The sequence below is a fragment of the Mobula birostris genome, chromosome 5 (genome assembly GCF_030028105.1).
Source record: "Mobula birostris isolate sMobBir1 chromosome 5, sMobBir1.hap1, whole genome shotgun sequence".
Taxonomy (NCBI): Eukaryota; Metazoa; Chordata; class Chondrichthyes; order Myliobatiformes; family Myliobatidae; genus Mobula; species Mobula birostris.
In genome coordinates this window covers 51,375,437-51,447,525 of record NC_092374.1, presented here as the reverse complement: position 1 = coordinate 51,447,525, position 72,089 = coordinate 51,375,437, and positions in this window count along the sequence as shown.

Below are 72,089 nucleotides of genomic sequence, written 5' to 3'. Positions count from 1 at the left end.
TTTGTTGGACCAAATCAATTTGCGATATGCCTGTGAGTTGCATTTATTCTTTCATATTCAGTTGGAATTTGGAGCTGAAAGTGTGAATTATAGTGCTGTGGTGCGATCAGAAGATCTAGCATCATATTGACCAACAGAATTGATCAGCCCTCTGCTTGTTAATTGAGATTTGGTGATGGATAAATAAAATCATAAAGTAAAAGAGCAGTTCTGAGGTAGGGTTTCATCCTAAACCATTAACAGTTCCTCTTGCCGCGCCCCTCACCCCACCCCGGGCCATGAATGGTTCTCAGTCTGCTGAGTTCTTTCAGCAGATTGCTTCTTGCTCCAGATTCAGGTATCTGCAGGATCCTGTGTTTCCAATGCAAAAAAAAATTGCTCAAACACTGTTTGAATGAGAGAGATAAATATCTTGTGTTTCCTACCTCAGGAAACCTCCTGAGTTTTGATTGTCCTGTTTTAGAGCCTGTGAACAGGCATGATAAAACACAGCTGTTACCATTAAAAGAGACCTTTCTGTTATGCCAGAACAGGACTAGCTCTCTGCAGCAACCTTGATTGCTTTAACAGTACACTTGCAGCAAAACACGATAATGAAGGGAAGTTTGCTGGTGACCTCCAGCCTGAATTTTAAAAGGTGGCAACTGAGTCCTCCACATCTTTGTCTCTGCATAGCACAGAACAATTATGCCTCTTGTCATCAAACCACTTCTGAAACAACCACTATTGTTGGGTCACTTTGACATTAAAGTCATTTTTTTTATGTTCCTGCCAGACTTTTGAAAATTGGTTTATTTTTATCATATTATTGTCATGATATTGTTAAGGTACAGTGACAGAAAAGAGACAGCTTTATTACATAAGTATATGGAAGAACTACAAGGGAAGAACAAAAACAGAATGTACAATATGGCAACATTACAGGGGAAGTTCAGTGCAAGTAGACAATAAGGTACAAGGACCATGATAAGGTAAACATAGGTCAAGATTTCATATTTAACATACAACCAATAGTCTAATATAAGTGGAATAACTTATGTGTATGTATATGTGTACATACATATGTATACGTATATGTATAGCATACTATAACAGATATGTATAGCAAACATAGAAATCACCGGGATGGTGCTAGGAGATAACACAAATATTGAAGGAACAGATGAAGGGTATCAAGGAAGGAACCAGAGACCATAAGTACATTAGCAGAAAATAGTTGGTAATGAGGTGATCTCGGTAGAGGAACTGTTAAAGAAGAAGTATTCTAAAGGCAAGATTACATAATGTGGCTAACAAGGGAAGTCAAAGCCACCATAAAAGCTAAAGAGAAGGCAATTAACAGAGCAAAAATTAGTGAGAAATTAGAGGATTGGAAAGCTTTTAAGTACCAACGGAAGACAACTAAAAAGTTATTAAAAAGATAAAGATAGAATACGAAAGTAGGCTAGTCAATAATATTAAAGAGGATGCCAAACATTTCTTCAGATACATAAAGTGTAAAAAACAAGTGAGAGTGGATATCCGACAGCTGGATCACGATGCTGGAGAGATAGTAATTGGGGACCAGGAAATGGTGGGCGAACTGAATAAATACTTTTCACTATTAAAAGCACTAACAATATAGTGGAATTTCCAGATGTCAGGGGTGATGAAGTGTGTGAAGTTACCATTACTAGGGAGAAGGTTCCTGAGAAACTGAAAGGTCTGAAGGTAGATAAGTTAGCTGGCCCAGATGGTGTACACTCCAGGGTACTGAAAGAAGTGGCTGAAGAGATCATGGAAGCATTAGCAATGATTTTTCAAAAATCACTAGATTCTCAAATGGATCAGGAAGACTGGAAAATTGCAAATGTCACTCTACTCTTCAAGAAGAGAGGGAGGCAGAAGAAAGAAAACTACAGGCTAGTTAATCTGACCTCAGTGGTTGTGAAGATGTAAAAGTCAATTGTTAAGAATGTGGTTTCAGGGTACCTAGAGGCATGTGATAAAATGGGCAGCAGTCAGCATGGTATCCTCAAAAGAAAAACTTGCCTAACAAATCAGTTGGAATTCTTTGAAGAAATAACAAGCAAGATAGAAAAAGGACAATTGGTTGATATTGTGTACTTGGATTTTCAGAAGGCCTTTGACAAGGTGCCACATGTGGCGGCTTAACAAACTCTGAGCCCATGGAAAGATTCTAGCATAGGTAAAGCAGTGGCTGATTGAAACGAGGCAAAGCATGGGAATAAAGGGAGCCTTTTCAGAATGGCTGCCATTGACTAGTGGTGTTCCACAGGGTCTGCATTGGAACTGATTGTTTTTACGTTATATGGTTGATGGAATTGATGGCTTTGTTGCAGAGTTTGCAGATGATATGAAGATTGGTGGAGGGGCAGATAGCTGTGAGGAAATAGAGAGGCCACAAAAGGGCTCAGACAGATTAGGAGAATGGGCAAAGAAGTGGCAGATGGAATACAGTGTCGCGAAGTGTATGGTCATGCACTTTGGTAGAAGAAATGAAAGGGTTGACTATTTTCTAAAGGGAGGGAAGACATGAAAATCTGAGGTGCAACATGATTTGGGAGTCCTTATGCAGGTTGAGTCTGTGATGAGGAAAGCAAAAGTGATGTTAGCCTTCATTTCAAGAGGACTAGAATATAAAAACAAGGATGTAATGTTGAAGCTTTATAAAGTACTGGTGAACCTAACTTGTAGTAATGTGAGCAGTTTTGGGCCCCTTATCTTAGAAAGGATGTGCTGAAACTGGAGAAGCTTCAAAGGACATGTACAAAAATGATTCCAGGATTAAATGGCTTGTGATATGAAAAGCTTTTGATGGCTCTGTGTCTGTATTCACTGGAATTCAGAAGAACAAGGGGTGACCTCGTTGAAACTTATCAAGTGGTGAAAGTCCCTGATGGAATGGGTGTGGAGAGGATGTTTCCTATGCCAGGAGGACCTATGATCGGAAGACACAGCCTCAAATTAGAGAGGCGTCCTTTTAGAACAAAAATGAGGAGGAATTTCTGTGAATCTGTGGATTTCATTGCCACAGATAGCTGCGGAGGCTAAGTCTTGAAATATATTTAAGGCAGAGGTTAATAACTTCTTGATTAGTCAGGACATGAAGGGATATGGGGGAATGCAGGAGATTGGTGCTGAGAGGAAAAATAGATCAGCCATGATGAAATGACGGAATGCTTGATGGGCTAAATGGCCTAATTCTGCTCCTATATCTTATGGTCTAATGCAGGAACCAACATTACGAATAGTGAAATATGCTTGGGGCATAGACAGAGAGTTGTCCTTTAATGCTAAGTCTTCTGATTGAAATCAGTGTTTGAGGTCAGCAGTGTCTAAGTGCAGTAGAGTTTTGTGCTTGAAGTAGGTGAATAGAGCACCTTGTGCTGAGTGAGGTGCTAATACATAATAGTAACATCTGTGTTCATACCACCATATGCACAGAGTTTCCTGATGAAGTATCCAGGACTGCATCACAGATAACAAACTACCAACTTGTGCATTTGAAAATATCTACTGGCATTACATAGGAAAACTTAGGGCAAAATTAAATTCTTAGCTCTCATCTTTCCATTGACATATTGGTGAACTTGAGTACAGAATTTTTTTCCCTCTTCATCACATGTGAAAACACTGGATTTAATCAAGTAATTAACTTTGAGCACATCAATTTTTCTTCTTTTCAACGTTCCATTTGCTGCCTCGAAGATTTTACTAAAGTCACCAGGTGAATACTAACAATGTTTTTTTGGCATGTTAGTCAGTATACTGAGACAATGTTCTACACGTGATTGACAAAAGCAGCACATAACAACATAGTAAAAACCAACAACTTCCACATGTATGTATTTAGTCAAACCTCCGCCTAGCCTCGCACTGTCTCAGATGTTATAGGCATCTGTTAGTCTCATGAGACCATGGATTTGCGCCTTGGAAGGTTTCCAGGGCACAGGCCTGGGCAAGGTTGTATGGAAGACCTGCAGCTGCCTATGCTGCAAGTCTCCCCTCTCCACGACACCGGTATTGTCCAAAGGAAGGGCACTAGGGCCGATACAGTTTGGCATTGGTGCCTTGCTCAAGGACACAATACGCTGCTTCAGCTGAGGCTGGAACTAGCGACCTTCAGATCACTAGACTGACGCCTTAACCATTTGGCCACAGGCCAACACAACTTGAGACTGAACTTTTAAGCTTCCAGCAATTTTCAAATGTAGTCCTTATTCTCAAATGTAGCCCTTATGCATATGACTGACTAAAATAAACTACCTCATTTAAGTTCACTGTTCTACCTGGGCCAATTATAACCCTGGCAGCATCAAACCAAGGACTTGCTTCCAAAGCTGTTTTATAAGGTAGATAAAATAGTAAGAGAAAAACAACACTATGCAGAGGTTTGGTTTAATTTTAGTCCCAGATAACATTACAATATCTGTCATTATGGAGTTTCCATAAAGCACTTCATGGCTACTCCAGACAGCTTTGTTATGAAAGGTAATTTACATAGAAATAGTTCAATTTGCAGCAAATGATTAAACTATCGATTCATGCAGTGCTTTGTCAAAAGTTATTTTTCAAATGTACATCTAATATGGTTACAAGTAATTAGAATTCACTGAGAGCTTGCAACAGGAAAGCTCAGCAAGGTGTGTTTATCGTGAGGTCAGCACTGAGAGAAGCAGCTCAAAGCTTTTTCTTTTTTTTTTAATTTTATTTTTATTTGGATAAGGAATTCACAAATATCATGTACTTTTTTCACACATATAACCTTTTCCATATTTTTATATGTATAAAACTACAATTATTTATACATTCTTAAGTACACATTGAGATGATATAAAAGGAAAATAAACATTTAAGTAGATAATTATGTACTGTGGTAAATCTAACCTATTAGGCTAAGTAATGGTATTAGTTGTTAAGAAAAATGGTAATAATAGTTTCCATATAACCCTTCTGGACCATTTCCACTGGTCCAAAATGTTGTATATAAGCCTATGTATCAACCATTGTAGGTGTTTATATCCTAATTTGTTCATGCTTGCTCCTGCCCGCAGACATAATTATCCAATCCCTATGTACTTATTTACTTAATTTTTTCATTTTTTTTATCCCTTTCCCAAATCTTTCCCTTTACTTGTGTTAATTCTCTATTTTCCAAAAGAAAACAAAAAAAAACAAACATTTAGACTAGGGGTGCTTACGTTAGCAATATTACTGTGTTGATGAGAAGAGCAGTATAAATCATTAGGAGAGTCATCTGAAGTCTGCTCGCATTGGGGTTATATATTCAATCCATTTATTCCAGATTTGATAAAATTTTTCTTTTTGAATTCTCAGGGAGTAAGTCAACTTTTCCATTTTAAATATTTCCAAGATAATTTCGTACCAATCTTCTAATATAGGTGGTATTGGATTTAGCCATTTTCTAGTGATTGATTTCTTATTTGCCGCTAAGAGGGCCTGCAGCAACTTTATATCTTCCTTCTGTTCAAGAAACAATACATGCCCCAAATAGAGCGTCTCAAGGTTCAGAGGTATCTGGGACCTAAATACCTTAACTAATGTTCTATGAATACCTTCCAAAAAATAGACTTAATTTAGGGCAATCCCAAAAAATATGAAAATGATTTGCCTCCTTGGAGCCGCACCTTCTCCAACACATCACATTTGTATCTTTATATTTTTCCTGATATGGGGTCTTGAAGTATCTTATAATGTTTTTCCAACAATGTTCTCTCCAAGTCAAAGAATTAATCGAGGACCATTGAAAGCTGCAGATTTTCTCCCAAGCCTCCTCTGAAAGTACCAACCCCGCTTCTTTCTCCCACTTCTCTTTAATATACAGTGTATTTACATTTTTAGCATGGGAGAGTGCATTATATAATCGAGAAACTGATTTACTAGGTATTGAACTGCAAGCCGAATTCAGAATCTTGAAAATTTCTCAGGCAAGGAAGAACCATACCTCCTCCTTCCTTCCCTAACTGTAAGGTGTTATATCGAATTCTAGGTTTCTTTCCTTGCCAAATGAAGCGGGAAATCCATTTGTCCCATTCCCTGAATTGATTATCATCCACCTCCATCGGTAAAGTATGGAAAAGATACAATAACCGAGGAAGAATATTCATTTTTATAGTATTTATCCTTGAATTTAAACTTAAAAAGGGGATAAGATTCCATCTATGCATATCTGCTTTTATCTCTGAGATTAATGGCCCATAATTTACCTGTGACAGTATCGAAAGATCCTTCGGCAGGGTTATTCCTAAATATTTTAATGATTTAGCTTCCCACTTAAGATCATATGTATCCTGCAATTTTTTGGATGGTATATAATTTAGGGACATAACCTGCATTTTCTTTACATTTATTTTATAACCTGATATTTTCCCAAAGTCATCCAACAGTGTAAACAATCCTATAAATGATTTTTCTGGTTCACTCAGATAGACCAAAACATCATCTGCGAATAACGCCAATCCCTGCCACCTTGATACCTTTTACGATTTCGCTCTGTCTTCCTAGTTGGGCAAGCGGTTCAATATATAGCGCAAAAAGGAGAGGAGAAATTGGGCATCCCTCTCTAGTGCCTCTCTCTAAGATGAAGGAGTCAGAGAGGTCCCCATTTATCTTAATTCGGGCTGTAGGGCTGTCATATAGAGTCTGAATTACTTTAATAAACTTTTCTTGAAAGCTGAATCTTCCTAACACTGTATAGGAATGCCCAACTAACCGAATCAAAAGCTTTCTCAGCGTCCAATCCTACTACCATTGTCTCTGTCTCGTTCTTATTAACCTGTTCTAATATGTGCAGAGTTCTCCTTATGTTGTCCTGTGTTTGTCTTTGTTGAATAAATCCAGTCTGGTCTAAGTCGGGCCAGGTAAAAGCTTTTCCAATCTGCGCGCTAATATAGATGTAAATAGTTTGTAATCTAAATTAAGAACACTAATTGGCCGATAATTGCCACATTCTAGTTTATCTTTACCCTCTTTAGGAATAACTGAAATAATCGCTTCTCTCCAGGAAGGTGGAGTTTTTCCTCTCTGCAAGATCCAATTAAAGGTGTTAAGTAGTAATGGGGCTAACTGTGTCTTCAGGGACTTGTACCACTCTGAGGTAAACCCATCAGAACCCGGGGACTTTCCAGCCTTTAACCTAGAGATGGCCACGTTCAATTCTTTGACAGTTACTGGTTCTAATAAACTTTCATTTTGTAAACCTGTAAGTTTAGGTAGATCTAAAAAATTCAATACACTGTCTATATAGGGCTCATTGGGGGCCCGGGGTTGGGAGTATGGCTCTCGATAATATGTTTCAAAACTCTCTTGAATTTTCCCTATTGTACTCTCCACAAGCTTTGTCTTTGTATTCTTTATTTTATGAATTGTATTGTCTGCTTGTTATTTTCGTAATTTATATGCTAATAATCTAGCTGATTTACCTCCTACTTCATAATTCTTTTGTCTCAGGTAAAGAAAATTTCTTTGAGTTTCCAACGTATAAATATCGTCAATTTCACTTTGCAATTTCCTAATTTCCTGTTTCCGATTTGAATTACTTTTGTTGCTATCTACAACTTGAAGTTGTTTTAATTTTCCTTGAAGGTCTGCTAATTTTTGTGCATTGATTTTTTTCATGTGAGTGGTAATGGAAATAATTTTCCCTCTCAGTACAGCTTTCAATGTATCCCATAAGATCACTGGTGATGTTTCTCCCGTGTCACTAAGGTCTAGATATTCTTTGATTTCTCCCCTTAATCTCTCCATTACTTTCGGGTTATTGAGTATATGTGAGTTTAGCCTCCATAGTGTTTTCCTCATTTTCCTTTCCAGGATTAGAGACATAGAGACTGGGCTATGATCCGTCAGATCAATTGTTGCAATATTACAGTTTTTTATCCTTAGTCTATCCGTATTAAAGATAAAGAAATAGTCTATCCTTAAACAGGCTGAATGAGGGAAAGAGTAATATGTATAATCTTTACTAGTAGGGTGTAATTCCCTCCAGACATCTATAATTCCCAACTCCTCCATCAATGAATTCACTTTCCGAGTCAGAGGTTTATTCTGAGTAACTGTTCTTGAAGAATCTAATATAGGATTTAATCTAATATTAAAATCCCCTCCACAAATTACTACCCCTTGAGAACTGACCATTAGGTCAAAAATGTGTCTATAAAATGACCATTCACAACCTTGAGGAGCATAAACATTCAGCAATGTTATTTCTGTACCTTCTATTCTTCCTGTGATTTTTACGAACCGTCCTTCTTTGTCTCTAGTCTCTGAAATATGTTCATAATTAAGAGTACTTGATATTAAAGTAGCTACCCCTCTTTTGTGACTCAATTTATATGATGAATAAAATACATGCTTAAAGCCCATTCTTTTTAATTTTCCATGTTCAGATTGGCTCATATGTGTTTCCTGGAGGAAAGCTATTTGTGCCCTCTCTTTTTTCAGTTTAGACATAATCTTATTTCTTTTAATTGGATTCAAAACCCCATTAACATTATAGGAAATTATTTTTACCAATTCAGTTTGCATTTTTCTCTAGTAGAAAAAAAAACACTCTCCTTTTCTAACCAAACAGTAAGCAAACCTTTCTCAGCAGTAAACCAAGACATATAACCACACCCTAGACATTTTTGAACGTGCAACATTTGAAAATTTTTCCCGACTTCCCACAGTGAGGCCTGAGCACCGACCCGCCTCAGTTCAGAGGGATAACCTCTATCTTAACCCTGTGTTAGAGGGCCCTCAGCAGTTTGAATAATCATAGAGAATTTTCTCCTATTTATGTCTCGACCATATTGCTATCATTCAAGTTATTCCGTCTAGTTTATTTTCAGTTACCAGTTTTCATTTTACCTTTAAGTCCGATTTACTCTTTTCAGTCATTTCTCTTAATTAATCTGTGTTCTCTGTACATTCGCGTCTGAATATTTGCAGCTTTTCCTTGTAGTTTGACACTCTGGTTCGAGTGGAGCGTCCTCGCCCCACTAACTGCCACGACTTCTGCCGAATCCTCTCCAGTAGCGACTCCGGTTGGGTGATAACTTTAATAGGTAGTCCCCGGTCCGCCAGGTCCAATGTTGCCTCCTCCACCGTAGCGTAAGTTTTTGTCCCTTCGTCGTAAAAGACTCTCAGCCAAGCTGGATACAGGGTCTGGAATCTGATGTTGTTTTCCTTCAGGACTCTCCGTGTTTCCGTATATTCCTTCCGTCTGGCAAGAATCCCCGGTGCGTAGTCATGGTCTAAACTGATTTTACAGTTGTTCCACATGAAACCTTTCTTTTGCCATGCCCTTTTAAGCACATCTTCCTTCGTTCTGTAACTGAGAAATCTGACCAGAATCGATCTGGGCTGGGCGCCTGCTGGAGGCTGTGGTGCCAATGCGCGGTGAGCTCTTTCTATCTGTAGGTCTTTTGCGGCCGGTATATCAAGGTTCTCTCTAAGTAGCTTCTCCACGAAGGGAATCATCAATCCGGGTTTACCTTCAGTTCCTTCGGGAACTCCGTAAATCCTCACATTTTCCCTTCTCGAGCGGCCTTCTTGATCTATTAGTTTCCACTGGAGCTGGTCTTGCAGCTTCAGCATTTCTGCTATCACCTCCTCTGCGTTTTGTAGCTTCTCTTCAATTCCAACAATCCTCGCTTCGGCTTCATCTATCCGCGAGTTAGTTTTTACTATTTCTCCTTTAATATCTTCCAGCTGTTTGCTGTTATCTTGTCGGAACTCGCGAATCTCTCCGAGAATCAAGGACAGAGTCACCGATTCCCCCTCATTATCTCCGTCCTGGCTTGCCGTGGGGGAGCTAGGCCCGTCGCCTTGCTGCGTCTCTTTATGTTTATCAGCCTTCGGAGCGGACTTTTTAATCTTGTTCTTAGACATCATCCTTGCCCCTTTTATTAATATAGTTATGCAATATTAAGTATTTGTCTAAATTCGATTATGGGGCAGTTTACCTTCTTTTTTGTCGAGAGACCTTTTCCTTACGCCGCCATTCCCTTGATGACCCGGAAGTCGTCCTCGCTCAAAGCTTTTTCAAATCAAATGAGAAAAATTGCTGGAAGTTTAAAAGTTCAATCTCAAGTTATTGCTTCCATTACATTATATGAGATCATTAAGCTTTTAAAGTGCAACTGATTCTAAAAGGGACAACAATGTTATCAAAGTGAGGGCATATAATATTCCTTGTATCAGAAAACAAAAGTGTTTTTCAAAGTGCAAGAGCTTTTAGCTTTGGGTTACAACACATTAAATGGAGTATCATTGTGACTTTCATTAATCATCAGTTTCTGCTCTATGTATCAGCTTTGTATTATCATTGATCCTTAATTTGCCTGCAAGGCCTCTGTGATAAAATGGAGAGGTTGATGTATTCTAAAAAATAAATGAACTGCAATTCAGCTTGTTACATTTGTTAATACATTGATTAAAAGACGATTAAAGCAGCCTAAAATAAGCATTTTTAGGAAGTCATGTTAACAATCATTGCATTTGGAGCTGGTGAGCAAAAAGGATTCAACAAATTGCAGTGATATCTTGTCAAGGGAAGTCAATATGAATATTTGATGTAGTCTTCAATGCAACTTCAGACTGCTGATGTAGAAAAGGTGTCTGTTCTGATTAGATATGCTGATGGATTTGCCAGCCAGAGATGGCTCTGCTCAGGTAAAATGTACTGAAGGGAAGAGCAAATATAATTTATTTTTGTTCATTATTTTCTATTAGAATTAGTGATTATATGACTTAATTACACCAAATGTTCTTTGGCATTTATTATTGGGTTTAAGAATATGCTTTTCCTAAATACAGGAATAAAATTCCATGTGATAATCTGTGATAACTGTGGTAATCTGAAGTAAAATATTTGTATCAATGTATTGCATTCTTATATGTACTCTGACACCTGGTAGAAGTTTATAGCCATTACAGAGACTCGGATGACAGGAATGGCTGCTGAGTGCGCTGGGCTTTAGATGATTCAAAAAGGACAGGGAGGGAGGCAAAAGGGGTCGGGGAGTGGCACTGCTAATCACGGATGGTATCATGGCTGCAGAAAAGGAGGGTCATAGAGGGATTGTCTACTGAGACATTGTGGGTGAAAGTCAGAAACAGAAAGGGGGCAATAATTCTACTGGGTGTTTTTATAGACCCCCCCCCAATAGTAACAAAGGCATCGAGGAGCAGACAGGGAGGCAGATTCTGGGACAATCCAATAATAATAGGGTTGTTGTGACTTTCCTAATTTTGACTGCCATCTCATTAGAGCAAATGATTTAGGTGGGGTGGAGTTTGTTAGGTGTGTTCGGGAAGGTTTCCTGACACAATATGTAGATAAGTCAACCAGAGGAGAGGCTGTACTTGATCTGGTATTGGGAAATGAGCCTGGTCCAGTGTCAGATCTCTCGGTGGGAGAACATTTGTCATAGTGTGAGAGGGGGATAGGAGCAAACAATTTGGGAAAACATTTAATTGGGGTAGGGGAAAATATGATGCTATTATGCAGGAACTTCAGAATCAGAATCAGATTTATTATCACCAGCATGTGATATGAAATTTGTCAACTTAGCAGCAGCAGTTCAATGCAATACTTTATCTAGCAGAGAGAGAAAAAAGTAATAATAAATAAAATAAGGCATAATAATAAATAAACAAGTAAATCAAATACGTATATTGAATAGATTTAAAAAAATGTGCAGAAACAGAAATACTGTATATTAAAAAAGTGAGGTAGTATCCAAAGCTTCAGTGTCCATTTAGGAATCAGATGGCAGAGGGGAAGAAGCTGTTCCTGAATCGCTGAGTGTGTGCCTTCAGGCTTCTGTATCTCCTACCTTATGGTCAGGAAAGTTTCCTGACACAATATGTAGATAAGCCAACCAGAGGAGAGGCTGTACTTAATCTGGTATTGGGAAATGAGCCTGGTCCGGTGTCAGATCTCTCGGTGAAAAGGACATGCCCTGGGTGCTGGAGGTCTTTAATAATGGATGCGTCCTTTCTGAAACACCACTCCCTAAAGATGTCCTGGGTACTTTGTAGGCTAGTGCCCAAGATGGAGCTGACTAGACTTACAACCTTCTGCAGCTTCTTTCAGTACTGTGCAGTAGCCCCTCCATACCACACAATGATGCAGCCTGTCAGAATGCTCTCACCGGTACAACTATAGAAGATTTTGAGTGTATTTGTTCACATGCCAAATCTCTTCAAACTCCTAATAGAGAAAAGCCGCTGTCTTGCCTTCTTTATGACTACATCGATATGTTGGGACCAGGTTAGATCCTCAGAGATCTTGACACCCAGGAACATGAAGCTGTTCACTCTCTCCATTCTGATCCCTCTATGAGGATTGGTATATGTTCCTTCTTGCCCTTCCTGAAGTCCACAATCAGCCAGTGTTCATCATCAGCGAAGAGGATATGTTATCAGCAATCCGCACAGACAGTGGTCCTCCGGTTAGGAAGTCGAGGATTCAATGACAGAAGGAGGTACAGAGGCCCAGGTTCTGCAACTTCTCAGTCAGGATTGTGGGAATGATGGTATTAAATGCTGAGCTATAGTCGATGAACAGCATCCTGACGTAGGTGTTTGTGTTGTCTAGGTGGTCTAAAGCCGTGTGAAGAGCCATGGTGATTGCATCTGCCATTGACCTATTGTGATGATAGGCAAATTGCAATGGGTCCAGGTCCTTGCTGAGGCAGGAGTTCAGTCTAGTCATGACCAACCTCTCAAAGCATATAATCACTGTCGATGTGAGTGCTACCGGGCAATAGCATTAGGGTAGCCCACATTATTCTTCTTTGGCACTGGTATAATTGTTGCCTTTCTGAAGCAAGTGGGAACTTCTGCCCATAGCAGTGAGAGGTTGAAAATGTCCTTGAATACTCTCGCTAGTTAGTTGGCACAGGTTTTCAGAGCCTTACCAGGTTCTCCATCAGGACCCTCTGCCTTGCAAGGATTCACTCTCTTTAAAGATAACCTATCATCGTCCTCTGAGATGGAGATCACAGGGCCCTCAGGTGCAGCAGGGATCTTCACAGCTGTAGTTGTGTTCTCCCTTTCAAAGTGTGCATAGAAGGTGTTGAGTTCATCTGGAGGTGAAGCATCACTGCCATTCATACTACTGGGTTTTGCTTTGTCGGAAGTAATGTCTTACAAACCCTGCCAGAGTTGCCGTGCATCTGATATCGCCTCCAACCTCATTCGAAATTGTCCCTTCATCCTTGAAATAGCCCTCCGCAAATCATACCTGGTTTTCTGGTACAGGTCTGGGTCGCCAGACTTGAATACCACAGATCCAACCTTCAGCAGACAACGTACCTCCTGGTTCCTCCACGGCTTTTGGTTTGGGAATGTACATTAAGTCTTCGTAGGCACGCACTCATCCACACAGGTTTTAATGAAGTCGGTAACAACTGCAGCATGCTCATCCAGACTCAAAGATGAATCCCTGAATACAGTCCAGTCCACCGATTCAGAACAGTCCTGTAGGCACTCCTGTGCTTCCCTTGTCCAAACCTTCTTGGTCCTTACTACTGGTGCTGCAGTCTTCAGTCTCTGCCAATACTCAGGGAGTAGAAATACAGCTAGGTTATCAGACTTCCTGAAGTGAGTGTGTGGAATAGCATGATAGGCATTCTTGGGAACTTGGGAACATAAACTGGGAGCAGATGCTCTCGGGAAATGCACAGCAGAAGTGTGGTAAATCTTCAGGGAACATTTGCATGGTGTTCCGCTAGATACGTTCCATTGAGGCAGGGAAAGGATGGTAGGGTTAAAGAACCATGGTGTACAAAGGATGTAGAAAATCTAGTTTAGAAGAAAAGAAAAGCTTATGAAAGATTCACGAAAATAGGTACTGTTGGAGCTCTAGAAAATTACAAGGATGCCTGGAAGGAGCTTAAGAATGAAATTAGGAGAGCTAGAAGGGGCCATGTGATGTGCTTGGTAAGCAGGCTTAAGGAAAACCACAAGGCACTCTACAAGGATGTGAAGAGCAAGAGGATGAGCCGTGTGCAGATAGGATCAATCAGGAGTGAGAGTGGAAACATGTGCATGGAGCCGGAGGAGGTAGCGGAGGTACTTAATGACTACTTTACTTCAGTATTCACTACGGAAAAGGACCTTGGCAATTGTGGGGATGACTTACAGCGGACTGAAATGCTTGAGTGTATAGACATTAAGAAAGAAGATATGCTGAAAGGTATTAAGTTAGATAAGACGCCGGGACCAGATGAGATATACCCAAAGCTACTGTAGGAAGTGAGGGAGGAGATTGCTGAGCCTTTGATGATGATCTTTGCATCATCAATAGGGACAGGAGAAGTACCAGAGGATTGAAATATTGCAAACCTTGTTCCCTTGTTCAAGAAAAGGAGTAGAGATAACCCAGGAAATTATAGACCACTGAGTCTTAATTCAGTGGTGAGCAAGTTGTTGGAGAAGATCCTGAGAGGCAGGATTTATGAGCATTTGGAGAAACATAATCTGATTAGGGATAGTCAGCATGGCTTTATCAAGAGCAGGTCATGCCTTAAGAACCTGCTTTAATTCTTTGAGGATGTAACAAAACACGTTAATGAAGGTAGAACAGTGGATGTAGTGTATATAGATTTCAGTAAGGCATTTGATAAGATCCCCCATGCAAGGCTCACTTAGAAAGTATTGAGCCAAGGGATCCAAGGAGACCTTGCTTTGTGGATCCAAAATTGGCTTACCCACAGAAGGCTGAGGGTGGTTGTGGATGGTTCATATTCTACATGGAGGACAGTGACCAGTGGTGTTCCACAGGGATCTGTTCTGGGGCTCATCCTCTTTGTGATTTTTATAAGTGATCTGGCTGAAGAAGTAGAAGGATGGGTAAGTAAGTTTGCTGATGACACAAAAGTTAGTGTGTTGGCCTTCATCAACCACGGGATTGACTTCAAGAACCGTGAGGTAATATTACAGATATGTAAGACCTTAGTTAAACACCACTTGGAGTACTGTGTTCAGTTCTGGTCACCTTATTATAGGAAGGTTGTGGATACTATAGAGTGTATGCAGAGGAGATTTACAAGGATGTTGCCTGGATTGGAGAGTGTCTTATGAGAATAGGTTGAGTGAACTTGGCCTTTTCTCCTTGGAGTGACGGAGGATGAGAGGTGTATAAGACGATGAGAGGCAATTGTTTGTGTGGATAGCCAGAGGCTTTTTCCCAGGGTTGAATGGTGAACATGAGGGGACATAGTTTTAAGGTGCTTGGAAGTAAGTTCAAGGGAGATATCAGGGGTACATTTTTCACGCAGAGAGTGTTGGATGCATGGAATGCACTGCCAGCGAAGGTGGTAGAGGTGGATACAACCTGCTGAGTTCCTCCAGCGTGTTGTGAGTGTTGCTTTGACCCCAGCATCTGCAAAGTATTTTGTGTTTAGGATACAACAGGGTCTTTTAAAATACTCTTCAATAGGTACCTGGAGCTCAATAAAATAGAGGGCTATGTGGTAGGAAAATTTTAGGCAGTTTTGAGAGTAGGTTACATGGTCGGCACAGCATTGTGGGCCTGTAATATGCTGTAGATTCCCATACTATTATGTTTCTATGTTTATAAGCTTACAATAGGCATAAATAGAGAGCTGATATCTTTCCGCCAGGGTCAATCTGCCAAGTACTAGAGAGTATGCATCTCATTTGGTGGAGTGAAATCTTTTTTAACAGAGTGGTGGGTCGCTGGAATGTGCTGCCAGGAGTGATAGTGGAGGCAAGTAATGATGGAAGCATCGAAGAGGCTGTTAGAGAAATACATGAATATGCAGTCAATGGAAGAATATTGACCTTGTGCAGACAGAAGGGATTAACTGTCATTAGCCTAATTAGTTCAGCATAACATCGTGGGCCAAAATTCCTGTTCCTGTGCTGTACTGTTCTATGACCTATTTATAACCATTGTAACTATCTCTAAAATAAAACTGCAGCTGATTTTCTAACTGATGATCTAATTCTGATACTATTTTACAATGAAATTCAAAATGACGGTGTTCAGAACTGTGACACAACTTAAGTGTTAACTTTTGTCCTACTGGTACTACTTTGTTGAACAGACTACATGGTGAGACGGATGAACTGGATATGCAGCACTGTTTGACCAAGTTCTAGTTAAAGAGTCTTAGGATAGTTAAAGTTAAATAGAATTAAAACAGGAAGTCTCTGCAGACTGGAATTGACCTCTGACCCAGAAAGGCGGTTGTGGTTGCTGAGGGAACTGTATTTGAGTAATATTGCAAATATATTGTTTGATTAAGCAGTCTTTGTTTAAATAATTCATTATGGGTTATACGTAAATGTACGTGAATGTCATATGTCCTCATGCTACCATGTCATAAGTGCACGTCTTGTTAAAATTAAAACCAAACTAAGCACACACATCTCGTGGTTCCGTACTTTGATTTCAATTAGTTTTATGTTTTGGAGTTACAAAACATGACAGTGGCAATGAGGAAGTTTTAATTAAACTGAAGACTACTACCTACCTGTTAAAGGGTAATGAGTTCAAAAGATACACAGCACATGCTTTTTCAGGAAGGGACAGAGATGATCCAATTTAAAAAAAAAGAAAGGAAATAGACAGAATTCAAGGGTTCATAAACAGTGAATACTGGGTGATAATAATAAATCATAAAATACAGAAGTTGCTTGTTACATCAAAAAGATAGACATTCAATTGCACAAAAGGTAACTGACTGATGTATACTGAGCCAATTGAGCAGTATTTTCTAACAAATAAAATAACCAATGAGAAGTGAGTGCCAGTTTTGATGAGTACATTAGGTGGAAGAGCATAAAGTTTGACTGCTCCAACCAAACCAGCCGAAATAAGCTTTAGTGATAACATGAAAGTAAAGCAGGGCCATTTAGAATTGAAGCCATTGTTAATTGCAGAATGCCTTTAGATTTAGAAGCTGAATCAAAAGGAAGGGCAGTCCATTTCAGTATACGTAGCTGAATTGAGGAGATTGAGCATTGTCAGTTCAGTGATGGGCTTACTGATGCACCGACAGGTTGTTTAGTTTTTGGAATTTTACAAGAAAGCATTCAAACATTGCTCCTACCTGAAGCACAACCTGCATTTAAAAGAGCAGTTTAAATCACTGTATCGATGGAAATCGCAGTCAGAGATACAATTGAGTTGTAGTCTGGAATGAAAGTGAATATGAACAAAATTGCACTATTAAACAGAAACTGGCCTGCCTAAGCAAATTGAATTACTGTTGTCTCAGAGCGGTCACAGACACCAAGCCAATGCAGGTTTAAAGGTGAAAATTGCAGAGAATGCAACAAGGTAGGACACGTACAAAGAACATGTTGAGCAGACAAAAATAAATGGACTACACAGGGAGGAGAAAAAGATAAAAAGTCAAGTTGCAATTTTGAAAAGTCCGCTAATCTGCATGCTGTTGATAAAAAAAAAATCTGGTAATGATGGGAGTGACACTGGTCTGGATAGCCTGCTGATTTCCTATGTGAAAACTAACAATAGACAAGCAATATGGCTTACACCAAAAATGAATGGAAAATTAATTAAAATGGAATTGGAAGCTTGATCAGCAGTCATCCCAGAAAATGAAGCTGAATGGCATTTCAAAGATACTGAACTGAAGCCTGCAGATATCCAACAAATAACTTGTAGGGGAAGAAAGGCAACTCCTGTGCATTCATAACATCGATGTACAAGAAACAATAAGCCATTTTAGGCCTATATGTGGTAAAAACAGGAGGGCCAGCATTGTGGGGATGTGATTGGCTGAGACAGCTACAACTTCAGTGGAGATCCATCCACCATTTCCATGCCACATCCCCTGCAATAGAGTCAACCAAAAGCAAATTGCCACAGCAGTGTTCAAGGATGGCATTGGAAAATCCAAATATACCAAGGGTAAGATTGTGTTAATTGAAAATGCCACAACCAAATTTTAAAAAGATTATGCAATTCCTTCTACCATCCATTTAGAGTAGCCAGTGAGTTCTATCACACGGAGGCTGAAGGAATTCTTTCCATTATTGATTAGAGCCCTCAATGCTACTGGTCCCAGTAGCCAAGAAGAATGGTTCTGGCAGGATCTGTGGTGATCTTAAGGTCACCATCAACCTAGTACTGAAAGTAGATCAATACTCTCTGCCCAGGATAGAGGATATCTTCGCAAACATTTCTGGAGAAAAACACTTTGGCAAAGTGGACTTACCAGAAGCCTACCTATAGATGGAGATGGAAGAAGAGTCTGAAGTGCTTCTGATCATAAACACTCACAAAGAGTTTTATTGCTACAATAGGCTTATTTTTGGAGTAAAATTGCACCTGCTCTCTGACAGAAAGAGATGGACTGGGTGCTGCAAGGCTGTCCTGAACTCGGTGTTACCTGGATGACATCGTTACCAGTACAGATGACAGGGAAAATCTTCAAAATCTCAAGACAGTATTAAAATGATGAGAAGATTATGGGCTCAGAGCATAATACAATTAATTGTGAATTCTTTAAAGCAAGCTTCACTTATTGTGATCATACCATCGATATGCAAGGATCACACAAGTGTACTGAGAAAATTCAAGCAGTAGTGGATGCCCTATGGACAAAGGATACAGTTGCAGTCCGTTTTTAGGATTTTTGAATTATTTTAACAGGTTCCTGCCAAACTTAGTTACAGTGCTCCACCCCTTGAACTCATTACTGCAGATCAGAAAGGTTCTGCAATGGACAAAGCAGTGTGAGGTGGCTTTCAAAAAGATAGAGAAAATGGTGACATCAGACACTGTACTCTTGCATTATGATCCACATTGCCCAAGGAAGCTTTCCTGTGATGCCTCACCTTACGTTATAGGCTCAGTCATTTCACATGTTTAGAATGATGGAAGTAAACATCCCATTGCCTTTGCATCACATTCCCTTACTGCTGAAGAAAAATATTATGTACTGATGGACAGAGTCTGGTTTGGGGTGTAATACATTTCAACCAATACATGTATGGAAGAGAGTTTAATCCTTATTATTGATCATCAAGCACTAGTGTCCGTTTTCAAACCAGAGAAGAGTGTTCCACTAACAGCAGCAGTAGGGATGCAGAGGTGAGCTCTGTTTCTGGAGGACACAATTACAAGATCAAATTCAAGAGAACAACTGATCATGGAGAAGCAGATGGATTGTCCCATTTACCTTTGGAAAAGGAAGTACCTGAAAAACTTACAAACGAGGAATCTCCTCTTGACATATTCTCCCTAACACAAATCAGAAGTCTCCCTATTATGGCAGAAATTATTGTCGAAAATTTTCTTGACAATTACAGAGCACCAAACTATGTGCAGCTGGTTGACAATATACTTCAAGCATACAAAACCAGGAAGTGCAACATGTCACTAAAGATTCATTTTTTGCAGTCCCATTTAGACTTCTTCCCTGCAAATGCTGGAGCTTAGAAAAATAGAGATCTATGGGTAACCCTAGGTAATTTCTGAAGTACGTACATATTCAGCACAGCATCGTGGTCCAAAGATCTGTATTTTGCTGTAGTTTTTCTATGTTTCTATGTTTCTCTATGTTAAATCTTGGTGCTGTCAGTGACAAGCAAAGGGAAAGATTTCACCAGAACATTGCGGTCATGGAGAAACGGTATCAGGGCATTTGGAATCCATCAAAGCTGGCTGATTATTCTTGAACACTTAAGCGAGAAGCTTCAAACATTAAGTACAAATGAAAATAGTCACCGAAGCTTTTTTAGCTTAGTTGAACTATTGCAAAGCATTAGCACCATTATGCAATTAAACACATTATATTCAATAAAAGTTAATTTCTTGTTTTTCCAGTTTCCTACGTGATACCATTTGCCTGAAATTACATTTATATTCAGCTGCATGAGGTCTAACATAAGCACATATAATTTCCAAAGAAGCAACAGTTCTGAAAAAATTTGCTGCCCAATGTAATCAATCCGTTCTTGTTCACCGGCTTGTCCCACCCTTCTTCACTCACGAAGCTATGCAAAGCATTGAGTGAAAATTCATGGTCCTTGACCTAGTGAGATAACTATTTAAAAAATATATATATTTGACACTGTTTCTTTGTAGGACTGCACAGTATGCGTATAATATTCTGAAACGTTGTTACCTCTGCAGCTATCGGACACTTCAATTTTTATGGCATTTTTTTAGACCTGGAAGGTTATTATTGAGTGCATCACACAGAAAAGAGACATGTATTCTGCTTGAGACCGCCCTCTGAAAAATGTTCCAACTAGTCCCAATTTTTAGCTGTTTCCACAAGTCCTGCAATTTGTAATTCCCTTTTATATGTTCCCAGTGAACAATTGATTTTGCACCACCCCCTCAGGCAATGCGTTCAAGATCACAAGACCTCACTGGGAAAACAATTCTGGTCATTGCTCAGATGACTTTTTTGCCAATTATCTTAAATTTGTGTCAATTGGCTACCAATCTTTCTACCTGTAGTAGACGTCCATCCTATCCACTTAATTGAAACCTTTCCTATCTTTGAATACCACTATTGAATCTTGACTGCACAGGGGAAAACAATCCCAGTATTTCTATTTATTCCACATCAGTGAATTCCATCATCACTGGTACTGTCTGAACAAACCCCCTGAACATTCTCTCCAAAGCCTTGAACATTTTAATGGATTTTTGAAATGATCACGCTAATCCAGCTGATTGCAAGTAAATGCATTCCTATAGTATAGGCATTCATTCACAAAGTGCATGTTTTTTTCAAATGTCGAGGGATTAAAATGCATTGTAAACTGGATTGTTCAACCTTATTGGGAATAATGAGACATTCGATCTCAAGTAGGATGTAGAGACAGAATTCCACCTTCTTTTTATGGACAGGAGCATAACTGGTGTAAAAAGAACTAAAATATCTTGGCATGAACATCGACTTCTCTAACTTCCGCTAATGCCCCACCTCCCCCTCGTACCCCATCTGTTATTTATTTTTACACACACATTCTTTCTCTCACTCTCCTTTTTCTCCCTCTGTCCCTCTGACTATACCCCTTGACCATCCTCTAGGTTCCCTCCCCCCTTGTCTTTCTCCCCGGGCCTCCTGTCCCATGATCCTCTCATATCCCCTTTGCCAATCACCTGTCCAGCTCTTGGCTCCATCCCTCCCCCTCCTGTCTTCTCCTATCATTTTCAATCTCCCCCTCCCCCTCTCAAATCTCTTACTAACTCTTCCTTCAGTTAGTCCTGACGAAGGGTCTCAGCCTGAAACATCGACTGTACCTCTTCCTAGAGATACTGCCTGGCCTGCTGCATTCACCAGCAACTTTGATGTGTGTTGCTAAAATATCTTTGCTGTGCACCAAAGACAGAATGATGTCTTCTATTAAAGGCACACTCCTCATGCCCTCAGTGGGAGAGCGAGAGAAAGCTCCGAGATTTACAAACTATGATTTGATGTCATGATTCAAAAGAGAAATAAGGGAGATGCAGGCAGGAGAACAGGAGTCAACTTAGGACCATCATTGATGGCCTGAAAAGAGGTGATGGGAAAATCACTCAAGAGTGATAATCTGGGAACCATGGAGCAATGCTGAAAGACCTCTCTAGAAAGAAAACTGTGTCCACACACTCATACATGTTCACATATGGAGAAGCACGGACATTCATGCATGCATGCATACTGGCTTGTGCACACATGCGTAAGCTGAATCGAGCTCACCTAGGATTCCTTTAAATAATATTGCATGTCTTGTGAACACCTGCTTTTTCATGAATGTCCTGCAATTTCTGCTAGATATGCATGGCGCAATAAAAGTTCAGGTAGTTATATTCAGACGGGTGTTTTATACTGTGTGGCAGCACTGCGTATGTCGGGTCCTTTACGAAAGGAAATGAAAACCACCCTGTTGATGCTTAATTGCACCTTGCATCATTTGCAAGTTTAGTGTTTACTTGGTAGTTCATTTCTGCAGGGTTCTCTTTTCATGGTTCAACTTGTGTCTTGTTGAAGAAGAATATTTTCAGTGAAATCAGTGGATCCAAAGCTTGGAAATAGTCTTTAGTGCACAGGTGCTGTTATGTTACATCTTCAATAGTTTCTTTTTCCTTTTGGTTTAGTCTGTTTTATGATCTTAGCTGGTCCTCCCCACCCCCCACCCTTTTGTCCTATATTTATCATTCTCCTGCTTCTGCTTAGTTTTATTATCTGGAAGAGAAGACATAGTTTTCATCTTGATTCTCATATCACATGGAATTGATATTTGTGCCTTCTCAATTGCTGAAAGGGTAATGCCTTTCTAAATTAAAATCTGGATGAATGAATACCTACTCCTGCTGAGAGCTAAAATCATTTGAATGTGACTCTATTAATCTCTCTAACAGGCTCTGAAACTCTATTAGGAGGGTCAAACCTTTAATGAGCTTTCACCCGTATCTGCTCTTTTAATAAGACTGATTTATTCTGTAGGTTTTCACAAATAAAACGAAGTGAGGCGTTTTATGTTTAATGAAACCCGTAACACATTTTATTCCAAAACTCCAAAACCTAAACACAAAAATCTGTTAAAAATCCTTGCGTAATCACATCATCATATCCGATCAGCTTCTTAACGTGAAGCCCCCTCAATGTTGATGGTTGTGAATTATGTACATTTCTCCCAATTACAATTCTCTACAGACGATCCCCCGGAGTTCACTAAAACTGGCACTGTGGGACTGTCTGGAGCTCGGACGAGCCACCCAGCTTGGATCCTATGTTCCGTGGGTGGAGGAACAGCAGGGGCCTCTTATGTTGTGACACCAGGGGCAAGGCAGCGGAATACTCTAAATTTTGGTGGGCTGATTTAAGGCGATCTACTGAATTATGGTCAGGTTTACCCTCTAATATGTGTTCAGACTTGGATGCACTGGCAACAAATATGTCATCCAGGTTAAAAAAAAAAGAAAATTAAAAGTCTTTTAATACGGAGTCCATCAGCCATTGGAAAATCTGTGCTGTACTTTTTCAGTCCAATCAACATGTACAGAAACTCAAAAGACCGAACAGGGTTATCACAGCTGTTTTGCAAATGTCCTTATAGTACAGAGGCACCTGATGGTATCCCCTAACTAGATCAAATTTGGGAAAAATTACCTTTCCAGCTAGATATACCAAAAAGTCTTGGATCTGTGGGATTGGGTAACGATCAGGGGTGGTGGCCTCATTAAGATGTGACAACCACGACATGGGCAGCAATCACCAATGGACCTAGGCGGTACAATGCCAAGTCTTTCTATGTTGGCAAATTCAGCTTTAGCAGTTGCCAGCTTTTCTGGGTCTGGTCTACGTGTGCGGGCATGAACTGGCAGGCCAATTGTAGGAATGTGGTGCTTGACCCCAAGTTTTGTCAGTCGCGGAGAATATGGGCTTGATGAGGTTTGGGAATTTGCCCAGCAGTTGAGTAAACTCACACATGGTGGTGCATGCGTTTAACAGAGTCGTTGGGAAAAACTTACTGGGGAGCAGGACGATGAACCAAAGTCCTTGACATCCATAAGCCAGCAGTTCTTAAGATTGACTAACGGTCCTTGGGCACACAGGAAATCTGCACGGAGCAGAGGTCTAGCCACTTTAGCCAGGATGAAGTCCCATGCAGAGTGACACCCATGGTGTCCCATAAGTCTGGATTCTGCTGCCGCTGGTGACCTCCAGTGAGGTTTCATCACTCTTTGCCTTCTAATCAAGAGGCGATGCTGGCAGCACACCCTCTTGAGTAGCTGTGTCACACAGGAAGCATCGCCCTGAAAGGGTGTCCGTAATGAACAGCAGATGACCCTGTCAGTTGGAGCCCATGGTGTTCGCGGACGTCTGATATCCCAATGCACTAGCACTGTTGAAGCTGCGGGGTTCATACCACAGTGAGCAGGGTGAACACACAGGCCCGGTGTCATCTGCTTCACAGCCACAACATCCTTATGTTGGGGGCCTTGCTAACCGGGTTTATTGAGGTAGAGAACTGAGGAGGAATGATGCACCACTGTATTGCTGAGAGTAGACTATCAGCCATTTTAGCATCCGCCCTATCGTCATTCATGGGAGCATTAGCAAGGGCTATGCGAACTTGATCATGTTCTTTAAAAATAAAACAAGGATGGTGATTTCCCAGGAGAGAATGCATGTGCTCCATCAGCTCTGAAAGCCTCACATCGTTGACACCGGGCATGGAGAGCAACTGTTTGGTGCACTCACAGTCCAATAGTTCAAAAGTCTGTAAAAGATGAGTTTTCAGCAATTGGTATATATCGTGTTCAGACAGGTGTTCAAGCAGATTCAGTAACTTCCATAGCTGTGAATTTTCCAAGTGAGTGCTGTCAGATAGTAGAATCTGGTGTCATCAGCAGTGAATTCTTAAAGAGCAAACTGGGTACAAACTAAGTGACAGCATTTTGCTCCCAAAACTCCAGCAGTTTCAAAGTGACTGCATTGGCTTACATGCTCAATAACTCAGGAGTCATCCTAGAGCATTGGGGTCACCAATGTAGGTTTTCACAAATAAAATGAAGTCCGGAATTTTATGAAGGGAAACCCGTAACATATTTTATTAATCTCCAAAACCTAAACACAAAAACGCACTAAAAGTTTTTATATAATCATGTTATCACATCAGACCATCCTCTTAAAGTGAAGTCTCAACTCAATGTCAGTGGTTATGAATTATGTACATTTCTCCCAATTACATTACCTGACAATTCTGCCTATGCAAAATTTGCTGCCTCTTTCCCAGCTCATTGGTTGGTCTCTCATTATCATGAAGTGAGCCTTATGTTCACTAATGAGGCCCACACAAATCTGAATACATCCAAAATAACTTTCCATCTCTACCATTTTCACATTTCCTGTCAATCCCTGCTGGGCACAAATGATTTTATATTCTCATCAGGTTACAACTATTCCATAACTCATACTTTGAATTTTCTCCAACTTGGTATCATCCTCCTCTCCTTCAATGTTAGGTTTATTTTGTTCCACCAAAGGTGAACTTTGTGGAACTGGCAATCTGTTTTCCCTTGGACATACCAGGTTCTGCTTTGCCATTAACAAATCTTCATTATAAAAACATCAGATATGCATTGATTCCCTCTGTGCTGTTTACTAAAAATTCACTATTTTCTTACATTCTACAAATTCCTCTCAGATGTGGGACAGATTAGAGTGATGTAAGTAACTGTTCTGAAAATTTGTGCTGCTGCTGTTATATTGGCTGCCTGCACAACCAGGATATTTTACCGTGCACAAGGAGACAATGTGACATCTTTAAGACTGACCTTAGTGATTTACATGGTAAACTATTCATCTGCTATGAAGCAGCAAGGTAAAAATGAAACATAATGATTTGTTGGAAATTTAGATTAGATTTTGTAAAATGACAGCGTAGGTGGCATCACGGTGAAGAATCTGATCCATCTGTAACTTCCAAGAGCACATTATCCAGCTAACAAGGCTAAGCTGAGGTAATACTTAAAAGAACTTAGTGCATTTTTATTTCTTTGTTAATTAATGATGCAATATATCGAGAAGTGGCTGCCAGTTAGATGGAGTCTAAGTCGATATATTTGCCTTCAGGTTTTTATTTTAACTTCTCTGCTTTAAACACTCACTCACCCCAGTCCAGTGAGTTCAACATGCAAATCCCTGTTGGAACATTCCCTCTTACTGATGTGTTTTATGAATGAAGTACAGTCAAATGAATCATTGATAGTTTTCATGACTGCTTACTGGCAGATTGTTTTTCCTTTAAGGATTATAATAATGTATGCTTTCCAAATTCAAATGAAAATAAAATGACTAAAAGTGTTGAATATTGCAAGATTGAATGATCTATTACTGCAATTACAGAAATTCCTGTTGTAAATGAAAGGATACAGAGTGATGTTTATATGTTCTAGGTCCGCCTGTGAAATCACTATCTGATGACAAATGATGGTTTGGTAGGAATTATTGACAGGAGTAATTGATAAAAGGTCAATTGTACCAGGAAATTGCTTCTAATCCATGAAAAATCTGTGGCTGCTTGCAATATAAGGCTTGGAGAACTGGGTTTGACCTCTGAGGCCAAACATTTGAATGTTGGTCCTCTGAGATGTATTTTTCCCCTCTATCATAATTAGTAGAGCCATCAACTGTATTTTTATCAATTTCCCACACCTCTGCTATTAGTTTCTCTTCTTATGGACAGAGCAACATAGATTTCCTTTGATTCTCACCTGCTTCAGTGTTCAGGGGGTCATCCCTCACAAGCTTTAGCTCCTTCAATGGGATACGTCTCTTCCTCCTGTCACCACGTTTGGATATGGCCCAAGTGCGGAGAGGGAGACACTAAAGTGAGTTGGTAGCTCACAGATTCTAATGTGAACAAAGTTAAAGGGAAAAGAAAACAATAAACACTAGGCCAAACAGGGCCGCAACTAAAACTCTCAAATGAAAAACGAAACTAACACTGTGGCTGAAAGGAATAACTAAATATAAAACAAATACCACACACAAAATGCTGGAGAAACTCAGCAGGCCAGGCAGCATCTATGGAAAAAAACACAATCGACATTTCGGGCCAAAACCCTTCGGCAGGACTGGGGGAAAAAAAGCTGAGGAGTAGATTTGAAAGGTGGGAGGACGGGACAAAGAAACACTGGGCGATAGGTGAAACTTGGAGGGGGAGGGATGAAGCAAAGAGCTAGGATATTGATTGGTGAAAAAAACAGAAGGCCATGGGAAAAAGAAGTGGGGGCATCAGAGGAAGGTGATGGGCAGGCAAGGAAATAACATGAGAGAGGGACAAGAGAATGGGAAATGATGGGGGGAAGAGGGCGGGGAGGGAAGAGACATTACTGGAAGTTTGAGAAATCGATGTTCATGTTATCAGGTTGGAGGCTACCCAAGTGGAATATAAGGTACTGTTCCTCCAACCTAAGTGTGACCTTATCATGACAGTGAAGGGGGCCATGGTTAGACATATCAGAATGGGGATGGGAAGTGGAATTAAAATAGTGGCCACTGGGAAAACCCGCTTGTTCTCATGGAGCGTAAATGCTCAGTGAAGCGGTCTTCCAACCTGCATCAGATTTCACCAATGTACAGGAGGCCACACTGGGAGCACCAAACACAGTATATGACCCCAACAGACTCACAGGTGAAGTGTCATCTCATCTGGAAGGACTGTTTGGGGCCCTGAACGGTAGTGAGAGGGGAGGTGTAGGGGCAGGTTTAGCACTTGTTCCGTTTGCAAGATGGTTGGAATAGGAGAAAGGAGTGTTAAAGTCTAGATGCTTAATGTCCTGTCAGCAGTTGGCAATGAAAAGGTCCAGAGCAGGCAAAAGTCCAGAAAGAGGAGGAGGGCCAAAGGCGGGAGAAGGGGTTATTGGTGCGGGATAGAGAGGCCTTGCCAAAGAAATAGGCTCAGAGATGGAGTCTCTGAAGAAGAGCTTAGCGTCATGGCAGCTGTGGAACTCACTGAGGTGTGGGTGCAGGGGAACAGAAGTGAGGCACTTACTGAGGATGGAGCATTCTGTCTCAGAGGAGAGGTGAGAGGGAATAGTGTTCGGGGTTGGTGGGATGAGAGGAAAATGATGTCTCCAAAGGCCCAAGAGTTGGCGGTGGGTCCTAGAAGAGAGGATTATGGAGTGGTCAGGGAAGGGGAGAAGGGGGTGGCTGGGGTGTTTCCTTGGCAGTGCGTGAAGACCCAGCCTGGAGGTCAAGGCCAGCGTCGGAGTTGGAAATTGCACAATCGGCACATAACTGCCGACAGGACATTAACCGTCGAGACTTGGACACTCCTCTCTCCTATTCCAACCTCACTCCTTCCGAAGCTCGGGCCTCCACACCCACTGCCCTAATCCTAACCTCACCATCAAACCCGTAGATAAGGGAGATGCTGTAGTCATCTTGCATACTGACCTCTACCTTGTTGAGAACCAGCGCCAACTCTCAGACACCTCCTCTTACTTACCCTTCGAACAGGACCCCACTAAGAAACATCAGGCCATTGTCTCCCACACCATCACCAACCATATTGACTCTGAGGATCTCCCATCCTCTACCACTAACCTCTTAGTTCCCTCATCCCGCACCTCCCATTTCTACGTCCTACCCAAAGTCCACAAACACGCTTGTCCAGGTAGACCCATTGTTTCAGCTTGTTCCAGCCCCACTGAACTCATATCTGCATACCTTGACTGTTTTATCTCCCCCTGGTTCAGTCCCTTCCCATCCACATCCGTGACACCTCACATGCCCTTCATCTTTAAGGATTTCAGGTTTCCTGGTTCCCATCATCTTATTTTTACTATGGATGTCCAGTCCCTGTTCACCTCCATTCCTCAACAGGAAGATTTCAAAGCTCTCCATTTCTTTCTGGACACCAGACCCAACCAGTTCCCCTCCACCACCACTCTTTTCCACCTAGCTAAATTGTCCTCACTCCACATAATTTCTCCTTTGGCTGCTCCCACATCCTTCAAACAAAAGGTGTAGCCATGGATACTCGCATGGGTCCCAGCTATGCCTGCCTGTTTGGTAGTTGCGTGGAACAGTCTATGTTCCAAGCCCACACTGGTGACTGTCCTGCACTTTTCCTATGCTACACCAACAACTGCATTGGTACTGCTTCCTGCACCTGTGCTGAACTCGTCGACTTCATCCACTTTGCCTCCAACTTCTGCCCTGCCTTCAAATTCATGTGAAGGGTCTATTTCTGACCCTTCCTTTCCTCGATCTCACTGTCTCTATCTCTGGAGACGGCTTATCCACAGATGTCTATTATAATTCAACAAACTCTCACAGATACCTGGACTATACCTTGTCCCACCGTACATTCTCTCAATTTCTCCATCTCCGCAGCATCTGCTTTCAGGATGAGGCTTTCCATTCTAGAATGAAGGAGATGTCCTCCTTTTTCAAAGAAAGAGTCTTCCCTTCCTCCACCATCAATGCTGCCCTCAACTGTATCATTTCCATTTCACGCCTGCCTGCTCTTACCCGAATTTCTCGTTACCCTACCAGGGATAGGGTTCCTCTTATCCTCACTTACCACCCTACTGGCCTCCACGTCCAGTACATAAATTTCTGAAATTTCTGCCACCTTCAACTGGATCCCACCAACAAGCACATATTGCCTTCGCTCCCCCCTTTCTGCAAAGATCGATCCCTACATGACTCCCTTGTCCATTCGGCCCTCCCCACTGATCTCCCTCCTGGCACTTATCCTTGCAAGCGGAACAAGTGCTACACCTGCCCTTACACCTCCTCCTTCACTACCATTCAGGGCCCCAAACAGTCCTTCCAGGTGAGGTGACACTTCACCTGTAAGTCTGCTGGGGTCATATACTGTGTTCGGTGCTCCCAGTGTGGCCTCCTATTTATCGGTAAGACCCGACATAGATTCGGAGACTGCTTCACTGAGCATCTACACTCCATCTGTCAGAACAAGTGGGTTCTCCCAGTGGCCACCTAATTTAATTCCACTTCCCATTCCCATTCCAATATGCCCATCCATGGCCCCCTCCACTGTGGTGATAAGGCCACTCTTAGGTTGGAGGAACAACACCTTATATTCCGTCTGGGTAGCCTCTAACCTAATGGCCTGAACATCGATTTCTCAAATGTCTAGTAATGCCTCTTCACTCCCCGCTCCCCCCTCACCCTCATCATTTCCCATCTCCTTTTCACTCTCACATTATCTCCCTGCCTGCCCATCACCTCCCCCTGGTGCTCCCCCTCTCCCTTTTTCTTTCTTCCATGGCTCTCTGTCTCTTTCACCAATCAACTTCCTAGCAATTTCCCTGATCCCTTCCCTTCCAAGTTTCACTTATCGCCTCGTGTTTCTTTCTCCCCTCTCCTCAGCTTTCAAATCTACTCCTAAGTTTCTTTTCCCAGTCCTGCCGAAGGGTTTTGGCCCAAGACATTGATGTTTTTTTTCCATAAATGCTGCCTGGCCTGCTAAGTTCCTCCAGCATTTGGTTGTGTGTATTGCTTGGATTTCCAGCATCGGCAGATTTTCTCTTGCTTGTTATCAAATGAATACTGCTAGTCTTCAGAGTCAGTTGAGCTGGCAGTTCAATTTCTCAAACGAGACCAAGTTCAAGCAGGCAGCGAAACATTGCTGTGTTTTGCTCAAGTCTCGACAAACACTATGATGAAAAGAATTGAGTTAAATACCAACACAATGAAATAATAATTAACTGACTCGTGCATATTCACAAGTGCAATTACTGTATCTGCTGTGCTGCCGAATCAGTGGCTGTGACTCCTTCTTTCCCTTTCAGAATTCCAAAAAGACCATTTGCTCCAAGTTTTCTGGTCCACACTTACATCTCTGGTAGCACCCACTCCTCTCTTCATGACACATTCACGGCAACGACAAGGGATGCATCACCTGCCGTTTTAGCTTGTTGATTCCCAATCTTAAGGACCCCAAGCAGTGTTTTGAATGGAGCAGCAACTCACTTGCACCTTTTACAATCTTGCCATTGCATTCAGTGCTAACTACACTGTTTTGCAGAACACCACCATTCAGACTGCAAGATGAGCTTCCAGTTGTCTGTCAATTTAATTCTCCTTCCTGTTTTCTCTCTGACCTCTCTGTTCATGGTCTCCTATGTTACTAAAATGAAACTCTGGGCAGGTTTGAAAGACAATACACCGTCATCAGTTGTAGAATTAAGGATTCAATACTGAATTCAATAATTTTATCTAACTCACATTCCTTGTTTAATTTTAAGGAACCTGCTAATTATCTTGCTTTGCATGAGTCCAATTATAGAAATGACACTCCAGTTTAATTGTTGTAATACAGACTCCCCTTGAATAAAGTGATTGATGGAAAATTAATGTGATTGACTGCAGATTTATCAAGGTATTAACCAGGTTTGATCTAAATAGTACCTCCTCATATACTAGTGTTGATACAGGTTGAGTACTCCTTATCTGAAATTCCAAAATCCAAAAATCTTCGAAATCCTGAATTTTTTTGAGTGCGGATATGACATCACAAATGGAAGATTCCACAAGATGCTGGGAAGGATCCCAAGTAATGTGCAGGTCTCTGCACATCACAGACAATTCTGAGAAGTGACCTTATATTTGTAATGACAGAAGTTAATGAAAAACAGAAAATCACTGCATAAAGTGAAAAATGAAGATCTTGATCATGTATTGTCAATGTCAAAGTGAACCTACGCCGCTTAATGGTATGCTGATGCTGAAACAAAGGTCTCTTGCAATGAACTGAAATTTGAAAGTAATTGTGAATATTTAGCAGGATGGTTGCAGAAATTTTCTTAAAGATTTAAAAAATTTTAAAGATAAAGTGTCTACTGATCATGAAGCACCAGTGAAATTCATTGCAACATACTTGCAAAGATTGTCACTAATGAAAATCTAACACCAGAACAATTCTACAATGCTGATTGTTTTTATACCCTGCATAAAACCTAATAAAGGCAGAATACAAATCGTGTACTGTAACAGTTTAATCAAAATATGGCAATGTAAATGGAGACTGTAAGCCTGTAGTTGTTTGTTGTTATCTAACAGCCGATTCAGGCATTCTCCTGATACTGCTGTGCTGCTCTTGTTATTCTACACACAGTATATTTTCAGAACATTAATGGTATGTAATAACTTTTACTGTGATGAACAAGTATAAGACAAGGTCTGCTTACCAGTAGCACATAAATTCGAGAGTCAGAAATTATGGTAATCCCAAACTATCTCATTATGTATTCCCAAATCCAAACCCACTTCCAAAGATTTTGGTTAAGTAGCACTCAACCTGTATAGTTCATTTTGGACACTGGTGTTGGAAGAGTAGATTTTGATTTCAACATTTAAAATAAAAATATGGAAAAGAAAAAGTTGATTACGGATGTTGCTGTCCCAGGCAGAAGAAGGCGTTGCTGAGTGCAAGTATTTGGGGAGGAGTTGCAGCTGGGCAACCATAAAGGCATCAACACCAAATCAATAATAGAGATGGACAGTTTTCATGTTGGATTTATTTATTTATTTATTTATTTATTTAGATATAGAGTGTGCAATAGGCCCTTCCTGCCCACTGAGCTGCACCAGTCAACAACCCGCTGATTGAACCCGAGCTGAATCACAGGACAATTTACACTGACTAGTTAACCTACTAACTTGTACATCTTTGGACTGTGGGAGGAAACCAGAGTACCCAGAGGAATCCACAGACACACAGGAAGTACGTACAAACTTTCTTATGGAGGATGCTGGAATTGAACTCTGAACTCCGATGCCCCAAGCATTGCGTTAACTGCTATGCTACCGTGCCTCCTTAATGCTCATTGGGAAGCAGTGGTTTTGGGTATTCCAGATATTCTGATTACACTGGGTAACAATTTTTTTCCCAAAGTTTTGCTTCCTCAGAAATGTTTTTTTGTTTATGAACACAAATATAACTTCAGACTATTTGTATTACATAGGAATCTGGAAAATCAGGGAATTAACTTTAATTGAATATAATGCACTTAATTGCATAACGGTGCTGGCACTTTGCAATAGTTCAACTAAGCTAAAAATGTTTTGTTGATAATTTTCATTTGTACTCAGTGTCTGAGGCCTCTCACTTAAGTGTCTAACAATAATCCACCAGCATCAGTGAATTCCAGATGCCTTGATACCACTTCTCCATGACCGCAAGATCCTGGTCAAACCTTTCACTATGCTCATCACTGACAGCACCAAAATTTGCAAGGAAGAAGTCATATGGGAATGCAGAAGAAGAATCTTTAGTGAGATGTTGCACTTCATGGTTTCATAAACTTGAAGCATGTGTCAACAGCTGCATGTAGTTTGGTGCTCTATAGTTGCCAAGAAAAAACTCTGCAACATTCTTAAATTCTTCCATGTGATTTTCTTTGGTACGACTAGAAGTTCTTTGAATTGTCTGTCGTTGATGACTTGTTTGATTTGTGGACCAACATAAATGCCTTCCTTAATCTTGGCATCAGTTATTCTGTCTTGAATTATGAATTGAAATAACAAATACAGATTTTTTTTTAAAAAATGGTGCACATTAGGGAAATTTTGCAGCCATTTTCATGATCAGCAGCCAAAATCAGTAAGGTACACCCAAAAGTATTCAAGAAACAAAATCTACGTTGTCCAGTGTAATCAAAATCTACAGCCTGTTGAATCCCCAACTAAAACCCCAATTTTTTTCCACAGATCTTTAAGTGTTGCAGAAAATGAGCTAAATACCGACAGAAATTCCTCACCAGGTCATTTGGTGGGAAGTTCTTTAAATTTGGCATTGGAGGCTCTCTCTTATAGAACAGCTAGGCTCTGGGATTCAAATGGATGTCCCATGTATTTGGCTTTTATATGTGTGAGACTTCCCCCCCCCCCAATTAATAGATGGTGAAAATATTGTAATTTGTTTCATGGAGCGCTCTGACACATAATTGCAGCTTAAAACAGATTAGTGCACGATACTTCTGAAGGAAATTTTTTGCACACCCCTTCTCCAGGCTCCTATATAATAACAAAAAAAAGAACAAAATGGTTTGTTCTATAATTATCTATTCCTTCTCAACTTCCTGTGCACTCCTTTCTTCATAGGGTGCAATCCCAGCTTGGAAAAGCAGGGTTAGTAAAATCTTTGCTTTGTTATTTTTCCCAAATGTACAGGTCAATTCTCACTCCCTTATGAATATTTTAAAACATGAATGTATATTAAATAATGCATGTTTGATAAGCAACATACAAGTTTCTGCACTCATTATGTCTAAATTCTATACCTGTGCTCAGTGAAATGTTAGCTAAAAGTTATGTGTGTTTCTATTTTGCATTGCTTACTGTGAGTATTTGTCAATATGTTGAGCATTTCAGCCAGTTTGATGGTTTTACTACAGTAGAAGTGAGAGAACTGCTGACTCAATGCAACTGATAAAGGCCATTAGCCATAACATATAGGAGCAGAATTAGGCCAGTCAGCCCATCGAGTCTGCTCTGCTATTCCATTGTAAAGGGAAGGGAAATGCTACACCACTGAGATCAATAATCCTTTTGTGGTCAATTGTGAATATTCTTACTTCTGATTCTTTGACTATATAATCCAAGTAAATTTATTTTATCCACATAAGGAAATTTGTTTCAAAAATTGTTACTATAAGCAGGTAGTAATTTGGCCTGGAAATAAACTGAAGAGCAATCACTGACTTGTCTGAAACACAATGGACAGGAATGACAGTGGTCAGATCTTTCAATCAACTCAGTCACAAAATGCAATGTACTGGCAACAGTGAGACAGACATTCAAAGGTGAATGTCAATGGTGCATGAACATTTGGAACAATAATATATCATTCGTTAAGATCCTGATTGATCTTGTAATCTCAACTGCGCATTTCCATCCAACTGCAGTACCTTTTCTTCTCATTTATCAATTATATATTTATCCCTTCCTTTTAAAAAAAACATTCAAAGGCATTTTTACACATGGGGGACACTCTCATATTGTGCAGGCTTTCAAGTCTGTATGCTTTCCGTCTCGGTGGGCTCGGTTTCTATCTCCTGCACTATTAGCTGCCCAACGTGTACTGTTGCTAACATGACTCAGTAAAATCATTTAATCCTGCTGTTCCATTATCGTTCTTGCTCTGTGCTTACCTAACAGTAGATATACTGTCTGCACAAACTTCCCCAATTAAAGCTAAATAAGCCAAAGTCAGTGCCTTCCCCCATCACTTTTCACCATTTTTTTTCAGTTTGCCTCACTTATTCCCTTCCATTGTAGTTCCCATGTGTAGGGTAGAAGGTTAACCCGAATCAGATCAATGTGAGGATATGGCAAATGCACATACGGCCTATTGATCATATGATGAATCAATCAGGGGGCACTCTCTTTTGTATGGGCTTTCAAGTGCGCATATATTTTGTCTTAGTGGGCCCAGTTCATCGCTGCCATATTGTAAATTGTCTTGCATGTACAGTGGCTAATATGACTCAGTGAAAACATTTAATCCCATCTCTCCGTTATTGTTCTGTGCATATGCAACAACGCTATTCCAGATGTTGTCTTTCAAAGCCTTGTATAGTTATTTCAACTAATTTATTTGATTTTGTATTTAAGTCTCTTTGCAATAAATAATAACATTCTGCTAGCTTTTCTAATAACTTGTTGAACTTGAATACTATCCTTTTACAGAACATATACCAGGACAATAAATATGTACTGGTGTCCCCAGCTTTTTGAACGTTCGCCTTACGAAACCTTGCTGTTACGAAAGACATACACTAGTTACCTATTTTCGCTAACAGAAGGCGTTTCATTGTTACAAAAAAAGGCAGCGCATGAAAAAAGCAGCGCGCGATAAAAGGCAGCACGCGCCCCGAGCAGCCAAGCTCCTCCCCCAGGAACTGCATTCTCGCCGGCATTGCTTAAACACGTGCCTGTGAGCAGCCATTAGCAAGATGAGTTCTAAGGTATTGGAAAAGCCTGAAAGAGCTCGTAAGGGTGTTACACTTAGCATAAAACTAGACATAAATAAGCGTTTTGATCGAGGTGAACGAAGTAAGGACAAAGTGAGTTTGGCTTGTGGAAGTTGACGAAGATGATGTTGAAGAGTTTTGGCATCCCATGACCAAGAACTGATAAATGAAGAGCTGATGCAATTGAAAGAGGAAAGCATAACAATCGAAACTGAATGCAGTAGCGAACGGACCAAAAGTGAAGTCGTCCAGGAACTGAATGTGAAGCAACTGCGTGAGATTTTTGCTGCAATGATTACAGAAAAGTACAACTTTAATTTTGAAAGGGTACGTAGGATTAGGGCATATTTGCAGGATGGTTTGAGTGCTTACAAAGAACTGTATGATACAAAAATGCGCGAGGCTAAGCAGTCAAGCATACTGTCGTTTTTCAAGCCTTCCATATCAGCCACAGCAGACAACAAACCTCGAAGTTCGACATCGAGGCAGGTAGACATAGAATAAGATGACCTGCCTGCCCTGATGGAAACAGATGACAATGAGATGACACCCCAGTGTTCCACCACCCCAGTGGTCCCAACCTCCGGGCCACAGACCGATACACTGCCGTGCAGAATGTAACAGTAGCCGGGACGCACCCAACACATCTTTAAGAAAAAAGCTGAAATAAACAAGCTAATTAATTGGGTGCCACCCGGCACGTAAATGTCGGCCCAGATCAGAGGCGATTGCCAATTGTGCTGCTTTTGATCTGGGCCGACATTTATGTGCTGGTTGGCACCTAATTAATTAGCTTGTTTATCTCGGCTATTTTCCTAAAGATGTGCTAGGTGCGTCCCGGCTACCGCTGCACCACTGCATGCTTCGTGGATCGGTATTGGTCGGCGACCTGGAGGTTGGGGACCACTGCACCACCCCAGCCTCCGATGACTCAGCCTAACACACCATCATCAGTGTGCTTGGTGCTGTCTTCCTGATTCCAGTAAGTGATACTACACTGTGCATACATTATTTCTACTTTATATAGGCTGTGTATTTTTATGTGTTATTTGGTATGATTTGGCAGCTTCATAGATTAAAGGTTACTGGAGAGAGTGCTTCTGCCGAGAGCGCTTGTGCCGTGTTTCTGCCGAGAGCGCTTGCATGAGATTTTCGCTACGGAGAACAGTGCGGCAATGATTATAGAGAAGTATTTCTACTTTATATAGGCTGTGTATTTATCATATCATTCCTGCTTTTACTATACGTTACTGTTATTTTAGGTCTTATGTGTTATTTGACATGATTTGGTAGGTTTTTTTTGGGTCTGCGAACTCACACAAATTTTTTCCATATAAATAAATGGTAATTGCTTCTTCACTTTATGACATTCCGGCTTACGAACTGTTTCATAAGAATGCTCTACCTTCGGATGGCGGAGGAAACCTATATCTCAGAATTGTCATCATTCACCAGTGTGGTATGATTTTAAAAGATCCTACTAATTTTGTTGAATTCCATAAGTCTGGTTTCTGCCTTCTCGCTTAACCTGTCCATATCATTTTCAAGACTTTCCCAAGCATATTTGTGCCATCACTAAATTTGACTACAATTATTCAGTTCCTTCACCCATTTCAATTGCATGTAAAAGGATGAGGACCCAGCACACATTCATATTACAGATCATTTCTTATCCATCCGATTCATTTCTGTTCACTCTGCTCAAAGTCCACCTGGTGCTCCAATGTGATTTAGGGCGACCAAAATTTTACTTTACAATAAACACGTCCTCTCTGTACAGCGTTGTGATTCAGAGACATGATCATTGACCAGGAAACAGATACCTTCAAACAATGATTACAGAAGCAAGTCAGCCAGTGAGAAATTAGTGTAATTAATCAAGTAACATCTCAGGGACACAGTTGAAAAACTGATAATCAAACAATGACTCCTTCTAATATATTAAGAAAGCAGCACAAATGGTGCAGCTAATTGAGATGTTGCCTTAACTAGAACAGGGCCACAGGTTAAAGTGTTGAACTGGAGCAGGGTTAATTTTGATAACATTAAGTAAGATATATTGGACTGTGTAACCCTATTTAAAGGTAAAGGAACAGTTGGCGAGTGGGAGATTTTTAAAAGGATCGTGTCAAGAATCCAGGCTGGCGTGTTTCTGTTTGAGCGAAGGGTAGTCATACCAAGTTCAGGGAACCGTGGCTGATAAGAGATATTGAGGCTCTGGTAGGAGATAATGGAAACGCACATTGCATTTAGTCACTGGATATCAATGAATACTTTGACAAATATATAAAAAATAAGCCCCTACTTAAGAGGGAAACCAGGAGGTCAGAAAGAAGGTGTGGTATGGGTTTGGCAGACTGGGTTAAAGATAATCCAAAGAGGTTCCTTCATTATATTAACAGTAAAAGGGTAACTGAAGAGTCCAGGTTTTTTAAGGATGATCAGAGCCAACTATGTATGGAGCTCTGTGAGATAGCTGAGGTTTTTAATATCTATTTCTCCATGATGTCTGTGAAGGAGAATTTAATGGATGTTGGATAATAGTGAGGTTTAAATCATTTGCATAATACAAGGAAGGAGGAATTTGGAGCCCTGAAGCACATCAAGATGGACAACACCCCAGGCCCAGACCAAGTTCACCCCCAGATCGAATGGGATACAAGTAAAGAAATTGCAGAGGCATTTGTAGAGATATTTGTTTCATTATTAGCTACTAGTGAATACCAAAAAACTAGAGTGTGGATAATATTATTCATTTGTTCAAGGAGGATACCAAGGACAGATGAGGAAACTACAAGCCAGAGAGCCTAAGTTCATTTGTAAGAAAGATACAAGAGAAAATTTTAAGATTCAAGATCTACCATCACTTGAATCATCAAGGCCTGATTAAGAATAGTCAGTATGATTTTTTACATTGGAGGTCATATCAATGTTTTGGAGTTTTCTTTGAGGATAGATGAAAACAGGGTAGCAGATGTTGTCTATATGGACTTCAGTAAGGCCCTTGACATGGTCCTGCATGGCAGGCTTATCTGAAAGGTTAGGCTGCATGGGATTTGAGGGGTTCAAGCAAGATTAATTCGGAATTGGCTTGATCAGAAGAAGTGGGTGATGGTTGAAGGTCAAAGCTCCATCTGGAGGCTTAAGACTAATGGAATTCTCCTGAGATCAATGTTAGGACCTCTATTATTCACTATTTATATAAATCATTTCAATATGAGTGTACATGGCATGATTAACAAGTTTGATGATAATACTAATTTTGAGAGTCTTACTGATAGTGTAGCAGGTTAAGACATTGGTAATTTGAGATTCTGGAAATCTTGAGCAACACACAAAATGCTGAAAGAACTCAACAAGTCAGGTGGTATCTGCGGAGGGCAATAAACAGTCAACATTTCAGGCCGAGACCATCGGGTCTGGAAAGGAAAGGGCAGAAGCCAGAATAAGAAGGTGGAGGTGGGAGAAGGAATACAAGCTGGCATCGAAGCCAAGTTATACATTTTTTCCTCTCCCCACCTTCTTAATCTGGATTCTGCCCCCTTCCTTTCCAGACTTGATGAAGGGGCTCAGCCTGAAATGCCAACTATTTATTCCTTTCCAGAGATGGTGCCTGACTTGCTGAGTTTCTCCAGCATTTTATGTTAGCTGTTGGCAAGTCTTTTTATGTCATTTAAGTAAGTGATACTAAATCTGATACTCAGTGCCTGATATAACCATAGAGGACTGGTTCTGTGCAGAATGAATCTGAATTGAAGTCAGACATAATTGTGATTCTTCTTTGACGAGATCTTTCAACGCAGACGTACATCATATACAATAGAAATTAAATGCTGTTGTATGTACAGATATATATATATATGTCCCACTTGTATTATCTTTATTTTAAGTAAGTTTTAATCTTTAATGATTTGTAAGTTTTTGACATGAGCTTGCTTTAAAACCCTTTAACCTTCTAATGATTTAAAAACAAATTATTCACCTTAAAAGCTCCAGAAATTATTAAATATTGAAAAGAATGCACAAAAATAAGCACTTTCTTAACTGCATTTTGCCAGATGTCCCTTTCCACAGTGGAGAAATATGTGACAGTTGTTTTAACACTGTCCGTACCCCAGGTGAATTTAATTGATCTGCAGATATCTTCCAAATGCTTTCACTTTTAAGTTCTGCAGGACATAGCAGTCAGCAAATTGTGAAACTCAGCATATGCTGACTAGAATAATATCAAAAAGTGCCATGACCCTTTTTGAAATGTATGTTCTCTCTATTCCTTTATTTTTTAAATATACACAACTAAGTGTAATATGCTGCTGAGCATTCACTAACTTTATCTTTGGAGATATTGGTTCAGAAGTTACTCATTGGTTCACTTCCATGAAATGTGGGAACTATGATTAATAACTGTTAGGGATAATTAGGAATACGTTCCCGCCAATTCTATCCACTAGGCTGGATGTACAGTATACATCAAACTTCTGTTTTTGAGTGGTGCATTGTATTTCTTTTCAAATTAGGATGTGAACAAGATCTGTGTGTGCACAATTTTTTGCAGCATACACTGCCAGTGGGAAAGGTTTCCTGCTGAGACATTAAATATTATGATTGTATGGCACTTTTTTTTCCGGTGGCTAATAATATACAGCAGCAAGTGAACATTTTTAGAAATATGGTAGATGCATCCCTTCTGTTGTGAGTTTGATTTTCTTAAGCACTTCCTTGATGATAAAACAGATAGTTCTTGACTCATTACCTTGTTATGGGTGTAGGCCAAGAGGTGACAATTCCATGACCCATTTCTGGAACTTGTACTCCAAATCGTTTCTGAGAGCATCCAGTAGATCAATGGGAAATTCAATATCATGTGAACATTGAAAGAAAAAATCATTTAGATATTCAGTTTGAATGGTCAGTTAGTGACAAAGTTTTGACGGCATTCTTTCTCTCCCTGTTCCATTACATTCTCTGTTTTGATTAAGTATTTTAACCATTACTTGCTTCATTTTAATAGACTTGTCCAGTTTACAGTGGAGAGTGCTATCATTCAATTAAAATATTATGCAACAAATTGTTTCACCATCTACCAAACATGATTAAATTTTTTAAAAATGAGGAATATTATATTGCTAAACATTACACTTCAACATGGGTTGAGTTCCTTGAATTTATTTGCAGACCTCTATCAGATTTGCTGGTATTCAAATAGGTGCAGTAAGAAATCTGAGGTAAAACTGTGGAATCCCTGAGATAAAATTATGGATGCATCTTCAAATATGGATGGGCCTTCTAATGCAGATAATCTTCTTCTTAGAGTAGGCATCATTGTGCTCATTAAGTAACTACTTTACTTAGGCCCCTGGTAATTTTGATTGGAAATATTTAGGTAGAATTTTTAAATGACAGTTGATCAAAATTTATAAGAAATTATAAGTTTGCAGAAGTTCAATTCTAGAGTGAAGTAAGTCAAATATTGACAGACTTTCCAAATGTTCATCTTAGTTAAATAACACAATTATTAAAACAAATGAAAGGCAATTACAAAGAAGATTTTTTTTTAAAGTTGCAATCACTTTCAAAAACTGACTGATCCTCCATGTCCACAGAATACAGGGTTTATAAACAACCTTGAAAGGGCTTAATTTTATAAAACTAACTCTTCAGAAAGTTGTAACCTTCCCAGTCTCTTAAGTAATGTTATTATTAAAATACATGGATTTTAATAGTGAAAGCGATAAAAATAAAATTAATTTCTTCAAATGGACTATTTATTTTTCCCACTGGAGCAAATTATGTATGCAAACAGCTCATTGCACTTTATTATCAGAATCAGGTTTATTATCACGGAATGTGTCGTGATATTTGTTAACTTAGCAGCAACAGTTCAATGCAATACATAGATAGAAAAAGATAAATAAATAAATTACAGTATACGTATATTGAATAGGTTAAAAATAATGCAAAAAACAGAAATAATATACTGTAGCTTTAAAAAGTGAGGCAGTGTTCAAGGGTTCAATGTCCATTTAGGAAGCGGATGGCAGATGGGAAGAAGCTGTTTCTGAATCGCTGAGTGTGTGCCTTCAGGCTTCTGTACCTCCTAACTGATGGTAACAGTGAGAAAAGGGCATGTCCTGGGTGCTGGAGGTCCTTAATAATGGACGCTCCTTGAAGATGTCCTGGGTATTTTGTAGGCAAGTACTCAAGATGGAGCCTACTAAATTTACAACCTTCTGCAGCTTCTTTTGGTCCTGTGCAGTAGCCCCACCCCCCCGCCCCCATACCAGACAGTGATGCAGCCTGTCAGAATGCTCTCCACGGTACATCTATAGGAGTTTCTGAGTGTATTTGTTGACATACCAAATCTCTTCAAACTCCGAATGAAGTATAATCACTGTCTTGCCTTCTTTAAAACTGCGTCGATATGTTGGGACCAGGTTAGATCCTCAGAGATCTTGACACCCAGGAAATTGAAACTGCTCACTCTCTCCACTTCTGATCCCTCTATGAGGATTGGTATGTGTTTCTTCGACTTACCCTTCCCGAAGTTGTAACTTCCAGGATACATTTTCACTTAAAAAGAATAAATGGGCCAGCTTGAAAAAGTCACTAAATAATTATCATCAACAAATCATTTACAGTACCAGAGGAAACAACACACTGGAGCACTATTACAGCATCATCAAGAATGCTAACCGTGCTATTCCATGCCCACAGTTCGGAAAGCCTGATCACCTAATTGTACTTCTACTCCCTCAGTATAAGCAGAGACTGAAGACTGCAGCACCAGTAGTAAGGACTAACAAGGTATGGACAAGGGAAGCACAGGTGCGCCTACAGGACTTCATTGATTCAGTGGCTTGCACTGTATTCAGGGATTCATCTTTGAATATGGACCAGTATGCCACCCATTGTGGCTATAACATTTCGGCCAGACATGGTCCTGTGGTCCACAACAGCCAAGCTGGCATATATTGTCGGATTGACAGAACCATGGAAAGATGGTGTTGAAGAAGCTTATGAGAAGGAAAAGACCAACTACTCTGAACTGGCAACTAAAGCTGCCCAGACATTTGGAAGACCAAGATTTTCCCTGTAGAAGTGGGATGCAGGGGATTCGTGGCTACATCTACGACCAGTCTATTGAAGAAGATGGGGATGAGGGGTTATTCACTCCAACAAGCAATCAAGTCCTTGTCAAGTGCAGCAGAAGAAAGCAGTAATTGGATTTGGATTAAAAGGAAAGACAACAACTGGGCTGCAAAATGAAGACAGGAGGGTATGGAACTGAGGGGGGTGTACCTGGGACGCCCGGTAGCACCGTTGAGCCCTCTGGAGACGGCGTGGGCTTATCAACGAAATGTCAAAGAAGGAGGGTGCCCACCTGATGACCCCGATGAGGTACCTACCCTCCCTCCTTGTCACCACTCCAAGCCCACTGTCAACATCGAGAATGCCGACTTATCATAGAGATTGAAACATCAAGTCCTATTAGCTCTACTACTGACTTCATTAAAACCTATATGGATGACTGTGTACCTATGAAAACTTGCTGTACATTCCCAAACCAAAAAACCATGGGTGAAACAGAAAGTTTGTCGTCTGCTGAGAGCTAAATCTTTGGCATTTAAGTCTGGTGACCCAGGTCTATGCAAGAACATCAAGTATAACTTGCAGAAGGCTATTTTAAGAGTGCCGAGACAATTCCAAGCGAGGTTGGAGGTGACACTGGATGCATTTCAACTGTGGCAGACCATTACTTCCTACAAAGCAAAATCCAACATGAATAACAACGATAGTCCACTACTGCAATAGCTCAAAGCCTTTTCTGTCTGCTTGAAAGGGAAAATATAACTACAGCTGTGAGAATCCCTGCTGCACCCAGTGGCCCTGTGATCTCCATTTCAGAGGCCAATGTCAGGCTGTCTTTCAAGTCATAGTCATAGTCATAGTCATACTTTATTGATCCCGAGGGAAATTGGGTTTCGTTACAGTTGCACCAACCAAGAATGGAGTATAAAAGAGGGTGAACACTTGAAAAGCCATGATGAAGTACCTGGTAAGACTCTGAAAACTTGTGCCAACCAACTGATGGGTGTATTCAAAGACAGTTTAAATCTCTCACAGCTGTGGTCGGAAGTTCCCACCTGCTTCAAAAGGGCAACAATTATACTATTGCATGAGCTGCCTTAATGACTATCATCCAGTAGCACTCACATCTACGGTGATGAAATGCCTTAAGAGGTTGGTCATGGCTTGAATCAACTCCTGCCTCATCAAGGACCTGGATCCACTGTAAATTGCCTATCGCCACAATAGGTCTACAACAGACGCAATCTCAATTGCTCTTCATGCGGCCTTAGATCATCTGGACAATACAAACTCCTATGTCAGGATGCTGTTCATTGCCTATAGCTCAGTGTTTAACACCATTATTCCTTCAGTCCTGTTTGAAAAGCTGCATAACCTGGGCTTCTGTATTTCCCTCTGCAATTAGGTCCTTTACTTCCTAACTAGAAGACCAAAATCTCCTCCTCGCAGAAAATCAACACTGGCATACCTCAAGGATGTACGCTTAGCCCACTGTTCTATTCTTTCTATACCCATGACTGCATAGCTTGGCATAGCTCAAATGCCATCTATAAATTTACTGAAGATACAACCATTGTTGGTAGAATCTCAGATGGAGATGAGAAGACATAAAGAAGTAAGATATACCACACAGTTGAGTGATGTCACAGCAACATCCTTGCATTCAATGCCAGTAAGACCAAAGAGCTGATTGTGGTCTTCAGAATTGGTCAGACAAGGGAACATGAACCAATCCTCATAGAAGGATCAGAAGTGGAGAGAGTGAGCAATTTCAAGTTCCTGGGTGTCAATATCTCTGAGAATCTAACCTGGTCCCAACATATTAATGCAACTATGAAGAAGGCAAGACAGCGGCTATATTTTATTAGGGAGTTTGAGGAGATTTAGTTTATCACCTTAAACACTCAAAACATCTGCAGTTGTACTGTGGACAGCATTCTAACAGGCTGCTGTCTGATATGGGGGTGGGGGGGCTACTGCACAGGATCGAAAGAGGCTACAGAAAGTTGTAAAGTTAGTCAGCTGCACAATGGGTACTAGCCTCCAGTGTATCCAAGACATTTTCAAGGAGCGGTGGCTCAGAAAAGTGGCGTCCATTATTAAGGACCCCATCACCCAGGACATACCCGCTTCTCAACGTTACTGTCAGGAAGGAGGTACAGAAGCCAGAAAGCACACACTCAGTGATTCAGAAACAGCTCTTTCCCCTCTGCCATCTGATTTCTAAATGGACATTAACCCCCTACCTCAGTTTTATTATTTCTGTTTTTGCACTATTTTTAATTTGATGAATACATATACATCATTATGATAAATTATTTATTTATTTATTTATTTATGTTCTATATTTATCATGTACAACATTGTGCTGCTGCCATTAAGTTAATAAATTTCACAACATATGCTGGTGATATTGAAGCTGATTCTGATTCTGAATAACTATCCCGATACAGGTGTCCCCCGCTTTTCGAATGTTCGCTTTACGAAACCTCACTGTTACGAAAGACCTACATTAGTACCCTGTTTTCGCTTTCAGAATGTGTTTTCACTGTTACGAAAAAGAAAGCAGCGCGCGGGGAAAATCAGCGTGCGATAAAAGGCAGCGCGCCGTACGCCCCGAGCAGCCACTCTCCCTGGATTCGGAACTGCATTCCGCCGGCATTGCTTAAACACGTGCCTGTGAGCAGCCATTTGCAAGATGAGTTCTGAGGTATTGGAAAAGCCTAAAAGAGCTCGTAAGGGTGTTACACTTAGCGTAAAACTAGACATAATTAAGCGTTTTGATTGTGGTGAACGAAGCAAGGACTAAGTGAGTTTGGCTTGTGGAAGCTGACGAAGATGATGTTGGAGAGGTTTTGGCATCCCATGAGCAAGAACTGATAGATGAAGAGCTGATGCAATTGGAAGAGGAAGGGATAACAATCGAAACCGAAATCAGTAGCGAACGGACCGAAAGTGACTGCATGAGATTTTCACTGCAATGATAAAGTACGACTTTAATTTTGAAAGGGTACGTAGATTTAGGGGATATTTTCAGGATGGTTTGAGTCCTTATAAAGAACTGTATGACAGAAAAATGCGCGAGGCTCAGCAGTCAAGCAAGCCTACCGCATCAGCCACAGCAGACGACGAACCTCGACCTTCGACATCGAGGCAGGCAGTCATAGGAGAAGATGAGCTGCCTGCTCTAATGGAAACAGACGACGAGATGACACCCCAGTGTCCCACCACCCCATGATTCGTGGAGAATGCAGCGGTAGCCAGGAGGCACACAGCACATCTTTAAGAAAAAAGCCGAAGTAAACATGCTAATTAATTAGGTGCCGCCGGACACATAAATAGTTAGCATATTTATTTCGACTTTTTTCTTAAAGATGTGCTGTGTGCCTCCTGGCTACCGCTGGACCCCTGCATGCTTCGCGGTTTGGTATCTGTCGGCGGCCTGGAGGGTGGGAGCCACTGCACCATCCAACCTGCGATGACTCAATCTAACACACCATCATCAGTGTGCTTGGCGCTGAACCAATTCCGGTAAGTGATACTACACTGTACATACATTATTTCTACTTTATATAGGCTGTGTATTTTTACGTGTTATTTGGTATGATTTGGCAGCTTCATAGCTTAAAGGTTACTGGAGAGCGCTTGCACCGTGCTTTTGCCAACAGCGCTTGCGTGAGATTTTCTGCCGACGGTGCTTGCACGAGATTTACGCTACGGAGAACAGTGCAATAATGATTGTGGAAAAGTATTTCTACTTTATATATGCTGTGTATTTGTCATATCCTTCCTGCTTTGACTATATGTTACTGTTACTTTAGGTTTTATGTGTTATTTGGCATGACTTGGTAGGTTATTTTTGGGTCTGCGAACGCTCACAAATTTTTCCCATATAATTAACTGGTAATTGCTTCTTCGCTTTACGACATTTCGGCTTACGAACTGTTTCGTAGGAACGCTCTACCTTCGGATGGCAGGGGAAACCTGTAGTTGTTTTGCTGTGTTCATACTTTGCTTTTAGTCATTAAAATGTTCTGTAGAATTTGCTTATTTTTCAGTAACTTCGTGTCCCTTTTAGATTTCAAGATCGGCATTGGTTGTAAATGCTTTTAATTTGTCAGAAGCTGGAATGTTTATAGAGCCATGTGCATGTTGATCAGTAGATATTACAATTTGTCGAAAACAGTGGCTCCAAAACGTTCGACAGACCAGTTATGTAATGATTACTCTTCTTTGTTTGGTAGCCATCTTGCTTTTCAGTCAGAAGATTATGGATTCAAATCTCACACCATAGGTAAGTTGGTCAGAATTGATTACTAGAGGTACCATCAATCACTGAAGTCAGGGACGGAATTCTTAGTGAAGTTAGAGACCAGATCAGGTGCACAACAGCTGTGCCAGGGTTTTCAAGCAAGACCTAACACATCATAAGTTACAGTGAAGTTTTAATCCCTGATGAGCTGGAAGCCTTTTATGCACACATTGAAGAGGAGAAAAACAACTATACCTGTGCAAATCCCTGCAGCATCTGGCAACCCTGTAATATGTCTCAGAGGCTGACATCAAGAGATCTTTCTAGTGAACCCTCACAAAGTGTCAGACCATGATGGAGTAATTGGCAAGGCATTGAAAACCTGTGCCTACCAACTGCCTGGAGCGTTAAAGGACATCTTCAATCTCTCACTGCTGCATTTGGAGGTCCTCATCTATTTCAAAAGGGCATCAAGCATAGCAGTGGCCAAGAGCATGGTGAGCTGCCTCAATGGCAATCACCCAGTAGCACTCATATCTACTGTGATGAAATGCTTTGAGAGGTTGGTCATGCCAGAATCAACTTCTGCCTAAGCAAGGTCCAGAACCAGATGTAATTTGCCTACCGCCACAGTAGGTCTAGAGTGAATGAAATTCCATTGGCTCTCCACTCAGCCTGGGACCATATGGACAGCAGCAAGTCCTACATCAGGCCTCTGTTTATTGATTAAACCTCAACATTCAATGGCATCATCATCTCAGTAGCAATCAACCAGTTTCAAAACCTGGGCCTTGGTACCTCCCTCAGCAACAAGATCCTTGACATCCATATTGGTCAACGTGAATCAGAAATACCATCTTTTTTTCTCAGGCATCCCTCAAGGTTGTGTGCTTAACCCAATGCTCTGCACTCTCTACACTGTTACCACACCAGCACAATCCATGTCCCTATTTACAGGTTACTTATCCTCATTATTCTTTCCCTTACAACAAAGACCAAGGAATTTATTGTGAACTTCAGGAAAGGAAAGTCAAGAGAACTCACTCTAGTCCTCATTGACAGCTCTGCAGTAGAAGGGTGAGAAAATTCATGATCCTATGTGTCAACAAATCTGATGATCTGTCCTGGGATTGATGTGTAAATCAGGATCGCATTTTATCCCTTGTGAGGATAGATGTCATGCTAGATATGTGTACATTTGTCTTTGGCCAGAAGTGGGAAATGGATGATTCATCACGACCTCCATCTGAGATTTGGTTTTTCAGTTAGATTGAGGTACAACACACCGAAGAATAACTGGAGACATTGCACAAGGTAAAATCTAAGGGCCCCAAATAATATGCCAGATACAGTGGGAATGACTTGCTTGAGAACGAGCCATGGCTTAAGTTAAGCTACTGCATTACAAATGGAATAGTGGCATCTGTGCAGTCACGTTGAAGCTTGCCACTGTATATACTTTCTCCAATTGGTGGACATACTGAATGGAGCTAATTATGATAACAATGTTCTCACCTTTACCAAAAGCATAGTGATAGATGCATCACTTACAGTCATGTTAGATGATCTGTACTTAACAATAACCTTGTCACTCGAAGCCAGCTTTGGACCTTTTATGGCATTAAGAAGCCGTTGTAGTGTTGAAGCTTAGGGTATCTAAGAGAAGGCTGAGCACTACATTCAATGTCTTTTTTTCTCAAAACAAAGAAGGCTTCAGATGTTGGAATGCATCAGTTCAATAAAGGGTGCAACCTTTTAGCCCAATGCCTCAACAAATTTTTCTTTCTTCTCCTTCCCCAATGTTTGAAATCTCTCACTTTACTGAAGGATATTGCTACATACAGAGGGCAGAAAAATCAACTGTCTTCATCTGTGAATAAGTTATAAAGTCAGATGTAGGTTGTTATCTGATTGTATGATGCTCAATTCCATTTTGGTTCCTCAAAAAATAATTAGTTTGGTGTACATCCAAAAAGAGCAAGACTAGATCTGTGCTTTAGTTAATATGAAGCAAGTAACATTTATGCAAAATCACCATCTCCTAAAAGATGAAGTCTTATCACTTCCCTTTGATATCTTACCTTTGATAAATTCTTCATTATCAACATTTTGCAAGACATCATTGAGTGGACAAGTGACATACAGTAATACTGTGCTCATTAACGTGTCAGAAATTGGACATCATGTGGTGAGCAACTTGTGTTCTTGACTTGTGGATTACAAATAATGGAAAAACTTTGGAGAGTCAAGATTTAAGGGAATGTATACAATTTATCTGGAATAGCACAATTCCAAAAGTGCTCAAGAATCTCGGTGCCATTCAAGAATAAAGAACCTTGACTGACTGGTACTCTGAATGTATACTCCATATACTGAGGCACTGTGTGTCATCTGCAAATCAGTACTATCTGACATCAGCCTATGTGATGCCCATAGCTGCTGCAATTGTAAGAACAAAGACAGAAGCAATATTGAATGTTCGAATATGAGGATCTTCTCCAAGTAATACATCAACTTGACTTGGAAAGATATTGGTGTTCCTCTGCCATCAGTGGTTCTAGAGCCTGGATTTACCTCCTGAGCAGTGCTGTGGCAATACCTTTAAAGTAAGTACTGCAGTTTATCAAACTAGCAGAGGGCAATTATGAAAATGCAACAAATGTAACCTTGCCAGTGATGTCCATGACGTAAAATGTGTCTTGGAATTAAGTCACATGCACAATACATCCAGAAGTAAGTTTTTCCATCTTAGAATTTTGAGGATCCATCTGACTTTTCCACCTGTATTTCTAACCCTACATATACATAGAAATTTCAACTGTTCCACTTGGATATGGAAATAGAGGACCTGTGATCTCATGCCTCTGTGCATGCACTACATGTTGCCAAATTGCATTCTGGTAATTAAGAGGACATCCAACTCCCTCTAGACTCATACTGCCTGTGATAGGCTGCCCTGATTGATAGCAAGCTGTCTGCAAAAGAGCAGTATGCATCCTCAGGGATCTAATTTAGTTACGCTTGAGGCCGAACATTGCGCTTACTCCTGCCACGCCTGTTGCTGTATCCAGCTTTTCCTTAAATCAAGTTGGTGTTAGCAGGTTCAGGTTCATCTCTTGTTCACTTTTGTATCATGGCTTCAGGGCATAACATGAACCAAGAGATTGGATCATTTACGTACAATGTTTACCCACAAGAGCTGTTACCTGGGTTACTCTAAGCAATTAGTTCCAGGTGAAATTGTGTCCATCAGGAAAATAGTCTGAGAATTTTAGACACTGCCTCGAGCAACATGGCTAGTATTATCTTGGCATTGATCAGACTCCAAATGACACCCCAGCTTAAGTGTTGATTAAGACAAACAATACAGTTGGTGGTTCTTAAATCACAGCAAATCTTTTTGAACACAAGTCTGAACATGTCCCTCGCCTACCAAACAGTTATTTTTATATCGGTTTTGTTGTTGTCATGAGTACAATTCTTTTAAACACTGACTTGTAGAACAGCTGGATCCTGAAGTGCAGGTTACAAAATTCTCTGAAAGTGGTGTCACAATCAACAGGGTGGTGAGTAATGACACTTGGCACACTAAACTTCATTATTCAGGGATTTGAGTAATAGGAATTGAGATATGTTGCATTTGTACAAGATGTTGGTGAGGTCACACTTGGAGTATTATGTTTTTCTGGGATACTCTGCTAACTTGGAAGAGTGCAGAAAATACTTACGATGATGTTGCTCCAACTTGAGGAAATGGGCTATAGGGAGAGGCTGGACAGGCTAAGACTTTTTTTCTTGGAATGTAAGACACTAGGGGAAGATCATATAAAGGTGTATAAAATCATGAAAGACAAGGATAGGACGAATGTGCAAGGTCTTTGTCTCAAGATTGGAGAATCAGCACTGGAGATCATGAATTTGAGGTATCTCAGGAAACTGAGAAGGAAATGTTTGAACATATATGATATAGATGGGACTTAATTGGAATGAGCTACCAGATGAAGGCAATTTAACACATTTACCGTAACATTAAATAGAAGACATTTGGACAGCTGCATGGATAGGGGAGTTTTCGGTATGGGCCAAATATAGGTGAACAGAATTGCTCAAATGGGGATCTTGGTTGGCACTGATATAATGGACTGTTTCCATGCTGTTGGACTCTGACTCACTTCCCCATGGGCGACTGGGAATTGACAGAGCAATAAGAGGTCCTTGTGCAAGCCAACCAAGAATTGTTCAGGATGTTTTAGCACAAGAATCTGCCTGAAAAGTGCCTGAGCACTGCTCTCAATGTATTTTTACCCAGCCACAGAATTTTGCTTGAAATCCTAGTGGGTGCAACAACTGTCAAGGTTCTAAAAAAAAGTGACACCTAATTTAAAGGCAAAGACATCTCATTTATATGCATGCACAGGAAAAAGGTGGACGTGTAGTTGTCAAACAGACAGATGTTTCTATTAGAAGGTTGGTGCTTATTCATGAAGACCAGATTCATCATGCATGATGACAGCTTTATGGATCTGACTACCTTATTATCATGCTCCATATTCCAAATGTTTTTTTAAGCAAATATCCAGGGAAATAAAGGCAGAAACTGAATTTTCATTACATGTGCAAAATGAGGGATGCATCAATTTCAAACGTGTCACATTGACCTCAAGATATTAGGAAATTTAATTACATGTACTTAATGTGTGCACCCAAAGCTGAAACTGAACACCTTTTTTTTAAACTGGAAAATGGATTTAGGTACTTTATAAAATGGCCACTGAATGTATGTCACATTCACACATACTAGCTTTTTAGTCTTTTCTGATTCTGGAATCATGGCAGGCCAGATTTTCCTTTGTTGGAATAGTTTTCAAAGATTCAAATTTTGTAGAGGAGAATGAAGAAGAAAATAAGACTCTGGGTCTGGAGTTTAAAAAGGAGAAAAACATTTAAAGAAATTCATGGAGAAAATGAAAGTACGTTGTCACTTCCTAAATGCGTAGGTGTTCAACCAAGGGGAGTATGTTGTCCTGGAAATCAAAGTTACCTGGTTGTTCCTGGATTTCAGAGACCTACTTTCATGAAATCATGACCTTGCAAGTTTTAGATTTTTCTTTGTTAAACTTTCAGAGAGCACAAATGGAAATAAAACAATATCAAAGGTTACAAAGACTTCAAAGGTACATTTAATGTCGGAGAAATGTATACAATATACATTCTGAAATTGTTTTTCTTTGCAACCATCTACAAAAACAGAGGAGTGCCCCAAAGATTGAATGACAGTTAAATGTTAGAAACCAACCCCCCCCCAGCTCCCCCCACTCACATGTAAGCAGCAGCAAAGCGACAATCCCCTTTCCCCCACCAGCAAAAAAAGCATTGGTGTCCCCCACCAAGTATTCAAGTGTGCAGCAAACCATCAATAAAGACACAGACTTGCAGTACCCCAAAGACTACTCGTTCACCCGGTAAATCGACATACCACAGGTGCTTTCTCTCCCTGATAAGGGAAAAAGGGGTGTCCCCATTTCACAGCGTGAGGGGAGACATAACAAACAACTTGCTGATTTACGATGTTATAAGTCTGTTGCGTCGCTTTTTCCGAGCTCATGTGCCCAAAGAACTCGGATCTCTGGGCTCACAGTGAGCAGCCGGCTCACTGCTTACAATCTTCCGTCTCCCATGACCCACCAGACATCGGCACCAACCTCGAATCTGCCCGCCTCCAGAGCCGCGAAATCCTGAAACTCTGAAGGCGCGCTAGTCTCCTTGGCCACATCTTGGAATATCGAATAGCGGCCAGTCGTGAGACCCCAAGAGCGGGTCCCATTCCTGCAAAGAATCGAAGTCAGCATGTAACTCCAGGTCAGGGTCTTCGAAAGAGCCCTGAAAGGGAAAATAGAGATATTAAAGATAGCAATAGATACTAGCAAAGGAGTCACCGTTAGGTGCCATTGTCTCCTAAGCTCTACTTCAATATGCAAAGAATACTGCTTGCATGTATCTAAATATAAGTCAGAGGTATTGAGTCAAAAAGTAGGACCTTCAGCCAACTAAATCCATACTGACCATCAATCACTCTTTTACCATAATGCTGCATAAGCTCTTTGTTGTTAAACATTATGAATTCCCATTCTGGACCAAAATACAAAAGTATGTAACCTGATTTCAGAAGATTTTCTCATACTGCAGACAAGATTTTGCTCTTGGAGCAATTTCTATTTTCAGCTTTGCTACATACCCAAATCCCTGAAGAGATGATGATTGCTGATGTGAGCCAGCTGTGTGAATGTGGGTAAAAATTCTTCACTCACACAACTAATGGAGAATGGGTACAGTACGTTGCATTGTGCCGAGTTGTGGTGGTGGCGGGGGTGGGGGGTGGTTGAACAGGGAAAAAAAATCTTCCCTAATATTCAGATAATGGATAGAAAATGCAAGCTGAAAAATTGAAAGACTGTCACAAATCTCATTTACCATGAGTGAGGTGGCCCTTGGAAGTTCATTTTCTGACTGAAAATGTATCATAAGCATTCAACAAGATATATACTTTACATGCATATTTTATGAGATATTGTAGGAATATATCAGATTGATCCATTCGTTTGGAGAATTTTTCCCTTCAGAAAGATGTGTGTGGATATTGAAATTGAGATAGCTTGTTTATTTCACTTTCCTTCCAACTTTTGAAGAAAAGTTCGGAAGATTACTCGTGCATTTCCATGGATAGCAACTGATGCCACAGAGAACAGTTTATTCTTTTCTGTATTTTGTCATTTGGGGTGAAATTGCCCCAATGTAGGGGACCTATGCAACTTATACTGTGCTGCAGGAAATACATTTTCATGCATGCTGTTTTGCAAGGAATTGTGTATAAGCAATGCGGTGTTTAGGCCTTGTGATAAGGCAGAAGGAAACCATTCAGTCCAAGAGAAGATTCCTATTTTTACTTCCTCTTGTTTCCCTAAAGTTCAAAATTCAAAGCAAATTTATCATCAAAGCACATTTATGTCACCATATACAACCATGAGATTCATTTTCTTGAGGGAATGCCCAATGAATCTACAGCATAATAACCATAACAAAATCAATGAAAGTCCACCCAACTTAGGTGTTCAGAAGACAACAAACTGTGCAAATACAAAAAGAAAGAAATAATAATAATAATAAATAAACAATGAATATAGAGATGAAGAGTCCTTGAAAATAAATCCATTGATTGTGAGAATGTTTCAATGATGGTGCAAATGAAATTGACTGAAGTTATCCCCTTTGGTTCAAGAGCCAGATAGCTGAGTGATAATAACTGTTCCTGAACCAGGTGGTTTGAGCCCTGAGGCTCCTGTACCTTCTTAATAATGGCAGCTGTGAGAAAAGAGCATGACCTGGGTGATAGGGGTACCCAATGATGTGTACTGCTTTCCTGCAATACCATCTCATGTAGATGTATTCATTGGTTGGGAGGACTTTATCTGTGAGGGACTAAGCCATATCCACGACTTTTTATGTAGCAGTTTCCATTCAAGAGTATTGGTGTTTCCATACCAGGCTGTGATGCAGCCAGCAATATATGCCCCACTACACATCCATAGAAGCTTGTCAAAGTTTTAAGTGTAATGCTGAATCTCCACAAAGTCCTCAGAAAGTAGAAACATTGCCATGCTTCCTTCACAATTGCACTTATGTTTTGGGCCCAGGGCAGGTCCTCCAAAATAATAATACAGAGGAAATTAAAGTGGCTGACCTTCACCTTCCTCTGATAAGTACTGGCTCATGGACTTCTAGTTTCCTCCTCCTTAATCAGCTCCTTGGTCTAACAGGTATTGAGAATGAGGTTGGTATGATGGCACCACACAGCCAGATTTTCATTCTCTCTCCTATATGCTGATTCATCACCATCTTTGATTCAGCCTATTACGATGATGTCATCAGCAAACTTGAATATGGCTTTGAAGATGCACAGTCATCAGTGTAAAGTAAGTGGAAAGCTGTCTTCACTCTGAGAGTAGCAACCACTATGATGTAGTACGAATGCCAATAGAAGAGTTTGAGAATGAACAAAATCAACCAAAGCTGGGCATCCATGACTAGTATTACCATCAACAGCAGTAAAAATGAACATTGCTATGATCTGTAACCTTGTGGACTGGGCTTATTACTCACATTGCTATTTACTATAAAGAACAGGAATCAGCCCAAGTTCACTAATATAGTGCAGAAGAGTATGGCAGGAACAGCTAATCGAAGAATGAGAAGTCAATGTGGTCACACCCCAGTATGAGGTATTGCAGTTGGCACATTTTTGGGTGATTTGTTCTTTACTAACGATTGAAACTTATGGGCACACAGTGCAATTTCATGGGTAAAGCTGAGGCACAATGCAGCACATATGACTGCTATTCCATGCTGATGAAGATGCACTGCTGGTTTTGAGCAATGGAAATTTGAATTGTTAGCTGGTCACAGCTTACTTCTGTTACAAAATGAAGTATGATGTAGAATGATACAGGACTTCTCCCCCTCCTTCCTGTCCTGATGAAGCACCTTGCACTGAAATGTTGACTGTTTACTCCTTTTCATAGATGCTGTCTGGCCTGCTGAGTTCCTCCAGCATTTTGGCAGTGTTGCTTTGGATTTCCAGCATCTGCAGATTTTCTCATGTTTATGATACAGAAAATACTGGAAACACAATAGGAAGCAATGGTGGAAGGAGATGTGGTTGATGTTTCAGATTTAAGAATCATTGTTATGACTGAGAATTCTTATTTTGTCACCATTTTTGATGAAGAATGTTCAAACTGAAATGTTAACTTTGCAGATGTAAGCTCACCTGCTTAGTGTTACTAGTAATTTTTTTTTTGTTTCCGTAGGCTCTTTAGATATAGGTGCAGAATTAGGCCATTTCGCCATCGAGTCTGCTCTGCTATTTCATCGTGGCTAATCCAATTTTCCTCTCAGTCCCAACCTCCTGCCTTCTCCCCGTGTCCCTTCATTCCCTGACAAATCAAGAATCCATCAATCTCTGCCTTAAATATACATAAAGGCTTAGCCTCCACAACAGCCCGTGGCAAAAAATTCCACAGATTCACCACTCTCTGGCTAAAGAAATTCCTCCTCATCTCCATAAGGACACCCATTTATTCTGAGGCCTGGCCTTCCGGTCTAGGACTCTCCCACTATAGTAAAAATCTTCTCCACATCCACTCTATCAAGGCCTTTTACCATTTAATAGGAATCAATGAAGTCACCCCTCATTCTTCTGAATTACAATGAATGCAGACCCAGAACCATTAAACACTCTTCATATGACAAGTTGTTTAATCCTGGAATAATTTTTGTCAACCTCCTTTGAACCCTTTCCAGTTTCAGCACATCCTTTCCAAGATAAGGGGCTCAAAACTGCTGACAATACTCCAAGTGAGGCCTCACCAGTGCTTTATAAAGTCTCTACATTCTTGCTTTTATATTCTATTCCTCTTGAAATGAATGCTAGTACTAAACTTGCCTTCCTCTGAACAGACTCAACCTGCAAGTTAACCTTTAGGGAATCCTACACAAGGACTCCCAAGTCTCTTTGCACCTCAGTTTTTTGTATTTTCTCTCCATTTAGAAAATAGTCAACCCTTTCATTTCTTCTACCAAAGTGAATGACCAGTCACTTCCCGACACTATATTCTATCTGTCATTTCTTTGCCCATTCTCCTAATCTGTCTAATGCTTCTGTAGCTTTTCTGCTTCCTCAAAACTCAAAATAGGTGCCCCTCCACCTATCTTGATATTGTCTGCAAACGTTGCGACAAAGCCATCAATTTCGTCATCCAAATCATTGACATATGATGCAAAAAGCATCAATCCCAACACAGACACCTGAGGAACACCACTAGTCACCACCAATTAGACAGAAAAGACTCCCTTCATTCCCACTCTTTGCCTCCTGCCAATCAACCATTGCCTTATCCATGCTAGAACATTCCTGTAATACCATGGGTTCGAGGCTTGCTAAGCAGCCTCATTTCAGGCACTTTGTCAAAGGCCTTCTGAATATCCAAATATACAATATCAACTAATTCTCCTTTGTCTATCCTGTTTGTTATTTCTTCAAAAAATTCCAACAGATTTGTCAGGTAAGATTTCCCCTTGAGGAAACCATGCTGACCCTGGCCTATCATGTGCCTCCAAGTACCCTGAGACCTCATCTTTGATAATCGATTCCAACATCTTTCCAATCACTGGGGTCAGACTAACTGGCCTATAGTTTCCTTTCTTCTGCCTCTCTCCATTTTTGAAGAGTGGATTGACATTTGCAATTTTCCAGTCTTTCAGAACTATTCCAGAATCTAGTGATTCTTGAAAAATCATTACTAATGGCTCCACAATCTCTTCAGTCACCTCTTTTAGAACCCTGGGGTGTGTACCATCTACCTTCAGGACTTTTAAGTTTCCCAAGAACCTTTTCTCAAGTAACGGTAACTTCACACACTCCCACCACACTGCTAATGTCCTCCATGTTGAAGACTGATGCAAAATATTTATTTGGTTTGTCTGCCATTTGCTTGTCTCCTGTTACTACCTCTCCAGCATCATTTTCCAGTGACCTGATATCCACTCTCACCTCTCTTTCACATGTTATATATCTGAAAAAATTTTTGGTATCCTCTTTAATATTATTGGCTAGCCTCCTTTAATATTCCATCTTTATCTTGTTAATGATTTCTTAGTTGGTGTCTCTTCAATTTTAAAAAGCTTCTGAATCCTCTAACTTCCCACTATTTTTGCTCTGTTATATGCCCTCTCTTTGGCTTTTATGTTGGCTTTGACTTTTCTCGTTAGCCACAGTTGTGTCATCTTTCCTTTAGAATACTTCTTCCTCTTTGGGATGTATATATTCTGTGCCTTCCGAGTTGCTTCCAGAAATTCCGGACATTGCTGCTGTGCTATCCTCCTACCAGTGTTCTTTTCCAATCAATTCTGGCCAACTCTGCTCTCATGCCTCTGTAATGCCCTTTACTCCACTGTAATACTGATAAATCTGACTTTTGCTTATCATTCTCAAATTTCAGGGTGAAGTCAATCATATTATGATCACTTGCCCCTAAGGGTTCTCCCCTGAAGGTTGCTAATCAGATTTCAAGTTTCTATCTTCTGAAGTAGTTATTTGCATGCAAGGTAGGAGAGGGTGAATTGAGTAATCTATTATTTTAATATTCACAGCACAATTAACGGGATATTAAGCTTTACACAACTTAATATTTAATCAACTGGTAATAAGTGTGCACTAAATTCTGATGAACTTTCCACAGGTGCTGTGGCCTTTGGCAAAATAGATGGTGACAAGTTGGGGCAGTTGTTCTACAACCTTTGTTTTTACTTACCCTGCCATTAATTTTCTAATTTAGTCCTTTGGTTGTGTGCATACAGCAGTTAAAGTCAGAGATGGGAATTGATTTTTCTCACAGGATTTTAACTGCTGTGTGCACAAAACTGGAAACTTGATTCAGTAAATTTATCCTACTATCATCATTTTTCTTTCACCAAACTTTTGTTTTAAAGGGAAGCTTTTATGAACTAAATTGGAAAAGTGAGGCAAAGTACATTTCTCAAACTCTGGTAGTAGCTTGACTACAGATACGATACAGTCACTTCCAATACATCTCCTGGAAAATTAGCCACTGAACAAGCCCAATCTGTAGTGTCACCATAGTACCTTTGGTTATGCATTAAGGTTGAGGTACTTCTTTGAGTACAGGGGTGATCACTGAAACAAAGCCTTTGTTTTGCTGAGCCACAAAAGATGGTCACAACTCTCAAGACCCTGTAAGTTAGCATCCATTACAGCCATAGAGCAGCTCAACACTGCTGCAGGCCCTTTAGCTCAATAATTCCATTCTGACTATGCCACCCACCTAATGAGTCTCCATTTCCTGTATTTGACCTATATCCTTCAAATCCTCAGCCCTCCATGTACCCATACAAATGATTCTTAAATGAAACTATTGTACCTGCCTCAATCATTTCTTCTGGCAACTCTTTTCATATGCTGCCATCCTCTGTGTAGACCACTACTACTTTATAATTTCCTTTCAGAGTCACCATATGTACAGATACTCCCTACCTAGCATCACTTCATGTACATACTTTCAGTCTATGTATATAAGCTAATTTTATGTATTTATATTTATTGTGTTTTTTTCACTGGTTTTGTAGTTTTTTAATGCTGCATTGGATGCGGAGTAACAATCGTTTTTTTTTTCCTTTACACTTGCACGCTGAATAATGATCATAAGAAATCTTGATTCTTGGAAAGAATTGCCCTCTAATCACTTTCAATTCTTTGCCCACTTTTTTTGTCCTCTAATTTTGGACTGCCCTACCCCAGGGAAAAGATTGTTACCATCTGTCTTATCTAAGCCCCTCATATTATCTATCACTTCCACATGATCATCTCTCATTCTCTTACATTCCAATCAACAAAGATCTTAGCCTGCATAACCTCTCCCTTTTACTCAGGCAACATCTTCATAGAGCTGTACATCATACTTTCCAGTTTTCCCTCATTCTAATAGACTGACCAATACTATATAAATAGTACTCTAACACGAGGAATTCTGCAGATGCTGGAAATTCAAGCAACACACATCAAAGTTGCTGGTGAATGCAGCAGGCCAGGCAGCATATCTAGGAAGAGGTACAGTCGACGTTTCGGGCCGAGACCCTTCGTCAGGACTAACTGAAGGAAGAGCTCTTACTATCTCTTCCTTCAGTTAGTCCTGGCGAAGGGTCTCGGCCCGAAACGTCGACTGTACCTCTTCCTAGAGATGCTGCCTGGCCTGCTGCGTTCATCAGCAACTTTGATGTGTGTTGCTTATATAGTACTCCAAGTGGGACTTCACCAGTGTCTCCTACAACTGCAACATAAGGTTCCATCTCATATACTCAGTGCCCTCCCTGACTGATGAAGACCAGAGTGTTAAACTGCTTTTTCTTCACCCTGTCTGCCTCTGACACCTCTTTCAATGAACTATGCAATTGTACTCTTAAGTCCCAATGTTTCATGACACCCCTTAGTGCTCTATTATTCATTGAATAAGTCCTATGCTTGTTTGACTTTCCAAGTTGCATCACCTTGCACTTAGCTAAATTAAAATCCACTTGCCATTCCTTGATCCACTTCCCTAACTGATCAAGATTCCCCTATAAACTTAAATAAACTTTCGCTATCAACAACATTTCCAATTTTTGTGTCATCCACAATCTTAATGACCAAGCCTGGTGCATTTGCATCCCAATCATTTATATAAATAACGAATAACAAGTCCCAACACCGTCTCCTGCAGCAAACCACTAGTCACTGGCCTCCATCCTGAGAAGCAACATTCAGGATCAGAATCAGAAGCAGAATCCAGTTTAACATCACTGGCATATGTTGTGAAATATGTTTTGTAGCAGTAGAACATTGCAATATGTAATAAAAAAATCTATAAATTACAAAAAGAAATATGCAGCATATATATGCAATTTAATAAAGAGTGCAAAAAGAGAGGGGGAAGAATACTAAGGTAGTGTTCATGGGTTTGTTATCCATTCATAAATCTTGTGACAGAGGGGAAGAAGCTTTTCCTGAAATGTTGAATGTGTGTCTTTAGGCTCTCGTATCTCCTCCTGGATAATAGCAATGAGGAGGGGCATGTCCTGGGTGATGGGAGTCCTTAGTGATGGATGCTGACATTTTGAGTTATTTCCTTTGGAAGTTGTCCTTGATAATAGGTTGGCTAGTGCCCATAATGGAGCTGACTGAGTTTACAACTTTCTGCAGCTTATTTCAATCCTGTGCAATGGTCCATCATACCAGATGATGATGCAACCAGTTAGAATGCTCTCCATGGTGCATTTGTAGAATTTTGCAAAAGTCTTTGTTGACATAGCAAATCTCCTCAAACTCCTAATGAAATAGAGCCACTGTTGTGCTTTCTTTGTGATTGCATCAATATGTTGGGATAGGATAGATGTTAACATCACCCTTTTCATTGCTGATCCCTTGATATGGACTGGTATGTTCCCTTGACTTCCCCTTCTTGGAGTATACAATCAATTCCGTGGACTTTCTGATATTCAGTGCAAGATTGTTGCTACAACATCGCTCAATCAGCTGATCTATCTTACTACTGTATGCCTCCTCTTGACCATCTGAAATTTTGCCACAATAGTTGTGTCAAATTTTAGATGGCATCTATTTTTACAAATGGTGTCAAATTTATAACTGTGTGATTAGCCACATGGTTGTGGGTGTAGAAAGAGTAGAGCAGTGGGCTAAGGATGCATCTTTGAGGTGCACCAGTGTTGATTGTCAGCAAGGAGGAGATGTCATTTCCAATCTGCACTTAGTGTGGCCTCCCGGTAAGGAAGTCAAGGATCCACAGGGAGGTACAGAGGCCCAGATTTAGGAGCTTGTTGATTAGTACCAAGAGTATGATGGTGTTGAACACCAAACTGTAATCAATAAACAGCAGCTTGACATGGGCATTGCTATTGTCCAGTTGATCCAAGACCAAGAGGAGAGCTAGTGAGTTTACATCTGTTGTAGACCTATCGAGGTGATAGGCAAATTGCAGTGGATCCAGGTCTCGCTTAAGCAGAAGTTGATTCCGGCCATGACCAACCTCTCAAAGCACTAGCACAGTAGATGTGAGTCCCATGAGATGATAGTCATTGAGGTAATGTATGCTGCTGTTTTTGGGTACTGGCATAACTGTTATACTTTTGCAGCAACACTACAATCTGCTTCCTACCTCTGAGAAAAATTTTAATACAACTAACTAGCACTTACTGAATTCCATTGGACCTAATCTTCCAGACCAGCCTATAATGCAGAACCTTGTCAAAGGCCTTGCTAAAGTCCAAAGAGGCAGCATGTACTGCTCTACCCTCATCTATATTTTTGGTTGGCTCCCCAAAAAATCTCTAAAATGTTTGTCAAATATGACATTTCACACACAAAGCCATGCTGGCTTCAAATAATCAAATTTTGTCCATCCAAATGCTGGTGAATCCTGTCATAAGAAATCCCTCCAGTTCCTTCAGACTGACTAGCCTGTAGTTCCCTGGCCTTTCCTTACTATCCTTTTAAACAATGGAACAACATTGTCCACCTTCCGGTAATAAGGAACTTCACCAGTGGCTAATGATGAAGCAAATATCTCCACAGGGGCTTCCACAATTTCCTTTTTAGCTTTTCACAATGTCCAAGGATGAATTTGGTGGGATTTTTAACAAATATTTCTCCTCAGTGTTGCTCATTCAGTAATACCGAGGAGACAGTTGTTAAAAATTCCACCCATCTTCTGCAGCCTAAGGCATTGGCCCCATTGATCTCTAAAGGGCCCTACTATCCCTATAGCTGTAGGACTTCTTGAGATTTTTCTTAACCTGTCAGATCCAGCTCATGGCTTCTCTTTGCCCTCCTGATTTGCCTCTTAGAGTATTCTTGTTTTTTTATATATCATCATCAGAGAAATCACTTGTCTCCAAGCTCCTAAATTCAATATATGCTTCCTTCATTTCTAGACCAGAGCCTCAAAAGCAATCATCACCTACATTTCCCTAAGCTTTCTAGGTTTACCCTTCATCCTAACAACAACCTGCTGCTCCTGTAATTTTGAAAAATTTCACACTCTGAAAAATTTCCCATTTGTCATTTATTCCTTTCACTTCGAACAGGTTCACCAAGTCATCTAGATCCTGTCTAATTCCCCTAAAATTTGCTCAGTTACAATTTAGGACCCTAATCTGCAAATACTGTACCCTATCCTTTTCTATCACTATCTTAAAACTTGCAACAGAGAATTGTGTCTATTTCTCTGACAATACTATCCCCAGTTACAACTACATTTCTGTTATTTTCCCTCTTGAATGAGTCCCTGAGCAACAGAGCCATGATTCAGTTGTTTATTCTTCCTACAGTCTCCACTCTCATCCTCACAGGGAACAACAATCTCAGATGAGCTGGCAAGCTTAAGGTCCGAGGCTCCCCCAGCACTACCTCTTCAATCTTCCTACCTGCTTCACTCACAGTCACACCTCTTGCCCAAGGCCACATTTGAAATAGTTAATCTAGTGGGTGTGGCTGCCTCCTGAGATACAGTCTCCAGGTAAATCTCCCCTTCCATGATACATCACAATATTTGAAGCTGAGATTGCAGCTCATCAACTTTGAGCTTGATTTCCTCAAGAAACCAACATTTGTCGCTGATGTGAACACCAGGAGCCACATTGTGGTTCATCAGCTTCTACATTAAGCAACAACAATGGTCTCTGCCGATTCTCGGTGAAGCCTCTTAATCAAGTCTCAGTTTCCCACTCTAACTCTGTCCACGCCCACAATGGCCTCTCTATTTCAATCTAACTTCTTTTTATTGGCCTTACCAATTGCCGAGTAATTAAATTAAGGCTAAGGGCGAAGGACTAACAGGTTTTCAGTTCACTACTCCATGAAGTTTACTTGCTTCAGCACTGAACTGACTCAATGGCTGTGGCCTGGGTTCCTGGAGCAGCTTCACTTGCCTCAGCATTGAACTGACTGAATGACCGTGGACTCACTTTTGGGCATTCTGCGGTTCATGCTCTTTGTGCTATTTATTTACTTCTTCATTGTTTTATATGTTCTTTTTTGAACATTGGGTGTTTGACTGACATTGCTGTGTGTTTTTTAAATGTGTTCTATTGTATTTCTTTGTTTTGTGGCTGCCTGCAAGAAGATGAATCTCAACGTTGTATGCAGTATACGTACTTGGATAATAAATGTACTCCAATCTTTGAACTTTGATCTCAAACTGCGCAGATAGTGCCAACAAGCCCTATTTGTTGTTTTTATTTCAAATCTGACACTACTCACGACAAGCAACTTGACTTCAAACTCCCCTTGAAGTTCTCTGTTTTCTTTTTCTCTGTCTCAAACCCTGTACTCAGTATTCTTTGTCAAACTCCAGAAACACTGATGTTATATTCTCTATCAGCAGGTGGTCTAATATTGTACCATTTCACAAAATCCACCCCATCCATGCTCTTTACATTCAGGATAGACCAGTTAATATTGGGGAAATTAGTATCTCCTACTGATACGGCCCTACCATTCTTACAACTATATACAATTTCTCCACACACCTATACACTAAGCTCCTGCTTACTATTTGGGATTTTATAATACAGCCCCACTACAATGACTCTTCCTTTTTCGTATCAAGGTTTTACCCATATAGTCTCACTTTTTAATATCCTAAGAATGTCATTTTTAAGTACTGCTGTTATGTCCTCTCATCAAAAAGGCAACATCCGTCCCTGGGCTCACTTGTATATCTGTCGTTCCTGAAGTATCTGTATTCTGGAATATTGAATTGCCAGCCCTGTCCTTCTTTCAGCTATATTTCCATTATGGCAATGATGTTCCAATCCTCAGAGTAAATCCACAGTATTATGAGACATTTGGTGTGAAGTCTAATTAGATTTCTCAGCCTCTCTACATTTTTCTGCTGGAATGAAATATTTTCATGGGACAAGGCAGATACAGTATAAAGGTGGATAAATATCAAGTTATCAACTTTGTTCAGAAAAATGATGGCACTATTTTACTCTGAAGGAAAACAAACAATGCTGGAAAATCTCTGCAGGTCAGGCAGCATCAGTGGAGGGAAATAGATGCTTGATGTTTTATTTTGTGAAATGATGATGAACAAAGAGGCTCAGGTATCCTAACACACAAGGCAGTGAAAGCAAACAGGCAGGATGTAGCATGTAGAAGGTAAATGGTAAGTTGGTTTCCACTGTAAAAAGTTTTGAGTACTGTCTGAGGATGTCTCTATACAATTATAAAGTTCTTAATAAGAACTCACCAGAGGATTGTGTGTAATTTTCGTCTCACTATCTAAAAGGATTTGTACAGTACTTGTTGCAGATGGAGTGAAAAAAACATTCAACAGACTGATTAGTGGCTTGGTGGAACTTGTACATGGGGAGGTAAATTGAACTGACCTGCCTTCTTAAGAATTTGAGAGGATGAAATGAAATCTGATTATGTATAGAATTCCTCTCGAACTCATCAGGCACATATCAAAAAAAGATGCATCTCATAAGGGTCATCTCTGCAATGAGTTGTTAATTTTAAGATACAGGCACCTAAGATTCAGACCTGAGGTGAAGAAAATCTTTACTCAGATGATCTACCTATGGAATTTACTACCACAGAGCTGTGCAGGCCAAACCACTGAATATAATTAAGAATGAGGCAGATTTATAGACACAAAATAGAAGGTATGGGGGAAGATGAGAACACAGAATTGGAGAAATGCTTAAATGTACTGCTGTAGAATGACAGAGCAAGCACTAAGTGCTAGGTGGCTTTGATGTTTCTAACTTCAATGGATTGGAAAACATCTAGCCTAGAGATATTCAAAACATCTTGCTGTTATCTCCCTCTTTGGTGTTTTAAATGCAACGCCAATTCCAAAGTCATGTATGTTTCCTCTCCTCTGTTGCAGACCACTGCAGATTTAATATTAAAAATAAATACCAGCACAAGTCCAGCAGCCCAAGTCAAATTAATAAATCAAATCCTGCCAGTAAAGAGCTAGGCTGAATAGATTGCAAACAGAATATTAGGAATGGAGATGGAGAAAGCTGATATAATTTAAACAAATACTGCTCAGGTGTCTTCACTTATCGCCATTAATGTTAAAGGAGACAGGGAAACATTGGGTATGATAAATTATAGAGTGAAAAGAAATATTAAGGAATCTGTGCAAAGAGATTGAATCTCATGGTGTTGTGTTGTTGAATGACAGTATCCAATTTCAATGAAAAATTAACATAAGTAAATGTTATGGACTTTGTATAATTTGCAATCTAACTTTTATCCTCATCCCACGTTTTTTCACCCACCACCACCACTAGTACCAGAAGTGGTCCCACATACAACTAAGTTTAACATACAGCTGTGATGGGATGGCTGATCTTGAGCCTTTTTTATGCACTTGAGTTTCATAATGGTGGGCCCACAAACAAAAATTTAATTTGTCCACACCACAACTTCAAAGGCACAGTCTAAGCAGTTGAGGTGCTGTAACACAGTACTTAATGAACAAATACCAGGGATTCATCAATTGTTTAAATTATTAATCTTAGCAAGGATCCAATGGATCAAATGTCAGTCTCCTGCACCATGCTGCAGGAATCAACCCTTGCAATCTCTTAGTGTACGTTGTCCATGTGCCTTACATCCTGGTGCTCCTTGACAGTGGTACAAAAGAAGCTGTAACATGACTTGAAATGGAAGAAAGTGAAGGTTGACTTGGAGTAGAACTTTGTGGAACCCTGGGTCCAGAGAATGTTCTCCTTGGCTTTGAGCCTATTCTCATCAGATCTGCCTCCAGCAACAGCCTGAGTTTCTGGTAGAGGAGGTAGTTTTGCTTCACATCTCAAAAAGGCTGTTAACATTGGAAAACACAATACTAGATGATAGTTATCGTGTCCCATTTGAACCCTGTCCACATTCCTGATTGCAGTAAGCTGGTTTGATGTGGGAGAATTCTGAACTTGTTCTGCAACAACCAGGGTCTGGCTGTCTCCTGCTTCTGCAATTAACCCAAGACCACCAGGTATTACTTTCAGAAAGGCCCAGAAATTCCCACCAATTCCACAGTGGAAGGAGTGGTCTCTAAGCTCCAAAAAGAATCTTATGCAGTCAGTGTTGAATTCTTCCTTTTCCTTTGTCATTCTGCACAAAGATGATGCTGTATTTTGGATACTAAGGGAAAAGGGAAGGGAGTACAAGTTTAGCACATATTTAATGGTAGCCGCCGTATCATTAAAGTGGAACAGCACACTGGATATTCTTGATAATATTTACCAATTAAATAAGCGGCAAATGCTCATCTGTGGTCCCATGACATATTGTTGTGGACGTATTGACTTTGACCAGTGAGTACGAAGATTGAGTGCATTAAATTTTCTGGCTAGTTTAGTATACAGAGGCTCTGCCACACGTGGGGAAAGAGGTGCTTGTTAGGTATTTGCCGGTGCACTTGTTCTGTCAATTTTGCTCAGTTTGTGCATGCAGCCAATATGGCACACACATTGGAGATGGTTGAGATGGTGGTGTGAGGTGAAGAGGCTGGTGGTTTATTTATCCTACCCATGGATTTGGAAGATTTTATGGAGCTGTTGATAGTATCCAGTGATTTGCATTTCAACTGTTGTTGTGATTAGTCAGTATCTCTGAAGTGTGTCGGAGGGCTAGGATCACTGCTGCCTCACGTACAGTGAATTTTGTGCTTCATTTGAAGTCTTGATTTTTGAGGATCTTTTTCTTCAAGTCTCTGAACTGTGCAGGCACATTGAAGATGATAGTGAATTCCATTGTCAGTGTTTGCGTGAAGAGTGTAGGCTTCTCATGTATGGGAGTAAGCATTTACTCACCAGAGGTTGGTGTTTGTGTGTTGTGGAAAGAGATTAATTGAGGATCTTTCATGAGAGTTTAGCATATGCCTGTTCTATTTCTCATGTTTCACTGAATGAATCAACGATAACTTTGATCATGGCCTCCAAGCGTACATACTCATCAGCATCATCTGCGTACTGTTATTTGATCATTGAAGTTGCAATGATCTTTTCTTTTAGAAAAAGAAGGTGACATAGATGAAGCGTTTTCTGGTTTGTCTTATAGATCAGTTCCACTCCTGTGGGAGCCTTTTTGAAGGTGAATTGTACAAATGAAGTAAAGAAGTTCATAAAAATGTTGTTGTCATGTTACAGGCTTTCTAGATGTAAGGCGACACTGGGGTGAGGTCTGTGGTAGACCTACTGGTTCTATTCACAGGATGTATTCCATCATAGATGGATATGAAATTTTGAGTAGGAATTAGGATGGGGGAAGATTTCTAATCATGGTACATCAAGTAAGAGCTAAAAGTCAGAAAAAAGGCATTGAATGACAAGGCAGAACACATCAAAGAAGGAATTACTATGGAACACTCGATGCAAATTGAAGAGTGAAAATACAGGAAGAGTAAAAATGTACGTACAGAGGAATAACTCAAGTAATAAATGGCTGGGAAAAATTGAAAACACGTTAGCCTCACCATTACTCAAAGTGCAGAAATGAATTGAAGCAAAATAGACAAGGCAGAAGTGTCAGCTTGCTGGTTCGACTTTGAACAATATTGCATAGCACAGCTCACACAAAGCACCACGTGGATTTGATCCACTAATCCCAGGTCTATGGAGAAAAACCATATGGTAAACTCTATTATCAAAGGAAGGATTAAACAGAAGGAAGGACAAAGCTCTTGTATCATTCTAAGTCACTGAAATAGTCACATTGACATTGAGCTATGAAAAGAAATCAGGTTTTCATGAATGTGGTGACATTGGCAAAAATGCTTGGTCCGCTCATTTTTAATTATTGTGTGACTACAGATCATAAGGTATAGGGGCAGAATTAGGCCATTTGGCCCATCGTGTCTGCTGCACCATTACATCATGGCTGATCCATTTTTCCTCTCAGCCCCAGTCTCCTGCCTTCCCCCATTTTCCTTCATGCCCTGACCAGTCAAGAATCTATCAACCTGTACCTAAATATATATAAAGACTTGGCCTCCACAGCTGCCTGTGGCAACAAGTTCCACAGATTCACCACACTCTGTCTAAAGAAATTCCTCTTCATCTCCATTCTAATAGGATACCCCTCTATTCTGCAGCTGTGTCCTCTGGTCTTAGACACTCCCACTATAGGAAATACCATCTCCACATCCACCCTATCAAGGTCTTTTACCCTTCAATAGGTTTCAATGAGGTCACCCCTCATTCTTCTGACTTCCAGTGAATACAGGCCCAGAGCCATCATATGCTCTTCATATGATAAACCATTTAATCCTGGAATCATTTTAGTGAAACTCTTTGTTGAAGAGGATCATATTGAAGAGTTAAAGGGGTTGATTTATTAAAAAGCTTGAAGGCAAGGAAATTTCTAAACGGAGTTCCCCTCCATTTTTTAAAAAAAGTATTCACAATGATGAGGTAGAGGAAAAGAAGGTGGGTCAGAGCAGTGGAAGAGATGATACATAGGAAGTATATAAAGTCAGCACTGGCAAAAGATCAGAGGAACGTGAACAATATTGAGAGATGTTTCTATTTCAAAGTTATCGATGGAGATAAAATTAGCTAGGGATTCTTCAGTTTGATCAGGGCATCAATAGATAGAAGCAACACACATCAAAGTTGCTGGTGAATGCAACAGGCCAGGCAGCATCTCTAGGAAGAGGTGCAGTCGACGTTTCAGGCCGAGACCCTTCGTCAGGACTAATATTCTATCAATAGATAGAATTTTTATGAGATATTACCCAGACTTTATTGAACTAGGATGAGGACTGTATATGACAGAAAAAGAAAAGAAAAGGTTAGACTGTCTATGACAAAGAGGATGATTTTTATTATTGCACTGACAGGAAAGAATGAGCAAGGAACTCTGGCCAGAAATGAGTACAAGCAATTATTGATGTTTTACTAAAATAGCTTTTGATCATTTGAGTTCTGTCTGATTTTAAATGTTGTTTTAACATGTATAAGGATAATTTTCCTTTCATAGTTTTATTTTATACATTAGTGTTGTGCTGTCTCTCACAATTCATTTATGTCCAGCAAGTTTGCCAGTGTAGGACAGGGTTTACATACATTGGCAAAGCATAGGCACATTAGGGACAGTCAACATAGCTTAGTACAGGGAGGTCTTGTCTTGCAATTTTAGTATTTTCAGGAAGTAACAAAGGTGATTGTGGATAGGGCAGTGATAGTGTATCATGGACATTGGTAAAGCATTTGACAAGATCTGTCATGGCAGACTAATCCAGAAGAATAATCTGCATGATGAATTGGAAAACCAGATCCAAACTTGGCTTTGTCATAGACAAGATAATAGGAGAAGAAAACATTTTTGATTCAAGATCAGTGGCCATTGGAGTTCCATAAAGATCAGTGTTGGACCTTTGCAATGATCTAGTCAAAAGTATAGTTGGTCTGATTAAATTTGCAGATGATGTAAATTGGTGGAGTTGCGGATAGTGAGGAAAGTTGCCCAAGGATACAGCAGACTACAGTTTAATACTAACAAAAAAAGATGTGTTCTTGCCCCATTGGTTATTTGGAGGAGCTTGTGTGGGGTGGATGAGGATGGATTGGTTGAGATCATGTTTGTCATCGCTTCCTGTGTCTCTATGGAAGGTGAAATGTCTCCAGGTTGCAGTGTGAATTATAAGTGCATATATTTAGCTCAATTCACTGTGCCTGACAATCTGACAGCATTACTATTTGTCCCAGTAATATACAGAGTAGGCAGTCAAAGATGTTAATCCTCATGCAATGATGATTTGATATCAACTCTCATGAATTAGGTTTTCTCAATGTCCTGCCCTGCCACTCCTGCCTGGTTCAGAGACATCCTCAATTAACATTTATTTTTGGAGGGGTAAGTAATAGTGTATTTTGTTGGTTGTGGAGAGCTTTAAACCTTGACCCTGACAAGTACAACTTTCTTTACTAGACACTTTTGATGCTATGTGGGACACAGATGTGAAAGCTCTGGATGCTTTAGTCGCACAACAGGAGGGATGAGAAAAAAACACTGAACAAACCAGAGGATTGAGAAGGGGAATGGGAAAGGGTCCTTCACAGAGGATTATCAAAAATGAATAAAATTAAGCTCATCCCATTTCAACACACAATTGAAGATTAACTACATCTTATATCATAGAATGCTGTCTATTATCTCAGTTCAATATTGTCAAGTGTTCATTCACAAAAAGATGCCAACTGGAGGTAGATGAATCAATTGTATCACTAAATATGCTCCAACCCAACCACTCCTGAGATACAGGGCAATAAGATGGATGGACAACCTTGTGATGGTATTGGGTTTGCTAACCGCAAAGCTCTAAACTCAAATGACGATCATAAGCTTTATCTGATATAGCTATGGGTACCCTCACTGGAGGGAGGTTATCCTGTAACCACCTACTCTTCAAAGACTAGATCACTTCCCACTAGTTGAGTGGCAGGTCCCCCCATTCTACCAAAGAGCAGATACTTACAGCTAACAAAGTAGTTTAAACACTGTTCATTTATTTTTAGTGATACACATTAAAATCAATTCTTTAAACATGTTTAAAACTAACAGGTTTTCTATCATATAAAAGATTTCCAAAACACAGATACAGTTCCTATAAGCTAAAAATACATACCAACAAGTTGCACACAAACTAGTCGTCCATCGCAGAAATCGATAGCAGAGAAATGAATTCCAGCTCATGCCATCTTTTTGTTTCGTGATGTTCCTTAACTATTCCTAACAAGCCTGACTTCTTGCTTACTGTTTTTCTGCCACATGGGTGACTTCACATGTGATATATTTTCAGATACCTTTTCACACAGATGGTCTAAAAGCTTCTGGGGACATAGATCCTAGATAACCACAATTAATGCTGTGAAGCTGACTCTGAGTACACAAACCTACCAACTATTGATAAATCAGCCATTTGATGTGCTATGTTATGGAAACTTCCTTGAACTTAGGCAGCAATATACGGTTTGATGTAAGCTCAATTATCACAGTGCCATTGATTTCCACTGCAACTAGCCCCATGCTGTGGCCCAGCAGCCTGTGCTCTATAGCCAGTGCTGTTTGTTTGCAAAGCCGTCCTTTTAACTTCAGACTGATTATTGCTTGCCATTTACATTAAGAACTGAAGACTGGCTCCCATTCTCAAGAAGAACCCAAACAAAGAATATTGTTTGGAAATTTAACTTACTTAAAAACAACTCTTTGATCCCTAGAAATGTCAGCTGCTATGTTAGAAAGCTGACCTTTGCAAAAAAAAAGGCCTGCAGCCCTGCCTAGTGAATATCCATCAGAACACATTCTCAGGTAATGATTTGAGCATAATCCTGGCAGGAATGGTATCTACATCCTCAAGCAATCTACCATGCCCTTGATTTGGCAGTGTGAGATTTAGCTGTGATTCGTTTGGGTTTCCTGCAGTAAATTCAAGGAGAATACAAGTTCTCCTGTAAATTGATGCAGAGAATAGTAATGCCTCCTCTATCTGACCAGAGCCCCTCCCTCACGGTTCAGAAATCATCAACTAAAACCCTCCAACACTACCACAGAGTCATTAACAGCTGAAGACTTCCATTAGTGCAGCGTTATGGTCTGCAGTAATAGTAGTACTCCAACTGATTCTCCCA